Source organism: Benincasa hispida, chromosome 11, assembly GCF_009727055.1.
Source record: "Benincasa hispida cultivar B227 chromosome 11, ASM972705v1, whole genome shotgun sequence".
Classification (NCBI taxonomy): Eukaryota; Viridiplantae; Streptophyta; class Magnoliopsida; order Cucurbitales; family Cucurbitaceae; genus Benincasa; species Benincasa hispida.
Genome location: NC_052359.1, coordinates 73,565,713 through 73,637,801, shown reverse-complemented (window position 1 = coordinate 73,637,801; position 72,089 = coordinate 73,565,713). Strand labels below are relative to the sequence as shown.

The 72,089-nt window shown below is 34.7% G+C and overlaps 3 protein-coding genes across 4 annotated transcripts in view; 1 reads left to right on the top strand and 2 right to left on the bottom strand.

Moving 5' to 3' along the window:
* LOC120090423 (probable ADP-ribosylation factor GTPase-activating protein AGD14) overlaps positions 1-9,758 on the bottom strand; it is an 11,380-nt gene extending 1,622 nt beyond the window's left edge. Inside the window, exons 1-10 of one of the 2 annotated variants that reach the window (XM_039048078.1) lie at positions 9,322-9,758; positions 8,918-8,979; positions 8,055-8,142; positions 7,916-7,977; positions 7,733-7,829; positions 6,787-7,236; positions 5,212-5,934; positions 4,950-5,036; positions 4,772-4,858; positions 163-286 (exon numbers count right to left, since the gene is read on the bottom strand). In XM_039048078.1, coding sequence (XP_038904006.1) covers positions 163-286; positions 4,772-4,858; positions 4,950-5,036; positions 5,212-5,934; positions 6,787-7,236; positions 7,733-7,829; positions 7,916-7,977; positions 8,055-8,142; positions 8,918-8,979; positions 9,322-9,417 — 1,876 coding nt within the window. In that variant the 5' untranslated portion in view covers positions 9,418-9,758. Of the gene's footprint in view, positions 1-162; positions 287-4,771; positions 4,859-4,949; positions 5,085-5,211; positions 5,935-6,786; positions 7,237-7,732; positions 7,830-7,915; positions 7,978-8,054; positions 8,143-8,917; positions 8,980-9,321 lie in introns of both variants that reach the window. The other variant, XM_039048077.1, reaches the window with a different exon arrangement.
* Positions 9,759-15,553: 5,795 nt separating this feature from the next.
* On the top strand, positions 15,554-25,437 carry LOC120090110 (serine carboxypeptidase-like 45). The gene is made up of 10 exons (XM_039047622.1): positions 15,554-16,028; positions 17,893-18,000; positions 18,627-18,722; positions 18,801-18,893; positions 18,989-19,062; positions 22,187-22,516; positions 22,621-22,751; positions 22,840-22,932; positions 23,788-23,905; positions 25,144-25,437. Exons 1-10 carry the CDS (start codon positions 15,758-15,760, stop codon positions 25,288-25,290), a joined length of 1,461 nt encoding a protein of 486 aa, XP_038903550.1. The 5' UTR covers positions 15,554-15,757; the 3' UTR covers positions 25,291-25,437.
* Positions 25,438-27,526: 2,089 nt separating this feature from the next.
* Positions 27,527-71,407, bottom strand: LOC120090923 (regulation of nuclear pre-mRNA domain-containing protein 1B-like). The gene is made up of 8 exons (XM_039048615.1): positions 71,071-71,407; positions 70,689-70,795; positions 65,682-65,929; positions 44,508-44,669; positions 44,260-44,416; positions 30,512-30,651; positions 30,360-30,395; positions 27,527-28,986 (listed from the first exon to the last, which is right to left on the bottom strand). The coding sequence occupies exons 2-8, from the start codon at positions 70,765-70,767 to the stop codon at positions 28,123-28,125; spliced, it is 1,686 nt and encodes a 561-aa protein (XP_038904543.1). The 5' UTR covers positions 70,768-70,795; positions 71,071-71,407; the 3' UTR covers positions 27,527-28,122.
* Positions 71,408-72,089: the final 682 nt, after the last annotated feature.

The window sequence follows — 72,089 nt, the reverse complement described above, 5'->3', positions numbered from 1 at the left end:
AATTTTAGAGACCAAAATAGAATAAACTTCAAAGTTCATGGACCAAAATAGGATTTAAACCTTATTTTCTATAAGAAAACAAGCTTAATTTTTAAAAAACAAGAATTTTCACTAAATCGTTATCGACATTCGACTGGACTTGAAAGCCAAGGAACTGATTACCTTGTCCTGCAGTTGAAATGAATGGTACTGGATTTTGAGAAAACCATGGTTGAGAACCACCAACTAAGGTGGATGGCAATTGTGCATTAGGGAGAGCAGACTGCAAAGAGCTCATGTCCAGAAACTGCAAAATGCAAAGAAGATGTAGAGAATTACTATGATTAAATCATCCATGTCTTAAATCAAAGACATTTATCGACTATGAATAGATAATATAACAAGGAAAAAGGAAAAGCATCCAGAATTATTAATCAAACGGTTAAATAACTCCTACGTTACCCAAATAAGAAAAAGAGAAAATCCACCATGTTGTCATTTTAGACTAAAGCAAAGAGATCACCATATTTGTCTTTAAAGTTTCTCATGTTTCTTTCTAGAGACAACCAAGAGAAAAGGGGCACAAATTCAGAAGGTAGAGAAAGTTCGCAAAAAAGATGATATTTATACAGTAATACCCATACATTTGCATATTATATACTCCATGAAGATGGGAACATAAGGTCGCTAGTGGATGCAATCTGGTTTGTTGAAGGTGTTCGAAGACATTTTTGTGAAAGGCTCAATAGGTGCAAATGAGTGTGACATCTATTTCTCCAAAGAAGGGCAATGCAACCAAAATAAGTGACTAGACCAATCAGCTTGACCACCTCTACATAATTGGATTTTTTTTTTTTTAGGGTTAAAAAGAATAAGGAAACAAGACTTTATTGATAATATGAAAATGGATTAACACTCAAAATACAATAAAACAAAATGTAGCAATTACAACCATTACAGCCAAATACAACCAATAAGACAAGACAGTTCTAATTGATCTCAAACTAAAAACCAAAAAAACAACTAATCAAGGCTCAAAGAATTCTTCCATAGAGAAACCCCTCAATGTAAACATAGACCGCAAGTGGACAAAATAGAGAAAAAAAAACTTCTAAAATGGCCAACCAAACTGGAAACTGTCGGCCTTAAAAACAAGATATCAAAAACCATTGGAAGTGAAGAACGGTGAAACAACAGCCAAAACTACAACACCCACTAAAAGGCTTCAAAGCAAACTTTTTCTGATGACAAAAAGCTGAAGATTAACAAATCAACTTAAATTCATACCCCAAAACCTCAGTGATATCTTAATTTGTGGTGACTGATGCCAAATTTCTTTCATCTCTAAACCACACACCTCAATTAAGGAATGTAATTGGGAGATAATGTCTTAAAAGGAAAGATTGAAGAAAGTGCTTCCTCACACAATTGATGATAGACAATAAGCATATGTCCAAAGAGTACAACAGATCTAGGTCGCGAAAAAGAAGGCAGAACGTGGTTGCTGACTTGCCGCAATGGTTCAAATGAATCTACAGAATGAATGTTTTGGGAGAAAAACATTTCATTGATAAAAAGAAATCAAGGGAACACCCCAACATCTATAGGTGATTACAAAAGAGATCGCCAATTGGTAACTAAAGAAAGATAAGCTATAATGTTTAAAAGGGTGCTTTGTTTTGCACCAAATGAAAACAATAGATAGAATCAAATCCATAAAAAGTTAAAACAACCAAAGTGGAAGAAGAGTCTCGAAAACGACGTCCATTACTTGCACCCTACAAAGTCCAAAAGAAAATGCCCAGCAGGGCCAACCAAATCGTCTTTACTAAAAGGATGTCCCACTAATAAAGAAATAAGAAGATCGAAGCTGCCCCTGCTTAGGGAGGTTGGATAAAGGTTCGCAACTTACCTATGGATAGATGGAACATGGAAACCTTCTCAACTTCATAGGCGAGGCATGTGGAGGCATAATGGAAGTCGCAAAGAAGACCCTCAACGGGATGGACCTCATAGAAACCAGCCCTAGGGTCGAAACAATTCAACCAATTTTCTCCCAGCCAAAATCAACCTCCCCTCATCTTCTATTGAAAATATCATTTGAATCGATCCTTTTTTTACGAGGATTACCATACCAGAATTATTGCCAGAATCAATGGCAAACCAGCCAAGTCTTCGATAAGGAACAACACTCTCCCCAGGTTACACGCAAAGAGCAAACTGATTTAATAAATGAACAGAAACCATACCATGTAAAAACTCATTTGTCTGAAAAGCAAGTCCACCTACCCTATCTGTCAGACATACTTCCTGTTGGCACATCCAAAAAGTCTGCATTAAGTTGTTCCTCACTGATCAATCAGTGTACCTCAACATCGAAAGTCACATCCACAGTGGGCCCGCCATAGTCAACCCAGCCTCTTCCTCATCCACGCAACTTTACACCATTTCAGCCGCATCTGAGCTCTCCACCTCAATTCCTGAGATTTCTTTTACATCCTTTCCATCTAATATCACAGCCCTATTCTCCATGCCCAAAACCTCTACCCAAATAAAGTAAAATAAAATAAGGCAGCATTAACCAAAAACCGTACACTTTTATCCCTGGGTATCAAACACTCTACTTCCATCATCCCTATAGCTTTATATGCCAAAACTGAACATTACTTATCCAATCCCTTACCTAGGCCCCCTACTCTCCATCAGAGTCCTCTATGCTTGAACCTATTGATGTGCCCTAATACGATTTTATTCCTCCACCTCCTTCAGACATTGCTCCATTTATTTTCTTTGAATACTTGAGAAGAAAGAGAATCATCTAGTATCACTTATGCGGTTTTGTCTTAGCTTTGGCAGGAAAGGAATGCTAGAATCTTACTTTTTTCTTTGCTCTCTTTTGTTTTGATCATCGAAAAACCCCTTTTAGATCACTGTTAAACTTTTCTTGTTGCAATTTGCAGACACCTTTTTGCACTCCCTATAAAAGGGCCCTCATTTCGTATCTCTTTGAACTATTTCATTCATCAATGCAATTGTTTCTAAACAAAATGAGGGTCTTACTTGGAGAACATGTTCAAGATAGCGCTGAAGAATGATCTGGAATACGAGAAGGCTTTTGTATTTTGAATATATTTTAAAGTAACTTTGGGCCTATGAAAAAATATATGGATTTAGAGAGTGAATGAGTTACTATCTAGGATTTAAAATCCTATGACTTTCTTTGTCAATCAAATATAGTATGCCAAGTGGCCATCCAATGAGATTACTCAAAATGTGGACAAGCTGGCCAAAACACTATAAATATGTGTGTGTGAGCCTAAAAGGCTAAGTATAAACCTTGTGAAGTCTGCACTTGCTAGCACAAGTATTTTAGAGAGTGAAACAAGAATCACTGACGCTTTTGGGTGCAAAGTTGAGAAATAACCTTCTATCACCTTGCCTTTCTTTTTCCTCGATAAACCAACCAATTTCATTATGAGGAAAAAAAAAAAGAATGAAGAAATAAAGAATACAAGGATATACAAAAAACCAAGCCCTAAAAAGGAAACCCCACTATAGAAAAAGGGTCCAATCAAGTAAAACAGTGCCTATAGAATAATTACAAAAAACCATCAAAGTTGAACGCAAAATAGAAACATGGAACCTAATAAGAGCCTAAACAGCTTTTCCAACCCTCTAAACACTTACTTTCTCCCCAAAAATTCCACATGATAGCCCGCACCCCCACCAACTACAAGAAGCGGCCTTTCTCACGAAAAGGCAGATAGGGTGGAACTCCCCAATTGTAATACTAATGTCCAACTTTAACATCTTATGTGAAATTTCTTTAGGAAAACCCATTGTATATAATCTCAGTCTTCGAGGGAGGTTGACCTCTAGTGCACTCACTACAGGTACAAGGTTATTTACCCTTGTTCAAAATTCCAGCTAATCAAATTAAGCAGAAGGCCTGAGAAGGGAGTGTTGAAGGGCGTAAGAGAAGAGCAGAATGAACAAATTCATCTTTGCTTTGATTCGGGAATTGGCATATACGCTGTACAGTTCAAACCTTCACACAATAATCGACAATGACATCTTAGCAGATCTAAATCTGAAATAAATTTAACGTACATCCATAACCTGGGTCACAATAATCTTTCTGTCGGACAACAAAGTTCCAATTCTGTAATATTCATAACCTGGGTCATAATAATCTTTCTGTCGGACAACAAAGTTCCAATTCTGTAATATATGACACAGGTCCGTTTTGGATAAGAAAGTTACAGGACTTGTGCGTTTAATCTACATACCAAAAAAGATATCGATTTCTTTAAAACTCAGAAAAAGAAAAGGTGCAAATTCTTGCAAGGGAAAGCAGGCTATTGTCCATTATATATCATTTCTAAGATCATAACAGTTACATTTGGTATAGAAGGTGTATCAAAAATGGCAACTTCTTATTATTTTCTTCAAGAAATAATATTTTATGTTCTAGAATATACGCAGGCTTTACCTATATTAAAGAGGATGTTAACATAGTTAAAACTTCATACAACCCAATGATGCAGAAAGTATTTTCTTGTAAGAATTCGTCTTCTTAATCCTTTCGGTTCATATTCATGTAAAACTCTTAGATTTGAGGGAGAATCAGAATACTCTATTCATTTACCAAAGATATGAATATTTACAAATGTACATGAGTGACCAAAGAAGGAAAGCATAGAAAAAGAAAATATAACAAGATATTTACAATAATGGAAAACCCTAACAATATAACTACAACGGATCCAAAATATCAGTAGGAAAATTATACCATATTTGTTCGCTCCATATCTGGATCATATGGAAGATCAAATGGGTTTGTTGATTTACAACTGGTCATCTGTGTACCTCTCTCTCCCTGCAAAGAGCATTTAAGTTACAAAATCGAATCATAAACTCATGAAAGAGATCATAAGCAGACATATTTAGCATGGTACAGTTTTATCTACCTCTGTAACTCCAAATAACAAATGTCCATCGGAAGAAGGCAGGAACTCTTGACATGGAACTTGAAGCTCAGTATTTTGATTACCACCCTGTAGAGAGAGATCTGTGATAGCATCTTCAAATGCATTCCAAGATGCCTTATCAACAAGAGATGCAAGACAATTAAGTTTCTTTCCATTTACAGCATAATATTAAATAGAAATTGCATCATGAACCTAGTACATCAGGAGCTTTCTTGTCAAGATTCAAGGAGATTCTGCTTACATCAGTGTTCGTCACACCAGCTGGACCTTGAGCATTAGGCAAATCATTATGCCATTGACTACTTGCTAATAAAGATGGATCATGAGCAATGTAATTTAGAGTGGACGGCCACTGGACAACAGCACTAGAAGATAAGAAAGGATCGAACTTTCCCAAAGCACCTTCATTAGAAGGAGGATCAAGCTTTCCAGAAGCACGTTCATTGGAAGGATTCTTCACAGCATTAACATTAACAGAACTAGGAACAGATGATGTTGTCTGAGGTGAATCGAATGTTGCCCATCCTTCATTTTTGGGGACTGCCGACTCTAATGGCATTTTATCCGATATTGTTGGATGCTGTGGATTAGTCAAAGGAAAAATTTGCAGGGATTGAGGCGGTGGTGACCTTTGTTGAGGTTGATCTTCAAAAAAGGATGGTGATGCAGATGACAACTGAAACAAATCCACTGGTGGAGCAGGCAATGATGCCTGTGACTGAAACAGGTCAACAGTTGAAGTTACAGCAGAGACAGGTTTTGGTGCAAATGGTTCTTCAAAAAAACTTAAATTAATGGAAACTCCAGGAACAGATGATTGCTGAGAACTCGGCATCTTATCCAGATGGTTGTGTGCAATTGGCTCAGGTTCCAACACACTATCCGTTAAGCCAGCTGAATTATATGACTTTAGAGATGTGGAGTTGCTGTCTATTGAACCAAAGCTACCTGAAGACATTGTTCTCTTGGAAAAGTAAAAATAAAATTGAGAAGACGTCAGAATCATTTGACAGTCAACAACATGGACATAAAATTAAAATAGAAATAATAATAATAGAAGTAGTAATAATAATAATAATCAAAGAGAAATATTAAATCCCTTTTAAGATATTGAAGGAAATCACAACTCAACCGAAATACCAGTCTGAATCTTCAATCATTTTCTTAAGAAGTTTAATTGCTTAAGAAATGTGAAATTTCAGGGACGTATTCAATATCCCTTTGTTCACTCCTAACCACCTCTAGTTAATGTCACTCTTTAATACTTTATTTTCTTAAAGTTAAAAGAATGATCTTTTACTTGGTCTGTGGCACGCAGGGAAATTAATGCCATTAGGAACATTTGAGGCACCTCTTCTTGCCTTAAAGCTCAATGATGCATCTACTATAAACATCGTGCAAGCAAAGGCACACATCAGCATCTCTTTTATTGTTCATTCACCCCAATTCTGATGCATATTCACTACATTCGTAGCTTTTGGGGCTTCAAATGCTATGCCCAGATTTAAGCCGCAATGATAGTATCCCTTTTATTTTTGGATAAGAAATTTAAAAAAAAAAAAATGATATTGAAGGGGCTTCTATGTAACTGTCTAAGATGGATAAAAAATTTCACTTACGTATCTTTTTAACCTTGATAAAATAAGTTACATAAACCAAGTATTTTTACATCACATTGTGGATTCCTCACCTGATATGCCAAGTGTCTACTTTGATGCCCAAAAAAATGTTGCAAAGAGAATATATCATTATTATGAAAACCATCATATTCGAAACCTATTTAAATATTGCTCAAAAAGGTCAATTTTAAAAATACCTGTGGCCGTGAGATTCCATATGCATCTCTATGGCCATTCGCCTCGGTAGACATGCTACCAATCTGATGTCTTGTATCTTCATTAAGCATATCTCTAGCACAGTGAAAAGGTGGACTGCTAAATCCTGAGTCCTTCTGAAAACTTGGTGAATGAGCACCAGATCTGAAAGGGTCACTGCCACTAGAGACGGAAAAATCTGAAACCCTCGAGGCATATCCCTCATTAGCAAACCTATCCTCGTAGGTTTGATCGTTTAAGCGACCAGGACTAAAGACTGAACAAGCCACTTTCCCCTCATATCGACCTCGGTCTGAACCAGGTTTCCTCGTAAGTGAAGCAGCTTGTTTTCCATATTTCCTATCTTCATATTGATAATCATAAGGTGGACTTTGGGAGTAAGAATGATAAGAACTGGCTCGTCTCGTCTCGTCTTCATGGATTCTGTGACTCTGCAAGAGAAAACTGAAAATTAAAATGAGCTAAGAAGAAAATGAATAATTCAGGCCACGTGTACATGCAAAAAGAAATTCTTAATTCTTAATACCATGAAAAATATAAAAGGAAAGAGTTCCCCACAAGTAATTCAAGTGCATTACAAAAAAAATGTGTCAATTTTAATTGTTTTAGATTCCCTCTTGCACCAACTTCTTTTATAAGAAACCAAACTTCCATTAAGAAAATAATAATAATAATAATAATAACAACAGCCCACGTGAAAGGAACCCAACCTATCAAAAGCATTTCAGTCCTAAAGACTAACATATAACTGACAATTTCAAAAGGCCTTAGAGGCCACCGCCCATAAGGAAGTATTAAACCTTCCATTACCCCAAAGAACACCCCAAGACCGATCAACCTCTCTTGCACCATAAAATAAAACAACACTTATCCATAATAATCAGTAGAGTACACAAAATATCTGAAAGCATGGGTTCGTGAAAATACCTGCATATCTCTAGGAGGTTTCTCGGATGTTCTTCCACCAGCATATTTTCTATCAACATATACATTCTTTATAAATTCCCGAATTTTGTCAATGTTGCTGCAAGATTGAATAAATATCATGTAAGCTCTTTAGTCTAGTATCAAAAGCTCATCATCTTAGGAACAAATGAAAAATTATTGTACCTGTTAACTGGCAATCGCTGCCTTTGGAAGTCCCAGTCCTTTAAATATGTTTCCCTTGCTCGCTAGAAAGATATTTTTAAAAAGATGAAGGGAAAGAACATCCATGCAAAAGAAGGAAGACGCAACATTTTTTAATTACCTGGTTGCCACCATTTTGAAGTGCTTCAACTTCTTGGAAAGTAAACTTGGCCATTGATACTGACTTAACTCGATGAGTAAACTCACGACTTTCACACAATAAAGGTAGAAAACAAAAGTTTTAAGAAAATGAAATATAGGAACAATAAAAATAATCATCTTACTCTACAAGATTCAAACACATTGTTCAAAGAACTTTTGCTAACACTTAATCTTACTCAATAAGATAGCTCAATACATTAAGAAAATAGAAAGATTTTAATTATCATAACATTTTTAATCGGATACAAGAATTTCACTCAATTCTTTCGGGCAAAACAATAGAGCAATACTTAATGAAACGTTTACATGTCATGCCAAATGTATCATTTTCATTGTGGAGACAACTTTCAACCTTGCCAACATCATAAGTTGAGAAAACATCACACTCTTGATTCTACAGAGTTCGGAAAAAAATTGAATAGATGAACTAAAACTATTATATCATTAACAGCCTCAAGTACAGCAATTAACAAAAAGCATTTGAAAGGCGATAGACTCTCATAGAATACAAGAACGAGTTAGCTGATATATGCATGTGAAAATAAATGTTAACTTAATGCACGAATGAATATATGCGTGCATCCAAAGTTTAAAATAAAAGAACAGAATAGGAAGAACTTAAATTTCCCAACTAACTATAATGATCGATGACCAAAGAAAATGTCAAAACGTCAATGGATATAACTTCAATCATTAGAACGTGTACTCATACTCAAGTCCAGTCGACTAAAGCTCCAAAATTGCAAGCATGCTGAAAAAAAAAATAAAATAAAATCCAACCATCACGTACTTAACCATTGTTAAAGAAAAGGAGATACTCACTGTATTCCACTGCAAGTCATACAAACAAAAGTCCAAAAGTTTGTACAAACATACTGAGGGCCCTGTAAATTAAAATGGCCGAAAAGGTCAGAAACAAGATGAAATGAACTAAGAAAAAAGAGAGAACTGAAATGATAAAATGCAACTGTAAAGAACATCTAGCTTTAGAACACTAAATTCCTGTACTCAAAGCATCCAATACGGTTCCAAACTCAAAATTTACAAGTTTGTTCATATAATCATTGTCACTTTCCGCGAGAACAAGACACCACCAGAAGAATTTCCAGCTGAAACGTACTCAAGAAAGCGAAAGATAAACTAGAGTAGACAGAAACGAACAAATTGGATGAAAAAACATTTTCAACAACATCAAGAAAGAGAAAGGAGACGAAATTTCCATTTACCAGGCCATTACAGTTAATACACCTCCTATTTGGGGGAAGCTTCATAAGGCCTCTAATAATCCTCTCGTTCCGCTCCTCTTCCTTCCTACTCCCCATTGCTAGAAAGGCGAAGAAAGATCTAGGGTTTTCAAAACAAACAGTAGAACAAACGAACCGAACAAATTTCCCAACAGGAAACAGTTGCGCAGAAGAATTCAAGAAAAACTTCGGAAGTTCTTCAAATTAACACGAGAACGAAGAATCAAGCAACTTCAGTCAGCTGGAAGTGGATTGATGATTGCATCATTGATTGATTATCAGAATGAACAGTGGTGTTCGAATTTTAAAATTGATTTCTTCAAAAGTTGTGAGAAAAATAATTGAAAGTAATTAGACGTTTGAAGTTTACGATTGGGTATATGTGTCCGCCGAATCACACGCTCACAATTAAGTTATCAATCAAATTTCTTAATACTACAGTTTATTGTTGAAATAATAATGAATTTATTTATTTTCTTGTTCTGTTTTCTTCAGAGAAAAAAAATATTGAGTCAATTGAATTGGGAATTATTGAGTCAATGAAATTGGGAAATTATTGAGTCAATGCACAATGAAATTGATAAAAAAAAAAAAAAAAAAATTGAGATAATGGGTCAATTTCAAACTTTGAAGAGAATTTATTAAATCTTAAAATAATTGAACTTAGTTTATCAGAATTTTGTTTATCCAATATTTCACTTATGATTTTTATCTTTATTAAATAAACACATAAATTCTTAATTAAATTCTAAAAAAAATTGAAAATTATGCACTTATGTGTAACCGTTTGATTTTTTAAAATCAAGTTAATAAATTTTACTTCAGTTTCATTATCCATCTTGCGACCAATATTTTTAAGTGAATCAAAATTTTAAATATATGTATAGATAGATATATAGTTTCAATAATTTTTTTTTTTAATTTTAGAATTTGACTAAAATTTTATTTTTTTTTAAAAAAAAGTGACATATATTATAGAATTGAGGGGAAAGCGGGTAAATTTCAAATTAAAAAGTAAAAATAAAATCGTTATCAAATAATATCATATTTTTTAAGTTTGGTTTTGTTTTTTAAAATATTAGTAGAGAGTGAAAAAAAAAATTTATGGATAGAACTAGTGTCATAATTTTCAAAATAAAAAATCACCCACGTTTGATAACCATTTGGTTTTTTTGTTTTTGTTTTTAAAAATTAAGATTATTTCATCTACATTTCTTGTAATAATTTGCATCTTTCTTAACTACAATGCTTGAACTCTTAGTCAAATTCCAAAAACAAAAACAACTTTTTGAAAACGATTGTTTTAGTTCTCAAATTTTGGCTTTATTTTTTAAACCACCGATGAAAAGTAGTTAACAAATGAAGAAATATGGAGGAAAAATAATGTCCATAGATTTAATTTTCAAAAATAAAAACAAAAAACAGAATGATTATCAAATCAAACCTAAATTATTATCAAACAGAAATATACAAATTTGAAATTGCTAAACATTTTCAAAACATTTTTTTTTCAACAAGGTCAACATAATTGAGTTGAGCACATTTATAGTGTCCAAAGAGTCTAAATCAGAGGGAAGGATAAGGGTCTTTACGAAAGCTTTGAAATTTGTTACAATTCCATCCATGATTTTTTTTTCAAGAGTCTGTTTGGATACATTTTCAAATATTTAATTTAAAAAATAAATCATTTTGGAAAAAATTTGAATGTTTCATAACCACTCAAAATAGTTTTTCATGTATATCTTAATCTGTTTTTATCAAGAGTGTTTAATAAAAAAAAAAATTTGAAAAATATTTTTTTCTTAAGTCAAACCAAACATACCCTAATTTTATGAATCGCCCTATATAGTTTGTTAAGTATTTTATAATTAATCTCTTCAATTAGCATTAATGTCAGTACACCCTTAAAAATAAAAGTGCAGGTTAAATTTAGCATGATATTAAAAGCAAAATTATTATTAAATGGGACCAAAATGATAATCAATAGTAGCCTAAATACCTAATCTAACTTAAAAAAATGCAGAATCAAACAGATAAAAAGCCAAAATTCAATGGAAGTTAGTTCAAAGTTAACTATCAAAACACAATTTAAAGTTTTTTTTCTAAAATAACTTTTTCAACAATATAATCACCATTGAATTTGAATATGTAAGAAAAAAAAGGATGTTCATAGTTTGAATGAGGCTAGTTAAACATTCCACTCATTTCCTTATCTACTGTCTGAAGAGGCTGTCAATCATACACCACAAGTTTAAGTGGTGCTGGTTTTTCAATGGCCCATTATAAAAATTTAGGACATGGTCAGAGTAATTGAAAAGTGGTTAAAATCAATTTTGAATGTGTTTGGCACGTGTTGAATTGAGTTGTTAATAATTGTATATGGATAATAATTATTTGTATTGGTAACAGTTGTCTATATTTCTGATGCAAAATTGAGCTGAATTGATAATAATTACCTATGTTTGAAGTGCAGAGTTGAATTGAATTGGTTTAGAAAGTCCGTATTTGAAAATTTATGGATATCTAGCATAGTTTTTTCTAACCTAAAAGAACATGCTTTTTATGGGTTTTTTTAAATTATTTTTGTTTTTATTTTCTTGTTTAGTTTTGTCTTGCTTTGTTTTTTTTTTCATCTCAACTTTTGTTCCATTATTTAATTACACATATTTTTCCAAATTCTTAACACTCATTTGAGATATAAATTCAATAAATAAAAATATATTTTATAATTTTCTATATGTAACTATTATACTTGATGTATATAAAATACTATTATTTATATAATCATTATTTATATAATCAACAACCCTACGACATATTTTAACGATTGTGAAACGTATGAGTTGAACATGCACAAAAAAATTAGGTTGTCTTCGGGGTTCTCACAAAATATATACAAATATAGCCAACAAGCATACAAAAAAGAAAATATATTCATTAAGATAGTCAAGCTAGTCAGTCCGACCAAGTAGACACAAATAATACATCTTCTTAGACTGTAGTGGGATTTTAAGAAGTAATCGATCTTCCATATGTCCTTGACAAGTAAGTCTATAAGGATGATTCGATCATCCTCAAATAATCCCTCAATGTGAAATTATTATAAAAGACGATATTAGACATTATAAACTAATAATTTCAATTTTGTATCTAAAACCACGGTCACTAGTCAAGGTTTTTTCTTTAGTACATGTTCAGTTAAGTTGGTTTTTGTAGATGAATGACGAAGTTGGTGATCGGAGTTGGTTGTCTGAGGTGATAGTTGGAGTTGGTCGCCACAGGTGGTCATCACCAAAGTTGATCATTAGAGATGATCTTCGTCGGAGTTGATGGCCAAAGGTGGTTGTCACTGGAGTTAATCATTGGAGGTGGTTTTTGTTAGAGCATCATGGTGGTTGCCAGAGCCCTGTGTTGCTTATTGGAGTTGGTAGTACAAAGGTAGTCATCAAAGTTGATCGTCAGAGTGTGGTAATAATAGTCACCTATGATGACCGATGAGTATAGCCATTGAAAACATCAGATAGGGACAGGAGAGTTAGAATGAGTTGGGTGAATTAGTAAAAATAACGGTCAACTCAACTCCACCAACATTTAAAATTAGTAGGCCAAATATTGAGTTGGTAATGATCCAACTCACGTTGGTAAGAGCCAAACACCCTCTTTGTCATTTTTAAAATCATTATGAAACATGTTTTTAATCAGTTAAAACCAATTCTGATGATATATAACTCGTATTTAAATGTGCAACTTGAATATTAAATTGATTTTGAGTAATTAAAAAAGTATTTAGAAGTAATTTTAAATATGTTGATAAAAGTAATTTTAACAATTTTAAAATCATTCGCTCTCAAATATGTACTCAATTTGTCTACATATGCTTTCAATTTATCATTCAAACCTTGTTCCCTTTGATTTCAAGATCAAATTAAAAGTAAACTAAAAAAAATGATGATGAAATTAAAAGCATTTAAGCATGCCCTTAAATAGTATTCAAACTGGAAGAAAATAAAAGCATAAATTAACATTTATATATACTATCAAATGCCCCTCATGAGGTTGATCGTCTGTTACGTAGTTATTTATGGAAGGGTAATGCAGTGAGTCGGGGTGGTGCACGGATGACATGGGATGAAGTGTGCTTGCTGTTGGGGGGGTGTGAAGCATGTGGCCTCTTGAAACTAGGTTGTTATTATGAAGTTGCTCTGGCTTCTCGTAATTAAATCGAGATCATTATGGGTGGCGTGGGTGGAGGCGTAGGTTTTGCATGAGCGATTTTTATGGGCTATTCGGAGTGAGGTTGGGAGGTCTTGGTGCTTGAGGGCTATCTTGCGAAGTAGAGATAGATTCAAGCATTTGGTTCGTTTGATGGTCGGCGATGGATGGTCTTGTTTTGTTTGGTGGGATCCTTGGCTGTCGGGGAGTGCGATTTTGGATTCATATGGTCCTGTCTCTTATACACATCTAGATGTGTATAAGAGACAGGGTTTTGCATGAGCGATTTTTATGGGCTATTCGGAGTGAGGTTGGGAGGTCTTGGTGCTTGAGGGCTATCTTGCGAAGTAGAGATAGATTCAAGCATTTGGTTCGTTTGATGGTCGGCGATGGATGGTCTTGTTTTGTTTGGTGGGATCCTTGGCTGTCGGGGAGTGCAATTTTGGATTCATATGGGCTGTCTCTTATACACATCTAGATGTGTATAAGAGACAGCTATAGTGTCTTGGGAGCTACTTGAGATATGGGGTCTTATTCAGGCAGTAGGGCCTAAGGTGAGGAGGGAAGATTATTGGGTTTGGGTGTCGGATGCTAATGGTCGGTTTTCTACCGCTAGTGTGTGAGAGAGTTTGCATCCTCATCGTCCTAGGGTGTCTTGGGCTGGTATTTTGAGGGCGTGCGTAGTAAGTTGTTTCGTGTATTCTAGTGTGCTTCCATATACTACATCTGGCAGGAGCGTAATTGGCGGCTGCATGGAAGTCGACCGAGGTCGGTGTCTGCTCTAGTTCACCTTATGGTCTCTACGGTTCGTGCTCGTGCTGCTTCCTGGCAGGTTGATCTTCTTGGTCTTATCTAGTGTGTTTACGGATATTTTTTTCTTTTTGAACTTTTGTTGTTCTTTGGTTTGTTGTTGTCCAGTTTGTGGGGTTTTGGTTTCTTTTCCCTGGCTTTCTCCTCAGTTTTGCGTTTTTGTGTTGGTTTTGTTCTGGTCTTATCTTGTAGGCTTTGTTTTGGTTTTGTTGCCTCGTCTTTGCTTGTGCTTTGTTGCTTTGATACCCCCTTGTTGTTGTATAATAATATCATCTATTCTATTAAAAAGAAATGCCCTTCAATTAGTAGTTTCATCTTGTGTATTTTTCTAGACAGAATCTTTTGAAATTTATTGCTTAGTTCATAGACAATTTTTTTTACATATAGAAAAAATGTCAAATTATTTATAAAATTAGTAAAAAAAAAAAAAATACTACACTGATAGACTTCTATCTGCATCTATCAGTTTATATCAATTATAGACTTCTATTCGTCTTTATAAAAAAAAAAAAAAAATTTACTATTTTATATAAATAGCTTTCTTTATTTTTTTTTTAATTTTTGAAAATTCCCCATTTCTTAAAAGAAAAAAAAAAGTTGTGAAGAGATTGATTTTATCATGTACTTAAATTTAAATTTTAGTTTCTTGAAGTTAAAATTTCAAAATCTTCAAGTGGGAACTAAATGCCAGACCAAGTAAATTCTTCTCCTTATATTTATAAAAAAAAATTTCTTTTTTAATTCTAAACCTGTTTTTCATTTCTATTTTTTTTTAGTACAATATAGAATTTTAAACTTTCGATTTCAAATAAATGAGTACTACATACTATTTTCTATTTTGGAACATTATTATGTTTTTTATTTTGATTCTATATATATATATATATATTATCCCTCTTGTAGTTTTATGATTTAGTTAAAAATATAGTTTAAGCTCATCCACTTTTCCACAAATATATTTATATGGTTATAGTTTGTTTTTTTCTTCCTCAAATTATACCATATAACTTCTATGTTTGATTAAATATTATATTTAGAACACGATAATTATTTGTAAGGTATTATATCAATAAAAATAAAACGTAAAAAATAAAAATAAAAAATAAAAAACAAAAACAAAATTTTATATCGACTCGAAAAACCAAAAACAAAAAGTTTATCAAAACACAAACACTTCCAAGATCAAAAAAATTCAAACACACTAAAAAAATCCATCATTTCCCACAATGACCATTCCCTTTTACACACCGAAAATATAACTCCATCAATAACATCAACTCACACTCCAATCTAATGCTCTTTCCATATTAAGCACCAAAGGATCAACAATAAATTGCATTATATATATATCACCAAGCAAGACAGAAGCAAAGCAAGCAAAATAAGGCAAAGCAAAATGGGGCCACGCTCCGATCCCTCGATGGCGGTTGCCATGGCGGCCATAGCCTTCACCGTCGTGCTGCGTCCGAGGTCATTAGTCACGGCTCATCAATTGGCGAATCACGATCGAATCACGTCCTTGCCGAACCAGCCTACGACGACAAATTTCCAGCAGTTCAGCGGCTATGTTACTGTGGATGAGAAGGAAGGGAGAGCTCTTTTTTATTACTTCGTTGAAGCTGAGTCTATGGCTTCTTCTAAGCCCCTTGTTCTTTGGTTCAATGGAGGTGTTTGAAATAACTAAATTTTGCTTACGAGAATCTAATTTCCGTTCCATCCCTGGTTAAGTTTCAAAAATTATATATTTATTCTTAAAATTTGAATTTAATTTTCATTTGATCCCTAGATTTTAAAATGTTATATTCTTAACCCTTAAATTCTAAATTGGTTTTCATTTTATTCTCTAAGTTGAGTTTTAATATTTTATACTTCTATCTCCAAGTTTTCACTACCACTTATTTTGGAATTTGTTTTACTTACTTTTAATAATGATGGAACATTTTGTGAAAATAAATTTAATTATAAATTATTTTAATTAATTAATAAATGATAACACGAAGGATGGTAAAAAATGAGTGTTAATTAAAAATCAAGTATATATAAAAATGTAAATTTCAAAACAGAGACTAAATGAAAACAACATCGTACTAAAAAATAAAATAAAATTTAAAATTCAAGAATAATAATATAATGTTTTAAAATTTAGGGACCAAATAAAAATTAAACTAAAAAACTTTAAAATAAAATATATGAAATTTTGATACTTAGGATAATTAAGTTTTTTTAATTAATTAACAAACGATAACATGAAGGATTGTAAAAAATGAGTGTTAATTAAAAATCAAGGATATATAGAAATGTAAAATTCAAAACAGAGACTAAATGAAAATAAAATCGTACTAAAAAAATAAAACAAAATTCAAGGATAACAATATAAGTTTTTAAAATTTAGAGACCAAATAAAAATTAAACTCAAAATTTTAAAATAAAAATATGAAATTTTGATACTTGAGATGAAGTTGAAAATTAAACTCAAAACTTATAAAATGAAAGAATACTTTTCAATTTATAATCTTGTAATTTTATCGAATAAGTGATGATATAGATTGTTTTCCTTTTTTTATATATAAAATTATTATATATTTTCTAACACTTTTAAAATAAGATACTTCTAATTATTATAATAATTTGAAAAATACGATATTATTATTTATTCAAAAGTAGGATGTTGTTTGATAGTCATTTGATTTATTTTTTTAATTTAAAAAATAAGTTTTAAAAAATTCTTATAATTTTCAAAAACAAAATTTGATTTTTTAAAACATTGATAAAAAGTAAAAGTAATTGAATGAATGTATATGAGCTTGATTTTTAAAAATTAAAAATAAAAAGTCAGACCTAAACTTATAATTTAATCAAATAGAAAATGCATGGTAAATAAAAATAATAATGATTCTCCTTTACAAAGTATTTTTATTTCTTTTTTTTTTTAGTTTTAATATTGACTTGTAAGGAAACCAAAAATAAGAAGAAAAATAATAATCGATAGACAATTTAAGATTTATGTTATTTTTAATTTAAGGAAAAAACATAAAAAAATAATTATAATACATATTGATTAAAGAAGGGAAAAATGGTTTGTCTATATGTATTTAGTATTTTGTACTGATAATTAATTGATAATTGAAAACTTAATAACCATTGTTAAAATTGGACTACTTAAAAATGTTGTAATATTAACAATTGACAACCTCAAAATTAAAACAAATTTAGCTCAACTGACATATAAATGTGTTAACGCTTAAAATATCTGTGATTCAAATCCCTCACCTCTTATTCTAAAAAAAAAATTGACAATCATGAAAAAACTTCCTTCGAATTTATTTTTCATTTTTTTAATTCTTAATGTATGATAGTTGAGACTTGAATAAAATTTTACATGACATAAACATTAGAACAAAACTATATATTTAATGTAAATTCTATTAAAAATTTATATCTTCTTAATCTATAATTAATTAATTAATCTTTCTAGATTATATGGCTTGTTTCAAGATGTAACTTATTTTTGGGTTTGTATATTGAAATTAGATACATTGGCTGGATGTTCATCACTTGGAGGTGGAGCTTTCTTAGAGCATGGGCCATTTAAACTTAATGGGGAAACTTTAATTAAAAATCATTATAGTTGGAATACAGGTCATCTTTCACTTTCCATCTTATTCTTAATTGAGAAATTCTTGATGCTATTTAGATGCAGCTCAAACAACTAACTTAATTAAGAAGTTGTCACGTGATAAATTTTTTTTTCAAAAAAAAGATAAAATTAGGTATATCTAATTATTGTTCTTCTTAATTCCAACTTTTTAAATATTATGTTTTAATTGTTACATGTTAGTGTACAACTATTTTAGTCATATTCAATTACGTATCGATGAATATATATATATATATATGTGTGTGTTCAAAGTCGGTTACCTTATGTGTACTTTTAATATTATTTTAATGGATATCAAGAGTTGAGAGAAATATTTAATATGATTGTAATTTTGTAATTTTATAATAAGTAGAATATAGACATTATCTAAAAAATAAAGTTTAACATATATCATTCAAAAAAATGTTTTTCCACCTCAAAAGTAGATTTCATTGTAAGATACACTAAACCCAGAAAGTAGAATGTAATTTTCATAAAATAGGCATTGAAATATATATATTTTTAAAAAAATATATCATAAAAATGGTGAAATATAATTTTAAATAACAAAAAAAAAAAAGACAAAAATACATGTATTAAAAATACATTTATTTATTTATTTGTGTAGAAGCAAATATGTTATATGTAGAGTCACCAGCGGGAGTTGGATTTTCGTACTCTAAGAACAAATCTTTCTACTCAAACATAACCGATGTTATTTCAGGTTTGTGACATGTCATTTCTAGAATAATGTTCATTTTTAACTTAAATATTTTACTAAAAAAAAGTTTTATTTTAAAAGCTCAAGATAATTTTATCTTTCTACAACATTGGTTCGAGAAGTTTCCTCAATATAAGAAAAGAGATTTCTATATCGCAGGAGAGGCATATGCAGGTATTTTCCAAACATATTTGACTAATTAAATACAAATTTGTAATTTTTATTATTTTTATTATTATTATTATTATTATTTTTTGGGTTTGTAACAGGAGGACACTATGTGCCATTACTAGCACAGCTAATTGTTAACTCAAATTTGAAGATCAAACTCAAGGGGATAGCTGTAAGTTTTCCTAAAATTAATTAATTAATTAAGAAGACAGTTAGTCCGTGAGGTTTGACTTAGATTCGAGTTAGGTTCTTGAATTTTCAAACTTCACATTTTAGCATTGTAAAGTTGCAATCTTCTTCGAAAATTTTTCGATTTTGGCTTTGTCTTCTTCAGAATTCGACCGAAATTGTCACGAACGACTCAATAAACAGCAAATACAGACTCTATAATATAAATTATGCTCAAAACACGAGTCCTTACAAACCAAATTTGTAAAATCAAATGTTGCAAAAACTAGATCCAATCCCAAAAAAAATCATAATTGTAAACAATCATTCCACACATTCATAATATACAGAATGCTAAAATCCCACCAAGAAATTGTAAAAATCATTCTAAAAAATTGGAAAATTTTTTGGCAAAAAACCTTGTTTTGATACAAATTGAAAAAACCGGTTAAGGTCTTGAGCGGAGGTGGGGTAGAACCCAAATCCCAATTTTATAGAACATAAATTATACAGAAACAAAAACAAAAATATTATGCATTTAATTTAATTTACAACATGCTTTATGAAAAATAAAGAAAAGAGATTGGGAGAGAATACTAGCCTCTGAAGATCTAATCTTCTCGTATGATTCTTCCTCTCCAAAAAGTCACAAATTCGAAACCCTAATTTGGCCATCACCACGAAAGCTTCTAGTGGGCTCTTGGTATTTTAGAAGAGAGGGAAAGAATTTGAGTGGGGAAGAACAGAGAACTAATTTCTAGAGAAAAAAAATTCTGTAAGGTTTTTTTACAATCCAACTTTATGTGGAAGAAGATAAAACCAATCAATGTGCACTTTCCCACTCAAGTACTTTGTAGAGAGAAAAAGGGAGGGAGTTACAACTTCCTCCCAATATAATTTTTCAAAAATAAAAAAAAATTGAATAAAACATTAATATATATTTATATGATAACCACTTTATCATATAATATATATTAAACTATATATTTTATCAAATATAACATATAATGTATAGTTTAATATTGTATCAAATACAATATAACCTATAGTTTAATATTGTATCAAATACAATATAACTTATAGTTTTATTCTATTACTAATGCACGGTATTTAATATAATTCTCATTTATACAAAATTCAATTGTATGAATCCAATTCACATAATAAATATTTGAATCATATTCAAATATTTATTTCCTCTAAAATGAACTTAATATTCTAATGTATCAAATACATTATAGTAATCATATAATAATTAAATTAAATTAATTATATCATATATCATTAATTCCCTCAATTAATTTGAACAATTCAAATTAATCCAAAATTGATTCTCATTTAATCCTTGTTGAGCTACCGAGGGGACCTAATGAACTTGTAGCTTGAAGCTCCAATGATACTTGAATAATTAATTAAACTCTAGTTTAATTAATTATTCAACATTCATTAACTGTCCGGCACTTCACTAAAGACCGACAGTTGCACTCTTCACACTACAAATATATTTTTGTGTTCATTGGATATAACCAGTCAACTGTGTGATGACCCTTTACAAATTGGTTGTAAGTACAGTGGGGCCAAATTTACCGTTTTGCCCATGTAATTACATCTAATTCCTTAAGTACTATTTATCCCTCTATTGAACAATAAGTCATAGTCCAACTATGACCAAAACCCTTTCGAGTTAGGAGGAGGTGTGGTACCACATTGTTCAAGCCCTAGAATTAGCCCTCAAGGGAACCATTTATCTACTTATCTCGACCTCGAGGAAGGAGTGAATTCTGTCTTATGTAACTGTGTTCTCAACTCCCCGATCAGACGAATCCTCAAAATGGTAGGCTTGTTAAGTCAACAATCTAGTCACTCTCACCCATACAAATCAAAGGATTGCCCTCATAGACAGAAATTCACAACTCACTCAATATTCAGGCCATGTCACCTATGGTCATCCTGGTGAAATGTAAGTCCCAATTATGAATGGCATTATATAATGAGACTAATCATTTCATGGTCCAGTCTTAGACAAACTCTTTCAATGAATGATTAGGATCAAATCATTTGTAGCACTTTACAACAACTATAACATCTACAAAGCGGGTCGTACTCGTAGTATCACTAGAATAAAGTATCCAGTCTTATCAATCTACTACAAACCATTTAGGTTATCACTTAAACGTGATTCACTTATATGTCTCTACATACATGTTTAAGGTACAGAATATAACCTTGAATGTTAGTTTATTGGTTTGTGGGTTTAATGCTAGTAAATGTCAAATAAAACATTTTATATTTTATTAAATAAATAAAATGTTTGTGCAATACAATTACAAGCTACGGGACCTTACGAGATTTAGGGCATCAACTCCAACACTTCCTCCTCTCACCTTCTCCCTCATTCCATCCATGGTCGTCATTATTTATCTCTATGGTTGCTTAGATATAATAAAATGTTTTTTTTTTTTAAAAAAAAACTAAGATTAAAAGTCACCCAACATAGAATTATCTCAGGTTAAGCACACCTAACTATTAAGGTTCGAGCCACCAAAAGGAATATGCACTTTGTTGGTAAGTAGTAGCTATCAATATTTTAAGTTTTTTTTTTTTTTTTCTTATCATACTTTCATATCCTTATGATCCTCTGTTAATATGTGATCTTAGCTCATTCATACACCATTCCAGAGGGTTACACAATATAGAATCAAAATGAAAATTTAACCATATTACTATATAATTTATTATTTTTATTTTTGGGAACTCAAGAACTATCAACTCATCACTTGAATTGCAAAAATGAGCATAGTTCAAGTGTTATAATGCTATAATTTTACGAGGTCATGTACTCAATCCATAGTCGTTACCTACCTAAATCCTACGAGTTTCCTTAACATCCAAAGTTGTAGGATCAAACTAGTTATTCGATGAGATTAGTTGAGATGTATCTAAGCTGGTTAAAAAATTTATTAGTGCTATAATTTTAACTTTAAAGTCAGGTTCAATTCCCCCGCCAACTTGTCAAAAAAGAAAAATGATAATTTGATTTGTTTTCATTCAACTTGTGTGATAATTGAAGAACTAAAGAAAGAAAAGGCTGATATGAAAAATTTGGCTAAACAATTATTTGATCGCAGATTGGAAATCCTCTTCTCAACATCCAAGTAGATGCCAATGCTCTAGACCAGTACTGGTGGTCTCACGGCCTCATCTCCGACGACAGCTTCAACCTTCTCACTTCCGTCTGCAATGCCTCTCGTCTCGTCATCGAAGGAATCACCAATTCCCTCTCTCCCGCCTGCATCTCCGTCGCCACTAACGTTTCCAAAGAGCTCTCTCCCGCTATTGACTACTTCGATGTCTCCGCCGGCGACGCCTGTCCCTCCGCCAATGCCTCGCAGTTTGGCAATCTCAATCGCACCGATCCTCTCCGTTCCACTTTGCTCCACAACTTCATCTATGGCCAAGTGATTTGGCTTCTTCTTACGATTTCTAGGGTTTTTTTGTGCTTTTTTGCTCTAGCTGTGTGATTTGAAAATTAAAATTGTTGTATGATCCGATGTTCATGTAGGATGGACAGGGAGATCGAGATCCGTGTGCAGGAGATACTGTAGCGAAGTACTTGAATCGACAAGATGTTCAGAAAGCTCTCCATGCGAAGTTAATTGGTTTTTCTATATGGAGAATCTGCAGATTTAGGAAGTAATTATGCGATTATCATTTCTTTATGTTTGAAATTTGTTTATGAGATCTTGAGTTTGATTCTTAATATTGATTTTTGTTTCGTTAGAGAGTGGAAATATGATTTGAGTAACAGATTGGTGCCGATGATTGATGTTGTTGGCGCGCTTGTGAAGTCTAAAATTCGAGTACTCGTCTACAGGTATGCTAAATTCTAACCCCCATTTTTTATATATATAAATACTACCTTGATTCATGAAAGAATATATATAAAAAATTTTTTTGTACAGTCTACTTAAATGTTCAATCTCAATTTGTCACTTTAACAAATTTTTATTTTAAAAAAAGAATATTCTTTTGTTTTTTGTTTGTTTTTTTTTTTTTTTTTAATGTATGATTGGAGCATGCTGCATTATGCACGTTTGGATGCACCCAATATTGCTCATTTATGAACTGGTCCTCTATTTTTCAAAATGTTGCTTTTAATTTTTGTTCATATTAATTTTAATCCATATAAGTATCTAGTTGATCTATGTTCTTTAAAAAACAACTATTTTGGTATTTTTTTTTTTCATTTTTATCACATGAAAATATTACGTTCACTATTCTTTTTAAAATGTAACTAATTTTTTTACGAAAGAGTTTCTATTGTGTATAAAATTTATGTTAAAATTTTGTAAGCAGAAGTCAAAATTGTGCACTTTGTATTTTGAAAATATAATTACTAAAATAAACAAAAATGGAAAGTTTGAGACCAAATTAAATACATAAGCCAAAGTATTAAAACCTTTTTTTTGAAGCTTTTGTTAGCTAAACCTACTTAAAATCATAAGACAAGCTGATTTAAAGAGCATTTCATAATAATATCAATTGCGATGACTTGATATATAGTAAAGTTTGGTGACATACATACAAAAATTTTACTAAAATTATAAATTAAAATGACATTATTGGAAGGAAACATTTGAATTATTATCAACTTGGATATAGTTCAATTGACATATGAGTGTGTTAGATACTATGAGATTTTCTTTAAAAAAAAATTGAAATGTGGCAGTGGAGATCAAGATTCGGCTTTACCATTTAGTGGGACACGGACATTGGTGGGTTCACTCGCTAAGACATTGGATTTGTGCCTAACTGTGCGTTACAGACCTTGGTTTTCTGATAAAAAGGTCACACTCCTCTTTCACTTTACCCTAATAAATGCTCATCCAAAATTCTAACATTTTATTATTATTATTATTATTTAATTTTTTTGAGAAATTACTTTTGGTTTTTTCATAATCTGTTCTAGTTTATTCTTCACTTGTTTTTTTTTTTTTTAAAAAAAAATCATTCTGAGTTCTTAGTTTTGATTATTATTACTATTTTTTTAAAAAAAGATTTTTTTTTTTAATTCATAAGTTTTGAGTCTAATTTTAATTTGATCCATTAAATTTCAAATGTCATATTTTTAAGTCTTTAATGAGTTAGTTTCAATTTAGTGGAAAGATTTCAAAATGTTACAATTTTACTCATGATATTTGTGTTTTGTTTCAGTTTAGTTCGTGAGAGTTAAAAATTCACACTTTTGACAATGGTTTTCACTAAATACTCAATTTTAATATTTGACATTAATCTCTATTCATTAATTTAAAGTAATTGTGGAAGTTAGACTTGAAACCTTAAAAGGTACTTTAATTTACACAAATTAACAATAAGAACTGAAAATGAGTATTTAGTTAAAAAAATCAAAGTTAAAAATGTGTAGTTTAAAACTTAGGGTGAAACAAAATTCAATCCTCAAGAGTAAAAATGTAATATTTTGAAGCCTAATGACCAAATGCAACTCAAAATTTAAGGGCGAAAGTGTAATATTTTAAAACATAGAAACTAGATAGAAACTACAACTCGTAAATATATATATATATATATATTATATTCCATTTTATTATTAGTCTTTTTCTTACCAAACAAAACATTTTACATATGGGTTAAGTAGTCCTCCTACACACTCTTTGTATTGTTTATGTATAAGTGGATTTTATAATATTTTTTTGGTTAATAGAAATAAACCACCTCGTGCTACAATGATTTTATTCTATTTATGTCTATGGTCCACATTTCGTTTACGTACTTTCAATAAATCTTAAATTTAGCCATTCAAAAATTTTCTTTTATCAAAACTAGTTAAATAACGACAATTAATTTTCATACACAAAATGATTCTATGTGAATATATCTTCAAAATTTATATAAGGAATATTAATCACTAATATATATATTGAGAAGACAGAGATTAAAAATGAAATAAAATCCAAAAATAGAAGACCAAAATTTTGTTTTAACCTACAATATACTAGTGTGTATAAGGCTTTGTTGTTCTTCAAAATAAAAAATTACAATCTTGTGATATTGTTTGTTGAATTAGGTTGGGGGATGGACTCAAGAATATGGTAAATTTTTATCTTATGCCATTGTGAGAGGTGCATCTCAAAAAACAGCACAAACTCAGCCCAAGAGATCTCTACTACTTTTCAAGTCATTTTTGGCTGGAAAACCACTGCCAGAAGCCTGATTAGAAAAGAAAGAAAGGAAAAAAAACAACAACAAATATTTGATGAAATAAAATGAAAATTTCTTTTTCATGCCTTCTTTTAATCAGCTTGAACATTTGAAGCTAATAAATGAACAATTGCTTCAATGGAAATCTCACTTTTTGTTATTTTGTGTCCATGGTAATTTCAAGATATTGTTATCTTGATGAGATCTTATTGAATGTTTCATTAATTTTCACAATTTATTGAAACATTAAGGTGTCTTAGTTTGGGATTGTTTTCTAAAATATTTTAATTAGACACACAAGATCCAATATAATCAAGATTAAATGAAAAAGGTTGATTATAATTATAAAAAGAAAAAAAAAAGCGAATATCAATTTATACCCCTAAAGTTTGGGGATTGTATTAATTTAAACCCTAAACTAAAAATTGTATCAATTTAAATCTTAAGCTTTGGGGGTTGCATCAATTTAAACCTTAAACTTTTGGATTTGTGTCGATTTAAAGCTCAATCTAACAATTATATCAATTTAAACTCTGAACTTTCATAAGTGTATCAATTTAAACTCTGAACTTTCATAAGTGTATCAATTTAAACTCTGAACTTTCATAAATATATCAATTTAAACCCTGTACTTTCATAAGTGTATCAATTTAAACTCTGAACTTTCATAAATATATCAATATAAACCCTAAACATTCATAAGTGCATCCAAATAAAACATAATGGAGGGTTTAAGTTGATACAATTATGAAAGTTCAAGGTTTAATTTGATACAATTATTAGTTTAAGACTTTAATTGATATAGTCTACAAAGTTCAAGGTTAAATCGATACAATTATCAATTTATGGTTTAAATTTATATAACACCCAAAGTTTAGGGGTATAAATTGATATTTACCAAAAAAAAATAATAATAATTATCTATAATGTATGTAAACTATTGTTTAGGGTATATTTGGAATGCATTTTCAAATGTTGAATTTAAAACATAAGTTGATGAAAAATTGGAGTGTTTGACAACTAGTCAAAATAGCTTTTGAAGTATATTTTCGGTAATTTTTGTCAAAAGTGTTTAAATAAAAATAAGTTTTTGAAAAACATATTTTTTCTTAAGTCAATCCAAGCATGTCTTTAGAAAGCGAGGAAAGAACTGTCATAAATTATTGCAACTACTATATAATATAAAATAATAATAATAATAATAATAATAAAAAAAAAAAAATATATTTAAAAAAAAATCTACCATAGATAATTACCTTAGATAATTGAAGGTTGACCTTGAAGCTTAAACCTTGAATACGTATTAAAGCAACCAATCCTCCAACATTGCTGTAAATTGTTAGCAATGTTAATGAATTCAAAGAAATATTTTTAAGTGGTTTTGAAATAGTTTAAATAATTTTTTTTACATTCAAAATTATTATCAAACATGTCTTTATTCTTTTAGAATCAATTTAATGTTTAAACTTGTACTAATATATACAATTTTTATACCACATTAAATGATGAAAAGTATATTTCGAAGTAATTTTAATAGTGATCCAAGTAATTTTAACATTTTCAAATTACTTCCACACATGCCTTAAATTTGCTTTAAAATGAAATCAATGCGAGAAGATTAAGGTATGAATCCAAATTTTGTTGAGATCCAATAGCTTCTAAAGGTGCCATATTAAGAGATGATCAAAGTCCCTATAGTAAAAATAGACAAACTTGATGAACTCCGATTAACCAGTATTTTGAAATATGATAAAATGTTATCTCTGTTTAACCAGTATTTTGAAATATGATAAAATGTTATTTTAATTATTTCAAAATCACTTCCAATTCAATGACTTTTAAGAGGTCGAAAGTGCTTTTAACAAATTAAAAATGTATTTCAAAATTTATATAATATATGGATAAAAGTTGTTATTATAAATGTATGCATTTATAGAATAACTGCTTTTACTCAATAAATAACATTTTATTGGACACAAAAACCTAAGTTCCATTTCAAGTTTACATTCAAATTAACCAGGCAAATGAAAATTTCAAATTAACCCATACGAGGAATTATATTCAAGCAGACATTTTTTGGCACCTGTAAAATTCACTTCATCAATATATATATATTTTGATATTCGTGAGTTAGAACCAACTTACGTGCACCTTGACTAATCTCACATCAATATTTATATTTTATTCAACACAAATAAAAGAGGGGAAAAAAATCAAGCATCAGATGAGGCAAGAAGAGTGAGGAACAGTTTATTCTAAATAAAAGTTCTCTACTGAATAAGAAAACAGGGCAACAGATTACAAAACAGTGGCACTGCTGTATTTAACTTGTAATTTTCATGGCCTCACTAAGTTATATTACAGACCAGTATCATCCTGTTATTGCTATCCAAAATAAGTCTATTTGGCCACTCTATCCATGAAGATTTTAAAGGCAACAGGGTCTTGAAAGCTGAATCTAACATGTCAACTAAAAATCTTCTGGGCAGTACTCTAACCAGCTTCCAAACATATGGGAGAAAAGCTTACCTGGCCACAGTAAAATTTTGAGGTAGCCTAGAATTCATCGAGCTTCCAAATTTTTATAGCATTAGATTGGAAAGGCCTAAATGTAGCCACCTAATTTTTCCATCAGCACGGACGAATCCTCAGCTGCAACATGCTCTTTTAAATTGTTGGCAGGAGAAGATATACTAAAACTTCTACATAATAAAAAAAAAATCTACTAATTTACATGATAATACAAATTCTGAAATGAACTCTCAGTTGGCAAGTAGAAATGTGTATGGCAAAGCTGTTAACCCTTTAAGTGAAGATTTGGCCCACGTAAATTCTACCTGGGAACTTACTGCCTAGGGACCGGGGGTGGCGTCGACTGCTGGCCTTGCCCATAAAAACCTATACCGGGTGGCCGATAAAATCCTGCTGAAGTTGGCTGTGACTGCTGAGGCTGCTGCAGCTGTTGCTGAGGTGGCTGAGATGTCGGCCTACTCAAACCCATCGCAATATGTGGAGGCAACGGAGGTGGAGGTGGTAGAGAATATGCTCCAAAATTATACGGTAATACCCCCATTAATCCACCAGGCTGCACATATTGATTCACTGGTGGAGTTGAGGACAGAGATGGTGGCGCTGGCGGAGGTGGTGGAGCAAATGAAGCTTGACTTGGGTTCGCCTGCGAAACAGGTTGCCCGTTTACTGACTGTGCAAGTGGTAAACTTGTCAATTGTGGTTGTTGCATAGGTGTAACAAATGATGCACTAACGCCATCTGAACTGCTGACATCAGAAATAGGCATTGGCTTCTCAAGTTTCTGTCGTTTCTCAGGAGAGAATATGGACAATGAAGAGAACCCAGATGATTTAAGGCTACCATTCATGGAAGCAGCTTCTTCTGCAACAAGGGATGAAAGAACAGAGGTAAGCATCTGTGCCGATGATGTAGAAGCAGCCAACTTTGCAGCAACGGCGGCAGCAGCAGCTCTCTTGTTTTCCTCTTCACTGGTTTTAGGACCAGGAAAAGACGCCATAGCCTGGACAAGAGGGGACTGAGAAGAGATTATGTTTTGTTGAACCGAAGATAACTTAGTATCGGTCACATGTGTCATTTCTGTCAGGAGATCCATGGTAGTAGCTGAAGAACCAGGAACTGGAGTCGAAGTAAATCTCTTCCGAACATTACTTGCAAGCTCAATTTGAGATCGAGCAATCTGCAGATTCATAAGCAATAATTTCCAATCTACATGAGCAAACTGAAATTAGAAAATATCAAACTCTATAACGAATCGTTAATCGTTTTACTTCCCCGCAAACGAGACATTTAATATGAGATCTCAGTCCATGTGAATGGCAGAGAACAATCAAGTCAATACAGATGGATACAGTCAGCATCTGATATAGATTCATACATACTCATAAACATAAGATAAAATGAACAGATAAAGTGAAAACCCAAGTGCTCTTTCTCTCTAATTGATATACTGGGGGGAAATGAACAAATAGAGTACACAACCTAGTGCTCTCTCCCTCCCTCTCTCAAATAAAGAGACTTGAGGCATTAAATTCTTGAGTCTTGACCATGATATTTTTTTTTACGGATGTTACCCTTTCCAATTTATAAGACTACCTTGCAAGAAGCCACCTTATTAAGTCATATTCAGAAGGTTCCAACCGAAGTTTAATCTACTAATCCACTTTCATTAGAAAATGCACAGCTTAGAAATTTTCTTAATAAAAAGTGTCTAAAGTTGCATTAGAAATTTCCTTGATGTAGGTTCACAGAAAATAGAAAATTACAGTACAATTTAATTACTACAGCCTAAAATAGCTTAGCAATGACTGAGCAAATTGATATATCACGTTTCCATGATCGCTGTGAGAAAAGAAACTAAAAGTAGATTTCCCAAATGATTGAGCTACTAATTGTTTGAACTGTAATATTGATATCGAAACTCATTCATACCACATGAATAAGTAGATAAGTTGTGATGCTAGTGGATATGAGGAAAACAATAGAGATTTCTTTCTTCCCAGATGCCGACTCTAGCATTGAAATTTAGCATACAGCCAATCAAGCATTAAGTTCCAAAAACGAATTTACATTAGTGAAAAATATGAATGATTTTTACCGCTTATTAACAATGTTGGTCAACCAATAATATCTAAACGATGATACAAAAGCGGATTCAAAAGATCAACAGTTTTAAGTTTTCATTATTATTTGTAAGTATCTGAGTAATCAAATATCCTACATCAAACTTATGAAGAACCCCAAAATCATATGTGCCCACATAATTATACACTCCAAACAAGTTCATTCAGTCTGGTTTTCCTCCTTTACGTTTCTTGTCACGGTACTATTGTGTTCACTTGCTCAAGGGTGTCTTCACTCTGACTTAAATGTTACTAGGTGCACCAAAGTTCAATGTTTTGACATATCCAAATATCTTATACCATATTTCATTGTTTCAAGGTATAAAGGACATCTTGATCCACCTTCAAAACTACTTCAAGCCAACAGGTGATCCCAAACCTAAACTCTTGCTACTTCAAAAAAGAAAATATACAAAGTGGTCAATCTTACCTGCAACTGACTGCGAACTAGTTCCAGCTTTGATTCCTGTAATATTTCAAAGAGAAATCAACTTTATAATGAAAGTATCTCAATAATATAGAGGAGACTTGCAATCGGGTTAAATTATTGGGGGAAGCCAAAAAAGATGGAAGGAAAGTTACTTGGTCCTGAAGCGCTTCTACAAGCAAGGAAACCAAAGAAGCCCTAGTTGCCTCAACACTTTCGAGCTGCCTAATACATTCTTGAATTACATTTTCCTGCTCTTGAAGGTCATCCAGCAAACCAGACCTTGGTTGAGTTCCTAGTTTGGAAAGAAAGTACAGAGAGAACTGCTCTTATAGTACGTTTCAAGGAATAAGGTCTCACCACACAAACATAAAAAAACAGCAGGGGAATTCTATATACCAAAACAAAATAAGCCAGCGAATAGAATAACCACTGCATTACAATCTATCGAGAGAAGTAATTAGGCATTTTATAAGATATGTATGAACTAAAATTAGGGTTTGGATGCAATAATAATATGGGAAATGACCCATTGACTTGACCAATGTTCCAACACTCAAGTTGGATTGAAGATTTCTATTAATCATTCTTAGCTTGCTTACTAAGGTTACAAAGGTAGAATCTTTGTAATCCTTCCATGAATTTAGCCACCTGTTTATTCAGAATAGCTGGTAATGACTCCACTATAAAGCATTTCTTTCATAAAGTGCCTATCAATTTCTATTTTTATATTCATGTCATAATGGAAGACTACATATCGATTTCTCTTCATACTTTACTACTCTCAAATCTTATTTTAGCTATAGAGATATCACATGCATGATCCAACCACCCAGACTTCGAGTTCAGTCCTTATAAGAACATTTGCAACTGGATCACTGAGATACAAGTTTGTGCCAACACGATGAGAAAAGAAACAGAACTAGCCACTCATCTACAAAACCCTTAGCTAGAACTTTAATTGAGCTTTAAAAACAAAAATATTATTGTACACAATGTTGATTTTGAACTCTTGTTATAATAGTAATAATAATAATAATTCACAGTTCTAAAACAAGTTGTTGTTATTATTATTATTATTATTATTATTATTATCATCATCATCATCATCATCATTCAATCTTTAAAGGGAAAATATCTTTTCGGTGGCCCGGTTTCAAAAGGTTTTAAGTAATAAGATAAATAGAGACAATACAAAGCTTAAACGGAGAAAATAAAAACGTTCAAATACAAACAAATGTCTTGAATAGAATAATTAGCATAAGGCTTCGAGAAGAATGCCAAGAAGAGTCTAGAAGACCAGTAGAACCCAAAAGATCCATCCATCGAAATCGAATGCCTCAAAAAATCTTCTGAATGCACTATGGGCCAAACTCAAGGGGAAAATAGAGGGAGAAAAGTTAGGTTTCAAAATGTTACATTACCCAAGTTCGAGTGGAGCTCCTTTTGCAAAATCAATTTCTTTGTTAGTAGTAGTTTTATTTCCCCCTTTTTTTTAATTCATAAGTATCTAGGCCAGCTTATGCGCATGGTGCACCTCGACTCACAAGACAACTCGCCTGGCCCTACAACATGTGAGTGTGAAGGAAACTCATGGGATATTAAATCTTAGGTAGGTGGCCACCATGGATTAAACCCATGATCTCTTAGCCCTTTATCAAAGGAATGTTCCCTTATTTACCACTAGACCAACCCATGATGGTTATTTCTTTGTTAGTTGTTCTTCATTGTTCTATCTTGTATTTTTGGGCTTCTTTCTTTTGTATCATATTGTCTTTTTTCATTCCATTGGAAGCTAGTAACATTAAACATCTTTATTCCTTTTTCATAATGAAAAGTTTTTGGTTTTTTTTTAAAAAAACAAAATAATAATAAAAATAATAAAGCAGCATCGTGATCTAGCTTTCTAGAGTTTAGTTGTGTCTTCTATGAGGTAATTAGATTGTCTTACATGAGGCAAAGTTTTATTTCTTTGCTGGTGATGGTACTTCCAAAGCTTCTTTTCATGGGAGTTCACGCAGAGTTCTTTGTGTAATGTGCAGAAATGGTTTGAAGATTGGGAGTTTAATGGAATCTATCTATTTGATCTTGAGAAGCTTTCTTTATGGGCCTAAACATCACTAGATTCCTTTTCCAATCTTCTAAGCAATCTATTGTTCCTTCCTCCCAAAGATTCTACATGATAACACACACCTCCGCCAACTACAAGAAACGACCTTTCTCACGAAAAGACGGATGGAGGAGGAACTCTCCAAACCCAACAATAATGTCCCCTTAATGGGCAAGCACAAAACCAAACATCTTGGACAAATTCCAGACAGATTGCACAAATTTGCATTTTAGGATGTAATCTAGGTCCTCCTCTGCCTTCCCACAAGGAAAACAACAAAATGAGCCCAATAACAACGATATCCTCCTTGGAAGCCAATCCAAGGTATTCACGTGTCCATAGAGAAGCTTTCTGATAATATTGCAACAGGTTGCCTTAGGGTGGATTGTGAAAGATTTTTTTGGTTGGTTGGGGGTCGATTCATAGTTTTCTTTGAAAGGCTTCAAGTAGCGTCCAGTTTTTAGTATTTGGTGGATACCTAAATCATCATATCAAAGATCTGACTTCTTTTTCGAAAAAACCTAATCTTGTTGCCGGTACCCTAGTCGTCGTCACTAGAATAACCAATGTTGCCAAACTAGCCTTCTTCCTTAGGCAAAGTCGAGCATCACCGAAAAACCTAGCAATTTGATAGTCATAGATCTCAAGCATCACCATCACTACAATTCAAAAATCGTAAAATTGCAGACCTCCAGATCTTGAGCCCTTCCTCATCATGGTATCTTAGCGCCACATCGCTACTTGCTCGATGTCACTGTTGTTGCCTCCCTCGAAGCTACCTCCATCGCCTCGAACAAAGTTGTCGCCGCCGTGATCTCGGCAAGTCTGCACGAAGTCTTCACTGTAGTAACCTCCACACAATTTTCTTGTTTTTTTTTTGGTTTCCTTCGTTGTTGATAGTTACCACCGTCACCATCTTCCCCAGTCATCGTCGCCACCATTGTTTATAAACTAATTGAAGTTTTTTTTTTCCCTCTCTTTTACCAATGTCAGGTTTAGAATCTCGAGTTACCAGTTTTCCCTTCACCGAGGGCAACAATACTCAAATAACATGTGACAAAATCAAAGGCCCCAACTATCTTCAGTGGTCCTAATCTGTGATGATGTTCATATAGTCACAAATGAGAAGACTATATCATAGGTAAAGCAACTTCACCCCAACTCAAAGATCCAAAATTCTCCAAATGGAGGGCTAAGAACAATCAAGTTATGAGTCGGTTGATCAACTCCATGTCTAATGAGATCAGGGAGAATTTTCGCTTAAGAATAAACTGCCAAAGAAATTTGGGATATTGCTTGATATACTTTCTCATATAAGGAATACACTGTTGAACTTTTCCAGATCAAGACTACTCTCCAAGATCTCAAACAAGGTGATGTATTTGTTACAACTTACTACACCACTTTATAACTATTGGCAACAATAGAATTTAGTTGAAACACATGAATAAAAATGTTCTACTAATGGTAATCTCTTTTGAGAAATTGTGGAGACAGGATTTTCAAGTTTCTTGTGGGTCTCAATAAATCTTTGGATTAAGTTTGTGGTCGAATCCTCAATATTAAGCCATTATCTAGTTTTCGAGAAGCTTTTGCTAAAATTTGTAAAGAAAATAGTCCAAATAGGATTCAAGAACATTATCATTCAAAGATAATGTTCTTCAAGTCTTATCTGGACCATCTTTGAAGCCCATGACTCAAAAATTATGGACCAATGCTGTCAAAGTTCTACTTGCTGAAATTTGGTTCGAAAGAAATCAGAGGGTGTCCCATTATAAATCTCTTTAATGGTCAGATCGCTTTGAAGTGACAAGAATCAATGCCTCATCTTGGTGTTCTCTTTCTAAGCTTTTTTATGAACTTTTCTATCTAAGATATTTGTTTGAATTGGGGAGCGTTCATCTTTTCTGTTTAATCATGACTTTTAGGATGGTTACCTTATGGCTTTTAGCAGTTTTATGTCTTCTTTTGAATATTTTGTATCCTTGTATTTTGAGCAAGTATTAGTCTCTTTTCATTATAGCAATGAAAAGTTTTGTTTCCTTTCAAAAAATGAAGAAAGTCAAAAGCAAGTAATGTTGGAATCAATGGCACATCCTGTTACTTCAAGTGGATCTACTTTCATTTCCCAACTAGATCATCCACATGATTCAATCACTCTTGCTGCTTGAGGTAAATCTCAATCATTTGGTAAGAGTTGATGATGCAAATGACGACCATGGTGTTGACTATTGTTATAGACTGGGACATGTCAAAGACATCTGTTGGAAATTACATGGAAAACCAACAAATAGGAAGCCAAATGCCACAAAATCAGATCACGAAACCGATGGCAATGTTGCTGTCTCTAAAACTTCAAGCCAACAACCAGTTACCAAAGATCTATAGGACATGTAAGCAACTACTAAACAAAACAAATCAACATTCAGTATGTGGCTCTGGAAATGAGCAACAAGGTATCTAAAAGCCCTTACTTTCCATATTGAAACCCTTTCATCATAACGAATAGTGGAATCTAGAGTGTCATATCATGACAAGTGATATACCTTTATTCTCATCTTTTTCCCTTCATACACCCTTTCTTATGATATGTTTTTCAAGTACGGCAAGGACAGACTAGTGAATGACAAGAAGAATTCGTAGTCATGCCATAGGACCAGTCAGATGCTTTCACTCATTATTTTCATGTTTTAAACGTCAGCCTTGTTTGAACTCAGAGTTCTGATGTTCGTTTAACAAACATTTTAAGAATTTTTCTGGTGTTCATTTATGTTTTTTTTTCCGGGGGCCCCGAACTAAGGTTTTGATTTAATTGAATTTTCATTCTCTTAAGGTTATTTACTTAATAAAACCAGTTGATTTTAGCTCCGTTTGTAAAGAGTTTATTTTAAAGTTTATGCATGCATGTGATAATGGCCCTATTAATAATCTTAGAAAGTCGGGTCGTTACAGTGGTCAACCTTTCCATTCAAATTGTTGATGGTACACCTACTAGTAATAGGGATCAGAAGTATTCAAATTTCAAGCTCCATAACTCTTGAATTAGTTTTATTTGTGCCAAAATTTGAGTATAATTTGTTGTCCATGAGTAAGTTGAATAAGGACTTGAACTATGAAACTTAAATTCTTTGCATATTCATGTATTTTTCAGGACTTGGGATCAGTGAAGGCGATTGACAATGTTGAATTATGTGTCGGTTGTATCTTCTCAACACAATGAGTCCTCCACCAACATAATGCAATAAACTTGCAGTTCAATCTAATCATAGGTTTGTGTATGTTTTCGAGTCTTTAAATAAAGATAGTCTTGTCATGATGTTGTACTATCTCTTGGTCATCCCAACTTTGCCTACCTTAGCATTAGTTCCCTAATTTATTTCTCAATAAAAAGACTCAGTTTTTTCATTATGAAATTTGTCTACTCTCCAAACACACGTGTCATTTTTTCACCTCATATTTACTCTCCATCTCAACTGTTCTCTCTTATCCATAGAGGCATTAAGGACCTTCAAGAGTAAAAAAATATCAATTGACGTGGTTTCTTCTTTTCATTGATGATCCCACATGTTTAATTTGGGTATTCCTTATGAGAGATAAATATAAAACCAGCCAACTATTTACGGTCTTTCATAAAATGATCCAAACCCAGTTTCAAACCAATATCAAAGTACTTAAAACGGACTATGCTTGTGATTTTTTCAACTCTACTCTTAGTCCCTATCTTCAAACTCATGGTATAGTTCACCAAAGTTCTTGTGTTGATACAACACAACAAAATGTAGTTAAACGCAAAAAACGTCATGTCCTCAATATATAGCTCGATCCCTAATGCTCACTTCACAAGTTCAAAAACTTTTAGGGGTGAAGCTTTCCTAAGTACTACCTATCTCATAAATTGATTGCCCTCCTGCGTTCTAAACTTCAACATATTGTTATACAAGTTACTTACACTGTATCCTACCTCTCATCTCATGTCTCCTCTAGCATCTTTCTCGAGTACTCTCCAAACAAGAAAGGGTACAAACGTTATCATCCACTAAATCACCAATTCTTTCACATTCTTTGAAAAAGAGTCATATTTTTCCAGTTCTGCAACCTAGAGGGGCATTATAATCTCGAACCACATAATTGGGACTATATTCTTGACTTCCCTTTAATCTCATCCTCCAAAAATTCTCCTCTACCTTATTTTGAGCCAACTCCCATATCTACCTCTGAGCTTGAACAGCAAGTTTACTAGTGAAGAGCAAGACAACCTAAGAGGAATGAAATACGATCTTCAAGTTGGCAAAGCTAAGATCTAAACCAAAATCCCAATGTCTCTAGAACAATACATGCGAAGTCTGAAGATGATATAGACAAACCTATTGTTGTAAGAAAAGGTGTTCGCTCATGTACTCAACATCCATTTAGTAACACTTACCTTATACTAATCAATCACCACTTTTAGAGCATTTTTTTATATCACTAGATCAGATACAAGCTCCAAACACTTTCCAGAAGGCATTACAAAAACTTGAGTGGAAAGCGGCAACTTAGAGTAGTTGCAGGCTCAAAAGAAAAATGGGACATGGGTACTTACAAATTGATCCTCTTGTAAGCACACAATTGGATGTAAATGGATTTTTTCAACCAAACACTAACCATATGGAAATATAGAGAGATTCAAAGCGCATCTTATGACCAAAGGATTGACCCAAGAGGCCAAGCTTACGGAATTGACTATCAAGAAACCTTTGCTTCAATTGCCAAGCTAAATATAATTCAGGTACTTCTCTCTATTTCTACACATCTAGATCGGCCATTATTTAAATTTGATGTATTTTCTTTTCCCTTTTGAAACGAAAATGAAACTTTTCATTTAAGAAATGAAAAAGAGACTAATGCTCAAAGTACATAGAAACAATGAGTACAAATGCAAATTCAAAAGAAATACTAAGACATCAACCTTCTAAATGAAAAGACTAAGCTAGAAAGACAAAAGCATTCTATTTCAACTTGATGTACATAACTCATTTTTAAATCATGATCTAGTGGAGGAAGTGCACATGGATATGCTCCCAAGATTTTTTTTTTAAAATGGAAACAAGCCTCTTCATAAAGATAATGAAATGAGACTAATGCTCAATGTATAATAATAGATAGATACAAAAATACATAGAGCTAAGGATGAGCAAGTGCACCCAGGCATCTCAACTAGGTTGACACCCCCTTAGCACCCTCATCATATCGTAAATAATTCTAACACGCAAATAGAATCCGAGGACAAAAGAAACAAGAACAAACGAGAACAATACAACACAAAAAAACTTAAACTGGAAAAATAAAACCATGCCAATTGAAAAATAAGTCTTGAATGGAAAATTTTCAAATGGCTTGGAAGAAGTACACCAAGATGAGGCAATTAGTTGAGCTCCTTCAAAGCGATATACTCCTGAGATTTAAGGACAAATATACTAGAGGAAAGATATGTGAACTCAAAAAGTCCCTTTATGGACTAAAACAATCACCTCAAGACTATTTGAAAAGTTTATAAATATATTGAAACAAGATAGCTATACTCAGTGTTAATCTGCTCACACCCTATTCATCAAACATTCTCCCCAAGTAAGATCACTATGATTATGTTGATCCTTAGGTTATTAGTTATTGACTACTATTGTTATTTCATTTCAAACTCTACGATTTTATGTCTCGTTGGATCTTGAAAAATAGTCTCTTTACATTATATCAATGAGAAGTTTTGTTTCCATTTCAGAAAAAAAAAAGAAGAAGAAGAAGAAGAAGAAGAAAGAAAGAGAGAGAGAGTAAGATCCCTATATTTCCTATCGATATTTTGAATGAAATGATAGTCGAAGCCAATTGGTATTTGGTCTAAAATGCACAAGCCACCTACTTTTCCTTGATTTTCATATATTTGAGTGACACTCGTTGCATTCCTCATACTTCATTTAGGGAATCCTTAATCCATGAAGTGCATGTTGGGGGTCTATCTTGTCATTGAGACAAAACTTTCATGTCTCTAAAGGATCTAGCCAACATTTGGGCCTTTATACATACCTATTCCCATATCTATTTGGGAAAATCTTTTGATAAATTTTTTTCATTCCGGACAACTCAATTAACCCTACAACATTTTTAGGTGTCAAAGAAACTCGTAGGATATTAAATACTGGTAGGTGGCCACCATTGATTGAACCCATTATCTCTTAGTCCTTGATCAAACTCATGTTCTTTGTTTACCATTAGGCTAACCTATGATGGTTCTTTCAATAGATTTTAATTTAGCCTTCTGAAACTCAAAAGGGTTTTGATTATGAAAAGTTTATGTTCATAGTTGTTCTTTATATGGGTGTATTTGTTGTTCTGTACTTTTCTTTTTTACTCCCTTTAGGAGTTTATATCCCTTGAACTTTTGGTCTTTTTATTATATCAAATGAGAAGTTGTTTCTTGTAAAGGGCATACAAAATTTTTTCCAAAAAAAGGTCCAACAAAAGCAGCAGCTACACATTTGGATTAACAAGATACTTGATGACTTGAGATTAGGGCTCTCTCCTCTCTCCTCTCTCCCCTCTCCCCATTCCATTTATCCCCGTTCTTTCTTTCTTATCCAACATGTTCTCCAGTAACGCTTGCTCCGACCTCACTGCCTTACATCTGAAGATCCTTAATTATGGAAGTGGAAAGTTGCAAGATTAATGATTCCTTCTACTGTATTTGGAATGACTCCGCTTTGTTTTATGTGGAGGATATGGAAGCCAATTAAATTCTCAGGGTATCACCCTCTTAGATGAGTTGGTTCGTCGACACCATTTCCAAACTACTTCAAGGTCCCAACCGTTTCTTCCTCAAAAATGGGTGTGACGATTATGGTGTAATGAGATTATCAAAATTCAAATCAACTTCAGTTTGGATCCTAAGGTGCATCATTTGGCCTACTTCTGGTGGTCGTAACTATATTCATGTTCACTCGGGAGTATCACAGAAAGGATGGAAATCCTTTTATGTAATGCTAAGAGGATTCTTGAAGAAACAGAAATCTGAAGCAATTGCATATTTCCCAGCATATTAAGCCGAATTCTTCTTCATTGATCAAGGGTAGTTCAGGGTCTTCTTACTCAAGTGCTCAAGGTTCAAGTTTTGCGGAGATTGTAAAGAATCAAGCTTCTTCCAAGTCATCTGTTTTGGTATCATTAAAACAGAAGCATCTCTTCAGAGCATAAAAGTAGGCAGTCGATCCCCTTTGTTTTAAGGAGAAACAGAGTACGGATGCATTCTGGGTTATCAAAAATTCAAAAGTTTTTAAGAAAGATTTTGACGATTTATGGGTTGTTTCAAGATTATTTCTGTTTAATGACAGGAAAGACATTGCAAAGATATTGGAACATCTCTTTCAATCAAAGGTTATCATTAATCCTTCATTTGCTGAGAATGCCTTGATTAAAATTGATCATCAAAAGATGGAGGAGTTAATTGTGTTTCAGGCATATGGCAGGAGTTTGGAGAGTTTCATTCATTATTTGAAAAATGGAACAGATCCAACAGCCACCCATCAGTAGTCAAAGGTTATGGGGGCTGGATTTCGATCAAAAATCTTCCTTTGGATTATTGGAGTAGAAAAACTTTTGAGGCAATTGGAACATACTTTGGAGGACTTGAAAATATTTTAACAGATACTTTAAACCTCCTTAATTGTCTAAATTCAAAATTCAAGTGAAGAAGAATTTATGTGGGTTTATGCCGTCCGCCATTGAGATTACCGATGCTCAGCGTGGAAATATTTTTATGAACTTCGGTGATATTGAAGCGATTGGAACTCCGGTCATCACTTATGGTAATTTATTACTTGAGGATTTTACTAATCCTATTGATTTAATTCGATTACAGCAGGTTTTACTGGATGAAGTTTTTAACTCCAGCTTTAATAATCTAGAAGTGGATTTTCTTGCTTTAATTCAATCAAGCCCATTATTCTCTCGAAATTCTTTCGACGTCCTGTCAAAGGAAGATGAGAAGATGACAAAACAATCGTTAGAAACAGAGGAGTTGGTTTCCTCCAGCAAAGCAGACATTCTAGTGTGAAAGCAAGTTGTCAGGGTAAAGAACTCGATTTAATGAGGAAAGAGAAGCAAGCCATTCATTCACATTGTGAACCCATCAAAGTTATTCAGATTGAAAATATTAATGATTACCTTGATGCACAAGGCAATAGATTGTCTCTTGATATTCCCCCAAAAGTAATTCAAAAGGTTGTTTTCCCGAGCTCCATTTCTGCAAAAGGCATTTCAGATTCCAAGAACAATAAATCCTATACAGTTAAGGATGGGCCTTCTATATTCCCTCGCATTAAGGATACTTCCTCTAGTTCCGATTTGGACTTATTAGCCCCTCGTCTGTACCCATTTGCAGTGCTCTTTGTCCGAAAACAAGGGTGATAATCAGAGTTTTGGCTTTCAAAATCCATCCTCAAATATTCACATTTTAAGTGTTCCAGTGCATCAAACTCTCTCAAGGCTAATCAATTAATTGAAAAGGGACCTAGGAAGAGCAAGCTGATCACTACAGCTTCACCACTTTATAGAAGACATCTCCACTTGCTAAAGCCATTCCCCAAACATTTCATCAGGAAGAAGACTTCTTTTATCAACTCATAGTCAACAATAGTAAACTATGATTTATTAGAGGTGTGCTTTGTAAGGGTGCAAGTTCCTAGTCTCTCCATTAAAAGGTCAATTCAGCCACATTCCTTGTCTAATAAATTTCATCTTTCAGAGTTCAAAATCTCAAGGATCAAATGCAACCTTTATGTGAGGTTTTCCAAGAGAAATCTCAAAAGGCACTCACTCCAATCAGCAAGACTCTGATGCTGATGCAATAGTGAGTGCTAGTAGCGAAGATCTAGATTGCTCAAACACAGAGGAAGTTCAAGAAGTAGCTGAGATTGAGGCCGAATTTGGAGACGGTTCATAAGTTGTTTCAGCCAGAAGAGCAGCAGGTATTTGATCAAGAAACACCAACCCAACTAGTTAATTTGGGAGGTGATTTGAATACTCTGTTTTACGAGGAAGAGAATTTGAATTTAAAAGTGGTGGGTACTTCATGTCTCTCTCCTTTGCATCATTCTGAAATTCCATCACATTTGAAATCCATTGTTGAAAAATGTGGATCAATTTTCGGATGACCGTACTCGTTGACAAACACTTCTGAATCTGTTTGTTTGAAGAAAGATTATTTTTGGAATGAAGCTGACCAAGAATTCGCAGTGCAAGTTGGTACTTTGAGGATGCAAAAAAGCTGGAGCAAATTTATTCTGATCCTTCACAGAGGCTAGTTGCTGATTGTACTCTTTTGGATGTTGACACTGATGTTATTTCAGATCGCAAGGGAAGCATTGCTATCCTATCTTGTTCTGATCGTTTAGAAGATAATGCAAGTCCAGAATGCAACTTAATGCTGAATTGTACTCACTACATGTGTGAAACTGCCATGACCTTGAGGAAAGTATATTTTTCATACTAATTTCTAGTTGATGATTTGTTGAGAGGTTGAGCTGTTCCCAGCTCTGATTTTGACTCATCACACACAACTATTATGGCCAGCACATGATTAGAGAGCGTTGTAATTTTCACTCCTCTTTCGAGTTTGGGACTGTTTTGGAACTGCATATCGAAATACTTCCTCTTGGTGCACATTAAGCAAGGATTTCGAAGACTTCTCCATTCTGGACCTATGCTTAAATTGGTGGGATTTTATTTTCCCAGATTGCTAGTGGACCGCTTCTCAGATCATATCTCCTCTAGTTAATTTAATTTTGGGTCTCTTCGGTATTTGTTTGTTCTGTTTTGTCTAGTTTTGGCTTAGGTTAAAACCGCATGATCTTGTTACTCTTTTGTATGGGCTGAGTTTTAGCCTTGGTTTTATTTCTCTTGAGGATAGTTTGTATGGAAATGATGAGAGCGCTAAGAGGGTGTCAACCTAGTTGAGATGCCCTAGTGTGCCTCCTAATCCATAGGCCTTTTTGCTCTTTGTATACTTCTCTTGTACTTTGAGCATTAGTCTCATTTCATTATTAGTAATGAAGAGGCTCGTTTATATTTTCAAAAAAAAAAAAGAAAAAAAAAAGAATTGTTTCTTGTAAAGAGAACAAAAACAAAAACTTCTGCATGACTAGGTTACAGAATAGGTAAAAAAACAACTTACATCAACGAGCATCACCTTAACCATGACAAAGGCACCTTAATGCATTACATCATGATTCGGTATCCTCGTGCCTGTATACTGTTTTGTAAAATAAGATGCCTACATTTCATAGTTTCTTTGTACAGTAGTGTGTTTTTAATAATGTGTTCTAAACTGCGAGATATACCAAAGATGCAATAGACGTCTGGAAATTAAATGCTAAGCAAAAAAGTAAGTTCTTTGATTTTTTTTTCAAGAGCAAAACAAAAAAATATTAATAAGAGACTTGTATGTATTAGATATAGTCTTTTACATAATAAGCAAAAAACTCAAACAAATGAGAGTTTTTAAAGATATTAGTAAAATATATAGTCTTTCAGGAAACTTTTTTTTCTTTAAAAAAAAAAAACAATATATATTATATAATAAAGTTTTTTTAAAATATAAACTTGTAGGAACACCTTTGTTTAAAATATAAACTTATAGGAACACCTTTGTTTGCTTGGGCTTTTATTTTATATCAGAAGGCTTAAAGTTGCAGATTTGTGTATCTTCAGCAGCTACTTCATGTTTAATCAAGTTCAAAGTTGAGATTCTTTTTAGTTTTAAGTTGTTGGTAGCTGGAGTCGTCTGGGAGTTGTCCTCTTTCTAAGATTTTTGTGTTTTCCCTATTCAAGTTATGGTTTTGATTTGGGGGGCATTTTTCTTTTATGTTTGATTGTGGTCTTTGAGATAAGTTTGCTCACATTTTGTTGTATTCCATCTTTTCTTGAATTTTCTGTTTCCATGTATTTTGAGCTCCTCAGTGAAATAACCTCTTTTCATTATTTCAATGAAAAATTTTGTTTCCTTACAAAAAAAAAAAAAATAATAAATAAAATAGGAACACCTTTGCTTAAAATATAAACTCATAGGAACACCTGAGAGAGTATACTTACCTAGGCATGGCTCTTAAATCAACAATTCATTACAAAAGCCAGGCACCCTCAAGTTATAGAGCCTAGGATGCATATTAAAACACTGATATTAAGTGCATAGATCTAATTCTATTTCCCTTCAAAAAAAAAAAAAAAAGTACATCTATGTGTTGGTACAAATTCTCAATTCCATTTGACCCAAGATTCTATGTAGCAAAGTCCAACACTGCTGATCACATTACAAGGAAAAGAACAAAAATAAATAAATAACAAAGAAAGGCCCATCACCAAAATTTTCTCATAGCCAATGAACTAGGAGAAACTTTGAAGTCCCTTGAATAAGATCATCATTTTTAAGAAGAAAAAAAATGGAAACTTCTCATTGATTAATGAAAAAAAATAAATTGAATGTATCATAAGTATTCTTTAATAGCACATCGTTTACAAACGTAAATACTTGATTATCTAAAGTATATGAGGTCCCTTTCATAATAACATCCTCGATGAGAATCCACATGATTTGCAAAAGCTAATAGATTAAATTCTCCATGGATGTTGAAACTTCTATCAAAAGTCTATATTGCATGACTAGCACTTCTTATAAATGACCAACCACATAATGCAGAGCTTGGCTTACTTGACAACATCATCTTAAATTAAAATTGCACAAGATGACTATAGTAAATGAGGTTATACCTTGAGCTAAGGAGGCATTTAAGTCTTCCTCGATTTGATTCAGATTATGAGTAGCAGAACTACAGTTGTTCAGAGCAGCATCTTCATTCAGATGTTCATCAAGTACAGACTGAAATGCAGTAAGAATCTTTTCTGGAACACCTCCAACAGCCAGTTTCTAGAGTTAAGCAATAAAGATATAGGAGTCATAACACAAGAAATAAAATGGAAACTGCAATAATCCGCTGCTACCACAGCTAAGCTCTTACAATTCTCACAGAATGGGCATCCCTCTTCACTATCTTTATAGGATTTGAACTCTTCCCATTGCTGCTGGGTAATTGAGTTGGAGGTGGAGTTTTACCAAGCATTTCATCCTTAAGACTCTGACCCCGAGAACCAAAAACCTTTCTTTCTTCCCAAATATTGACCTTAACAAACCAATTCCCATGAAGGGAAACAAGGGAGAGAAAATTGAGTGAGACAAATGAAATCCCAACTTAAAAAATAAACACTCGAGATACTTTCATAAGAAAAGAGGGGAAGGGGGGAACTGGTCAATCTTACTATTACAACTTAAAATATAACATTGCAGGGCTAGTGGATTTCAAGCAAAAAATAAAAATAAAAATAAATAAAAACAAAAATGCACGAGAGGAGGATGATTAGAAGGAAATGTCAATTGACTTTGATCTGCAACCCAAAAAGAAAATGTATAAACTTTCATAAGTTCAATGTCTATCAAAGTATACCACGCTTTTTCATGGAAAAGAAATCGAAATTTGTACGTCAAAGTCACAGTTACGTGCAACCAGTATTTAACTAAGCAAATTGAAATAATACATGTCATGTCTATGAGGACACAACTGTACTCAGGGTAACACAGTTAGCAAAGCAAATTGAAATAATGCATGTGGACTGAGCAACCAACACATGGTATTGACATTTGCAGAGAGACATTGTGTTTCTGGAACAAGAAACTACTTTTCATTTAAAGATGAAAAGAACATAAAAGTTAAATGAAACAATCTCCTAAATGACTATAGAAGATTTTAAAAAAAATACTACCGGCCAAACAGGTGTATACCAAATGGGAGTTTTATTCAAATGATTAAAATCTAATCCATACAAGAGAGTGGGGTTCTCAATTTATAGAGAATTAAGTGTGGGATAGGGTAACTAATCTAAATTTACTAAATTACCAAAATCCTAATACATCATATTCTATCCGTCCCCAAAAAAAGAACTCGTCATCGAGTTTTAAAACGAAAATTAAGGTAAAAATATAAAAGAGTAAACCACTCGAACCAATATATCTCAAAACATCCGACATCAATAATATCCAAATTTCATGATTCAAGCCAATGAACCCAATAACTAATTTTTTCAAAAAATCCCCTGTTGTCAAAAAAAAGTGCAGAATTTCTCAGACACCAAGGGAAAACCCATTTTGTAAGTGTGAAGAAAATCCAATTGGGGATGGGTTTTGTGCACTTCATTAAATTTGTGTATGAGATGGCCAGTAAACTTCAATAAAGGGGAATGAGGTCCAAATTGGAAGGTATGGGGTTGTTTTTGGGCTAGAATGTATGGCTTATTGGTTGAAAGGCCCAAATTTTCAAAAGAAGGGGTCCTCTGCCTTTTTGGTTGGGTCTGAAAGAAGATTCCACGAGAAAAGATAGGGCAAACATCTTCCTCTTAGAGTTATTTCTTCTTCATCTTCTTGGATTTCACGTGAAATTGCAGATGGATTGTTCCTCTTGCCGACGGCTGCAAGTGGGTTGCAAACAGGCTTCCTTTCTTTCTCTTCATCAGCCATGAGGTCTCCTTCCTCCTCCACCAATGGTGCGTCTTTCTCCTTCTTCGTCCGCTCTCTCAATTCAACTCCTGTGTTGCCGCCGATCCCAACTGGAAACCCAACTTTTTCCGATTCGTAGCAATGTACTGGAGCTTGATCTTTAAACTCTTTCGAATCGGATTGCCCATGGGTTTTGTTTTCTTTTACTTCTGCTGCACCTTCGTTTTCAATATCTCCACCATCGATTTCATTAATCGATTGTTCCTCCTCGTCCAGTTCATGTTGTGCAATCTCCGAGTTAATCACATTGATTTTTCCCTCTTTCAACGCAAGCTCTTCCTTGCACGTTTTATCTTCTTTATTCGACTTATCGTGAACTGATTTTCCTTCCTCATCTTCTTTGCCCGACTTGTCCTCCTCGCTGGAATCGTCACTATATTGATGATGTCATTGCTGGTGATTATGAAATTTTGGTCGTTCGCGAATTAATAAAGGTGGATCTAGGATGTTTCTTGGTGGAATTTGCTTTTGCATATTCAAATTATGTCTTTCTTGAGAATAATTGGTGATTCTTGGTTGATTTTCTCCAACTCGTGGCAGCGAACCAAGATTGTTTTCTATTTGATCAAGTGTCAAGAACAAGTATTCAAGTAAACAATAGATACCATGTACTGACTGCAAGCGCCGGGTAGATGTCTTCGGTGATGGGGCAGTGGTTTGTTCCATCTTTTTGAGGGTTGTGACGAGGTCACTGCCAATAGGCCTTCTTCCCGCCATTAGGTCCAAGTTTCTTGGAGCTCTAATACCACTTGGTATATACCAAATGAGAGTTTTATTCCGATGATTAAAATCTAATCCATACAAGATCCTAATGAATTAAGTGTTGGATAGGGTAACCAATTCTAAATTTACTAAATTACTCAAATCCGAATGAATCACAGACAGGGAAATAAAGGCTTCCCAAACGTGAGGCATAAACCATGGATTTCTAAAAAGAAAAAACGGCCTGAAAAGTAGCAAAAATCAAACTAAAACAAGATCCAAATGAAAAAGTCTACCTCAAAACACCACCAACGCAAAAGAAGAGCAACATAATAATCCATGAAGAAAGTTCCTCGATAACTAACACAAACTCTTGGGCTTTATTTCATAGAGAGTGGCGCTGCATTCTTCAAGATAATGCAAAAACATCTTAATCCGATGCAATAGAGGGAAGACAGAGAAATTTGCTAAGGGGGATGACCCTTAGATAACCCAAGCTCGATCTTCCAAACCAGATTGCTCAAGCTTGGATCAAATGTCAAAAGTAGAACTACTAACACTGACACCATCCATTCATCCATCCTCTTTGAAAATCTCATTGGCATCCTTCTCAAAAACTTTTTATGGGGTGATTTTTTTAATGAAAAAGCGAACTTTCATTGAGAAAAAATGGAAAAATATAAAAGCAAACAAAAATGAAGATCACAAAGAAAATAAGTCAAACTGAACAATAGGCTTTGATCGAGTAAAATAAGACCTAAAAAATACAAAATAACTTCTTCGTTGGAATCCTACGGAAACATAGAATCTCAAAAAGAACCAAACTCGCTCGAAGACTTCTCAAGCCCTCTAAAGATTATGTTTTTCCTCCAACCCCAAAAGCCCCACAAAATCGTACAAACCTGAGCTTGCCACAAAAAAGGGCAGGTGAAGGAGCTCATTGATTGCTCTTCACAACTCTAAGGTCTACGAATGCCGAAGTCAAACGCCTCAAAGAAACAACCCCAAAAACTTGATCAAAGTCCTCAACTGCCCTCCTACAAATAATGCAACAAAACGACCAAACAACCAAGCTGGACATGATATAGTAAGGATTAAGGCAATCATATTTAATTCCCTAGGATAATTCCTTTTACCAACGTTTGTGTACTAATCCCTAAAAATAGGGAGTACCTTCTCATATATTAAATACTTTTGATTGATAACAAAGGTCTTGATTTGATTTTTGGAGAATTCTCTCCTTTAACCTCTTAGGCTACATAGGGACAACTTCTCCAAAATCCAATCCAAGGTTTTACTCTTCCATGCATGACTTGCCCCACGAAAAAAAATAAACGTTCTTAAGAATTTTCACTTTCCATAGCATGAAAAGACATAATTGCTATAAAGGTATGGACATACCATACGATGAAATAAGGAACTATAAGAAAAGTCTTTAAGACGAACATCTCTTCTCTCATGGATAAAGCAAAACTTTCTAATCAAAGAAAAAAAAAGAGCCATAAATAATTGTTGTTTCCCTATCGGATGACAGACGACTAACCCTCAACATTTGCAAAATATAGATCCGAAAGTGATAAAGGACAATAGCCTCCAAATGATTCCTCGTAGAAGATAACTAATATAAATGGGACCACCCCTAAGAAATGACCAAAAAACACACCCATTGAACAAAAGTTTCCAAACAAAACCACTGGCTACTAATGACAAAGAAAGGAAATTGAAGCTTGAGCGACATGGAGCTTTGAGAGCGGAAGAGGCTTGATAAAGAGATCATAAAAGGATTGGTATGCAATATGCCAAACAAGAAACCTTCTCAAAAATCAAGCCAGCCAGCCTTAGACAAACAAGCAAAACCAGCTGAAACAAAGGAGTATCACTAAAAGGAGAACTCTAGAGCTCTTTAAAGTTGACAAAAACAATGAAGCACCCTGATGTGGTCCACAGAATTCAAGATTTTCAACCTTTGTCACCACAGGATTATGAGACCATTGCTCAACCGAATGAAATATCACATGCTTCAATTATTCAAATCAGATGCTAAGGGATTTCCTTCTTGTCAATAGGAGTGAATAATGAGTCTTTAGACTTGTCAATCAGTTGATCGTCCTCTGTCTAAAAAAGGTGATGAAAATCTTGGCCAAGGTCATCAAATTTCTCGTCCTCTTCTTGATTCTCCTCTACTTTTGATCTTTCTAATTCTTGGCACTTGCAATTGAATCTCCATCGGAGTCATACTTGTTGGAATCAGAGATACTAGACGACACGCTCGGACACCTCTCACAAAAAGTACATCTGAACCTAGAATCTAAAAATCTAAGTAGCTAAAAGGAACAAGATTTGGGTGGAGATTTAGTTGTGGATGAGAGACCATGAGCTTGTATTTTAACACAACACTCTTCAAGCAGAACAAAGTTCACTAGGGCAGACCATGCGTTGATGGAGGAGGACCTTTTCCTGATGTAACAGATGTGGGTGACTCCTATATAGAGATGGAATTGCAATGGCCAGTTTGATCTTCTTTTTCTAGACGAAGTGATAGTGCGAGGCGAGGTGGAAGGCTCCTTTGAAGGCAGCGGGAAAATTTTATTAGAGAAAGAAGTGGCATTTTTTGCAAGGCTAAAACTGAGGCGGCATGCCTTTTGGATTACCTTCAGGGGAATGACAAGAGAGCCTTGATCGGAAGCAGTCTCATTGAAATCATTAATGTTCCCGATTTGAATAACATTATAAAGGTCACCCATTGGCTGAGATGGCTTCTTCTCTTTCTTCAATACTACAACATTCGAATTCAAGAAATTTGCGTTCCCACTGCCTCTGACTTCTGAATCGTTTTCAACCTCAAGTGGAGTCTTCAACTCTAAATCTATTGGTAATTGTGACATCTCTGAGTCCTTTGGAAAGAAAACAAAAGGATTCCAAGAGAAATGTGGGATGGACTGAATAGAGTCAAGAAAATTCACTTCTGGAATATCAAAACAGAAATTCAAACCTTCATCGTGTATAACCTGACGCAATCGAACTAAATCCAGAGGATTAGTGAAATTCTTAATCAACAATTCACTATGCGTAATTTCCGAGACTTCAAAAGCTTCTATAACCCCAAAATTTAAATAAATATTGTTGCGCTTACTATCAATAATCTCTATGGTAGAAAGCATAAAACTACACAAATTCTTCATCATTTGAATCTTAGCTACTGAACAATTGAGAAGGTTCAAAGTTTCTGTTGCAATGTCCTCCAAGGCCATTAAAATATGCTCCAATAGCCTCGAAGTTTGTCTACTCCAATAATCCAAAGGAACATTTCTGATCAAGATCCAACCTCCATACCTTTCAACCAATAAAGGCCGTCCGTGACGAAAACTATTCCATTTTTCAAAAAGCAAATGAAATTTTCCTATCTCCTGCCATTTTCTAGGGGAAACAAAAAATTCCTCCATCTTTGGATGATCAATCTGAATTAAGGCATTCTCAGCAAAAAGTGCATTAATGATGACCTTCAATTGGAATAAATCTTCCAACGTCTTCGCAATTTCTTTCCAATCATTAAACTAAAACAGCCTTGAAAGAACCCATAGATTGTTGAAATCATGCTTGAAAACCTTTGAATTTTTTATAGTCCAGTATTCACGCATGCTATGTTTCCCAAACTAATAATGGAGGCTGACAAATTCCAATTTTCATGCCTCGGGGTGATGCTCCAACCACTTATCCCCTCAAAAGTAGATATCCTTCTCATCACCAAATTGACAAAGGTAAGGGAGCTCGGTAGAAATATATTTCCAAGAGTTTAAGTACCTTCAAACCGGCCCAAGGTCCACTTTTTTTTTATGAATAGAACGACTTTCATCGAGAAAAAATGGAAGAATACACGGCATACAAAGAAAAAAAAACCCACAAAAAAGGGGACTCCCTTACAAAAAGGGCCTCCAACGATAAAAAATAACATCAATAGAATAATTACAAAAAGTCTTCGAAATTGAGGCTCATAGGGGAACATGAAAGTGAACAAGGCACCACAACTCCATAGGATCCCTCTCCACTCCCCAAACAACCTACTGTTTCGCTCACCCCACATAACCCATAAAACCACACACACCCCAACAAGCCAGAGAAACCAGTCTCTCTCTCCAAACAACGGATTGAGGAGGAACTCCTCAACCATAACACTAATATCTCTGTGATGAACACTCATCATACCAAACGTCTGGAAAAAAGAATCCCAAACACCACTCACAAAATCACGGTACCAAAGATTATGGTTTAGGTCTTCCTCTGCCTTTCGACAAAGAATACAACAATAAGGCCCCACAAGCAAAGGCGACTTCTTGACAAGCCGTCCAACGTGTTAACACGTCCATGAAGAACCTGCCAAGTAAAGAACACCTTTTTAGGGACTAATCCTCCAGAGCACCGAAAAGATCGACTCACCTATATAGGAAGGTTCAACCAAACAATGAAAGAAAGACTTGCACGAGAACCCTTCCAAAGGACTGGGACTCCAAAATCTGACCTCCCTTCTCCCCAAACAAAAGGAGGGACTCTCGAGTAAAGAAAGAAGTGTGGCAACCTCTGTAGTTTCCCTATCGGAAAGAGAACAAAGAAACCCAAAAGAAAATGAATAAGAGCTCCCAAACCACACTAAAAATCCGACAACGAAATGATTCTTGAGAGACGATAAGTGATACAAATCAGGAAACATAGCACATAGGGACCTCTCCCCCACCCAGTGATCTTTCCAAAAGTATCTTTCCCCTCCCCACCACACAATGAACTAAATAAACAAAAGAATGGAGCTCTTTCGAAATATCTTTCCATAAATTCCTGTGAGTACCCTTAATCCCTTTAGACAACCATTCAAAAGGATGGGGCCATGTATACTAACAATGATCCTATGCCACAGAGAGTTGGGCTCAAAGGAAAAGCACCACAACCATTTGGCTAAAAGGGTTTTTTTATACATCCTAAGATTCCCAATTTCTAAACCCCCAAAGAAACCGGTCTCTCAAGAATCTCCCATCTGATCAGATGTGAGCCCTTGCCTTTCCTTTCATCAATCTTTCCACAGAAAGTCATGCGTCATTCTCTCTGAACACTTACCTTACACGAGGCCCTGAAAAGGGAGAACTAATAAAAAGGAATGCCACTCAAAACAAATTTGATCAGGGTAAGCCTATGCAAGTAAGTTGATGTATCACCAAGTAGGAATTTTATTCAATGATCAAAGTTGTGAAAATACAAGAGAAGGATCCCTAATTATAGGTAAGATAGGATAACTGAAAGGGAATTAAAATGTAACTAATCTAGGATTAATCAAGATTAATTATGAATTTACTATTTTACCCAAATCCTATTACATCATATTCTACCCCTCCAAAAAAAAAAAAAAAAAAAAAAAAAAAAAAAAAAAAAAACTCGTCCTCGAGTTTTAAAATAAAAATTCTTGGCTCATCGAGTGTGATAGACTCCAACTGAAAATTCTCCGTGTGAGATTTCCCAAATCCAAGTGGGAATTAAGATTCTCTATGAAAATTTTCATACACTAGGGCCCACTAGGTTCATTAGGGTTTAGGTGGAAAATAAAAAATGCCCTTGATTTTATGATCCTTTCTTCCTCATCGTGAAATTGATTGAAAAGCCGCCTTCCACTTCTTCTTCCTCATCGTGGGGTTTTCTTCTCTGTCTGGTAACATTGTGATGGCCAACTTTTGGTGCTCCTGTCCGATGGCATGAACGTTCTCCTCCGAAAAGTTGTTTCACCTTCTTCTTTCCCGTGAACGACTAAGAATAAAGTGTTAACAAGCTTCTGGTGATTTCCTTCTTCAGTCACGTGATCTTCTTCTTCCTTTTTCGTCGGGTGTTTATGTTCGGCTACCTTTGCCTTGTCGGCGATTTCGCCAAAGTACCCAAATGAAAATTTGTGTCGGTTTCCCAACTTTTCCTCAAATTTTGACATTGATTTCTCCTCTGAATTAGGTTGCGCGCTCTCCAATTTGAAAATAGTTTCGTTTTCTTTTTCTTTAATTTTTTCTTCTTCCAAAATGAGCTCCTCGCACATTTAACCATTTTTACTCGGCTTATCTTCTTTATTTTTTGTCCCTAAAGAGCTACCAAATTGGAATTGCTTTCTACCCTGTATTTCTTCATGGATAATTGTTGAAAGGTTTTCCCGGGTGGTTTCCCTCTAGTTTTGCAGCCTTTTCTCCATTTTATATTCAGTCTTTGTTTTCGTAGTTCCGTTCAACCTATGAAATTTCTCGGTAAAGTCAGCCACTATTTGATTCTTTCGTTTATTTTTCTAATATTGTTGATAAAGAGTTTGTTCATAATTTGGTGGCAAGAATTTGGTTTTCATCATTTTCAACATTTGTGTCCAACTTCTAATTGGACTTTTGCCAATCAGTTTTCTATTCAATTGAATTTGATTTCACCAAGTTGATGTGCCTCCCTTTACCTTCAAGGCTATGAGCTTGACTTTCTTTTCTTAGGGAGTGTTCATGTAATCGAAGAAGCTTTCAACGTCTTAATCCAATCAAGGAAGGTTTCCATGTCCAATTTGCGCTGAATGTAGGTAAGTCAATCTTCTTCCTATAATCTTCCTACACTCTTCTCTTTCGTGTTCATAAAATCTTGGAAAATGATGTCTTCTTGCTGGAGTGGTGCTTCTGTTCTTCACTTTCAAATAAAGAAGATTCATAATCTTGAAGTTCTTGAATGGGTTTTTGGAATCTTGGAACTTGAAAGAGTATATGATCTCCCCTTGGTAAATTTGAATTGCCCATGCTTTCTTCTCTGAAACTTCTTCCCACAGTTACTAGGGTAGGTCTTCTTCTCCATTCATCCCCTCTGTTTTCCTCTACTCGTTGAGGAAGGTTAGCCAAGACTAAATCCATTTGTCTTGACATTTTGGTCATTACTACATTCATTGCATCGATGCTTGATTTCATTTTTCTCATTGACTCTTCTACAACCAACAATCAGACAGTAGTTGATCTTGGAGAAAAGATTTCGATATGCTCGATGAGGGTTTCTGCATCCTTCCCTTTTTTTTGGTTTTGGTAGTGTTCTTACCAACTGTGGAGTCCCCAAAATCGTGGAGCTCAGATACCAATACATCAAATCACCAAGTAGGAATTTTATTCAATGATCAAAGTGATAAGGTTGGAATGTCTTTCCTTATTTTATTAACAGAAGGGAAGATTTAGAGAGCTTCCCTTCTCTCCCATCAGTCTCAAAATATGAGAATTACGAAATTGCCAATGCCCCTCATGGCCTCACGCACCCTTACAAATAACTCTTCCTTCCCGTGGGACCCTCCTCACTCTCTCTCTTTTCTGTTTTTCTTCCTCTAACTAACAATATTCCCTAGCCCTTATATTCTCTCAATATTTACTTATTTTCCTTCACTTTCTTTCTTCTTTCATAGACTTTGGTTATTAAGGGTCTATCAATACTCGCCCCCCAAAGAGCCACCTTGTCCTCAAGTGGAAATCAGGAAATTGGTCATTGATTACATCTGGAAGCTCCCATGTTGCCTCGGTTTTGTCTCCATTCTCCCAACGTATCAGTACCTCTGTTTGTTGATCTCCGGAAGGTGAAGTTCTGATGCCTAACAATTTAGCAGGTTGTGTTATGAAACTCATATTGAGGAGAATCAGTATGTATGGCAGATTACAGCCGACTGCCTTTCGAAGGACTGATATATGAAACATAGGGTGGATACCTGTTTTGGCTGGCAGTGCAAGCTTGTATGCTGTCTTCCCGATGCGATCAGTCACCTGAAATGGTCCCACAAACCGTGGTGCCAGTTTTGTATGCTTGTGCTTGGCTATAGATGACTGCCTATATGGTTTAAGCTTAAGGTAGACCCAGTCTCCTATGCCAAATTCCACATCTCTCCTCTTGGCATTAGCCGTCTTAATCATTCTTTGTTGTGCCTTGTGTAGCGAGTTCTTAAGCTTGGCTATCATCATATCTCTATCTCGCAGCTAAATGTCAACCTCGTTGTTGTGTGTGGGGGGGGTACGCATACAGAACTTCGAAGGGAGTGGCTTGGGCAGAGGTGTGAAATGAGGTACTATAACAGAACTCGGCCCAAGGCACCCACTTAGCCCATTGTTTAGGATTGCTCATAGTAAAACATCTCAAATAAGTTTCAATACCTCTATTAACTACCTCCGTTTGGGGATGGTAAGCTGTACTTCTGCATAACTGAGTTCCCATCACACGGAAGAGCTCTTCCCAGAATAAACTAGTAAAGATTTTGTCACGATCGAATACGATGCTTCGAGGGTAACCATGTAAGCGCACGACTTCTTTAACAAATACCTCAGCTACAGATTTAGCAAAAAACGGATGTTTGAGGGTAATGAAATGGGCGTACTTGGACAGTCGGTCTACCACCACCATGATGGTATCAAATCCTTCAGATTTTGGAAGCCCTTCAATGAAGTCCATGGAGATATCCACCCAAACTCTGTCAGGAATAGGTAGGGCTTGTAGGAGGCCCGCTGGCGCAAGGGAGAGGTACTTGGCCTGCTGGAAGATTCCACAATTTGCCACAAACTGCTAGACAGTTTTCTTCATCCCCTTCCAATAAACTTCCTTGGACAGCCTCTGGTAAGTCTTTAAGCTTCCTTGATGTTCTCCTATGGGGCTATTATGGAACTCATGTAATAATAGGGGTATTGTGGGTGAAGTGGTCGGTAGTACAATCCTTCCTTTATAGTAAAGCAGTTCACCTTTAATGTTGTATTCGGTAGGAGCAGGCTGATCAGTTAACAATGCTTGTCGGATCCCACTCAGTTCCTCATCCGCACCCACCTATTCAACAAAAACAGAGGTATTCAACCCCTTCATTACACTGAGCACTCCAAGTTCCAGTGAGGTTGGTAGTCGAGAGAGAGCATCCGCGGCTGAATTTTCAGTTCCCCTCTTGTATTCAATGCTAAAGTCATATCCCATGAGTTTGGCAATCCAATGTTGGTTTTCTCCGACGATTACCCTCTGTTCTAGAAGAAATTTTAGGCTTTTCTGGTCTGTCCTGACTATGAAGTGTCTTCCTGGAAGGTAAGGTCTCCATTTTTGAATTCCAAACACCATGGCCATTAATTCCCGCTCGTATACTGCCTTGAAATGATGAGTAGGGAGTAGTGCTTGGCTGAAATACGCCAATGGTCTTCTGTTTTGCATCAACACAGCCCCCACCCCTACACCTGATGCATCCATCTCTACAACAAAAGGCTCGTTGAAGTTGGGTAATCCCAACACTGGTACAGACATCATGGAGAATTTAAGACGTTGAAATGCGTCCTATGCTTCCTCCAGTGGAAGCTTCCCTTCCTTAGTAATTGAGTCAGTGGCAAGGCTATGGCACCATAGTTGGCCACAAATTTTCTATAATAGCCTGTAAGGCCGAGGAAGCCCCTTAATTCCTTCACATTACGTGGTGTAGGCCAGCTGCTCATTGCTTCTAACTTGGATGGATCGGCCGATAGCCCCTGTGCAGAAATAATATGCCCCAAGTATTCAATGCTCGTTGCCCCAAATTGACACTTCTTCCAGTTTGCTACCAGCTGGTTGTCAATCAATACTTCTAAGATTGTTGATAAATGGCTCATGTGTTCCTCCAATGTCTTACTATAAATCAAAATGTCATCAAAGAAGACCAACGCGAACTGACGAAGATATGGTTTGAGGATTTCATTCATGATGGCTTGGAAAGTAGATGGAGCATTCCTCAACACGAAGGGCATTACCAAGAACTCATAGTGGCCCTCATGTGTTCTAAAAGCAGTTTTGTGGATGTCCCTTGGGTGAACTCGGATTTGATGATAACCTGATTTTAAGTCAATTTTTGAAAAGATTGTGGCACCATATAGCTCATCTAATAACTCAACAACAATGGGAATAGGGTACTTATCTGGGATGGTTGCATTATTCAGGGCACGGTAGTCAACGACAAAGAAACGCCAGCTCCCATCTTTCTTTTTGACCAGCAAGACCGGACTAGAAAAAGCACTTCGACTTGGCTGAATGACCCCTGCCATTAACATCTCCTTGACCATTCTTTCAATTTCATCTTTCTGGAATTGGGGTATCTATAAGGCCTCACATTGACCGGTCCCGCCCCTGGAAGTAGCTCAATGGTATGATCTTGTCTTCGTTGTGGAGGTAGTTCAGATGGTGTTTGAAAAACCGCTTCGGATTTCTTTAGTACTTGCTGAATTTCCTGAGGTACATCAGTTTTATCCCCCATGGTCTCAGTTGTACCGTCTTCTTCTTCTACTACCTTGTCTCTGTTCAGGTCTAAGCTGTTTAATTCTATCAAGACCCCATGGTCCCCTCCTCTAATTGCCTTGGCCATGGATTTCAAGGACATTTGTGATTTCACCAAGCCTCGGTCTCCTTGCAATTGGACTATCCACTCCCCAACTTTGAACTCCATGGTTGACCGTCTATAATCGAAAATGATCTGCCCAAGAGTTTCCAGCCACACTACTCCCAGAATAACGTCCGCACTACCCAACGGTAGAGGGAGAAAATCTTGTATAATTGATAAATCGGAAATGGTGATATACACACCTTTGCATACTCCAGCGGTTTGAACAGCTCCCCCCGAGCCCAACACTACGTCATATCCTTCGGAGGGTGATATTGGCAGCTGCAGTTCCGTGACTAACTCCGAGGTGATGAAGTTATGCGTTGCTCCCCCGTCAATCAATACAACCACCTCCCTATCACCAATGACTCCCCGTACCTTGATCGTTTTTGGTGAGCTCCGCCTAGCCAAAGAGTTTAAGGAAAGATACGCAATCTCCTTTGCGTCCTCCGATGATGTTCTATCCAGTTCCTCCCCTTCCTCTGCTAAATCTTCCCCCTCCTGAACAAACATGAATTGCAACTCCCTCTTCTTACAACGATGGCCAAAACTAAACTTCTCGTCACATCTAAAGCACAAGCCCTTATCCCGTTTCTCCTTCATCTCAGCATCAGATAGTCTTCGAAACGAGCCGCCAGCAACCCCCTTTGTTCCTGTTTCTCCTCGCGCTACAATCGTGGTGGACAGGCCCTTATCCCGTTTCTCCTTCATCTCAGCATCAGATAGTCTTCGAAACGAGCCGCCGGCAACCCCCTTCGTTCCTGTTTCTCCTCGCGCTATAATCGTGGTGGACGACCTGGTCGAGCTTCCCCAGTTCGGGTTGATTGTGATGGTTCGGCTAATCGAGTTGCTTGACCCACGGCTACTCGATCCACTTGTGTTTCCCTTGCAATTAATCGTGCTTCCATCTTTCCCACCATGTCCGGGTGAGTGCTCTAATACTAGTTAATAAGGTTGGAATGTCTTTCCTTATTTTATTAACAGAAGGGAAGATTTAGAGAGCTTCCCTTCTCTCCCATCAATCTCAAAATATGAGAATTGATACAAAATTGCCAATGCCCCTCATGGCCTCACTCACCCTTACAAATAACTCTCCCTTCCCGTGGGCCCCTCCTCACTCTCTCTCTTTTCTGTTTTTCCTCCTCTAACTAACAATATTCCCTAGCCCTTATATTCTCTCAATATTTACTTATTTTCCTTCACGTTCTTTCTTCTTTCATAAACTTTGGTTATTGAGGGTCTATCACAAAGTTGTGAAAATACAAGGAAAGGATCCCTACTTATAGGTAAGATAAGATAACTAAAAGGGAATTAAAATGTAACTAATCTAGGACTAAGCAAGACTAATTTTGAATTTACTATTTTACCCAATTCCTATTACATCATAAGCCTAATAAAGGAAAGGTTTCTTTTCTAAGGTCTACTTATATAGGTAAGGACCATACTGCATTGCTTCTTCCCATCTATCTTGACCGGGAAGAGGGGGGAGACCCTTGCGGAAGCCCTGCCCACCCTTCTCTATTTTGAGGGATCCGGATCCCTCATATTTAGGATTCCTGGCTTCCCGGACTCGTAACAGACGGCTAGGAACAAGAAGAGGGTCAATAGTCTCTGCCATTGCAGGTCCAGACTTTGTGCCATAAGGTATTATATTCATGATGGAAACATAACCATCATTTAGCCTATAAGACCTTAAATTACCTATCCTATGCTTAATCCCCCAAGGTCGAAATTTCTATAAATATTAAAATTTAAAGACTCTCAATAATATATAATTCCTTCTTCGGCGAAAGACTCCACCGAAGATACAAAAATGATCAGTATCGGTGTGATACCATCGTTGGCGTCGAAATCTGCTCGTCCTGTCTGTTCTATGACGGTATTCTCTAGTCCTTATGTCAAATCATTCTTTTCCTCATTCATTTGTTCTCTGTCATCAATCGTTAATCATTTCAACTATTCGATTAGAAATGGGAGAAGATTGTTTAGCAAGGTTACAGTTAGATTAGATTCCAGAACTTCGTCTCAACTACTACTGTTTCGGCAATGATAACGTCATTGTCGGAGGAAGAGACTGATGAAGCGGCCACTAGAATTGGAGCTAGGGTTAAGGTTAAGGCGCCTTTAAAGGTGTATCATGTAGTGAAGTTACCAGATGCAAATCTTGAGGGGATGGAAGGAGTGTTGAAGGATTGTGTACATGTTTGGAAGGGGGAGCGTATCTCTGGTAATCTTCAGTATAAGGTGGAGTTTGTTATTCCAATTGAAGATCGTCCACCAGTCAAATTATTCACTCATCTTAGGGAGGAAGAATTTGAATACGTTTAATCAGGCTTGTTATTCCTCGTCTTCAATCTCAATATTAATACCAAGCTCCCTTATGCAACCTTTTAAGGTTTGATCTTTTTCTATAGGTCTATCTACATCATTTACTCTTTGCCTTTGTAATGTAGAAAAATTGCTCGCATGTTTTTTCTTTTTAGTTAATTAACTTTCTCGGTTCTTCGTAAAATAATTGAACCAAGATAAGAGGTAAATTTAGTCATCTAATACATGTTGATTCAAATGGTTTAAAAAAAATCCCCCAAGGTCCATAAACTTCTTGACCACCTCTGTTTCAATTAAAAAATTTGAGAGAGAGAGAGAGAGAGAGAGACTTTTTTTTTATAGAATCAACAACTTTCATTGAGAATAAATGAAAGAATACACGGCATCCAAAGAGAGAGAAACTTTTTCATCTTCTTCCACCATACAAGATCGAAATAAGAATCAAAACTTTTTGCCTCATAAACTGATGCAATACCAAAAGACTAATTCTTGAATGAAATGATTATCTCTCAAAATGGGAGAGAATGATCTTACTTATGGAGGAAATTAGTTACAAGATGTTTAACTAACTCCTATCCTTTTTAACTAGTTATGTACAAAAGGGCCCTTTCGGCCTTACACCAATCCACCCCTCTCAAAATCAAACTCGCCCTCAAGTGAGCTAAAAAGCTAAATGAAAGTCATCCGAGGCATGATATGTCTTCAAATCCGAAATATTGCAGACTGGATTAATATGTAGGTCACAAGGCAAATCAATGCAGTAACTTGTTTTGGCCATCGGTCTGTGAATGAGAAGTAGGGTTTAAATGCAGTCTTCCACTCATCCCTCGACCTTATTCGAATCTAGTGGTATTCACTCTTCAAGTCCACTTTCGAAAAAATCAAGGCTCCTCCAAATTGATTGAGTAAATCACCTATTCTAGGGATTGGGAAGCAATACTTCACTATCAACGTACATCCTCCAACTACCAACTTTTTTAGGCGTGAGTAGGGCTACACTGCACATGGGCTAAGGTTTGGTTGAATATGCCCATTTTTTAACAATTCTTCAATATGTCGGTGGAGGATCTCATACTCCTTAGGACTCATCCTATAGTGAGGAAGATGAGGGATTGTAGCATCTGGAACCAAGTCAATATGGTGTGGAATGTCTTCACTGTTTTTTTTATTTTTTATCTTTTCAGCAACTACAAGCCCCAATATATCAGTCTCACTCTCTTTAACAAACATTTTGCAATGTATTTGAGGATTCAAATCTCTTTTGGGAGCAATCCACACCGTTTAGAGAACGCAAGACACCCTATCACCTTCATCCATCTCAATTTAATTGGCTTCTTCCTCATCATCTTCATTGCATTCAGCCAACGAATCCTCTTCCTCCTCCAAATATACTATTGTTTTTTGTTGGGAACACTCATTAGACAAGTGACCCACTTGGCCACACCTAAAACATTTGCCTAATGTAGGCCAGTTACAAGGATTTTGAACTGTCTTCTTGTAACAGCCTTTGTTTCCTTCTCACCAACCTCTTCTTACTTTTCTTTTTCCTTTTCCTTGGTTGCCGTTGGTGAGGAAGAGTGATTAGCAGAAGCGTAATTCAAAGTGCTAGCTTTTCTACTAAGGGAAGCATCCCAAGGAGCCTTTCTTGAAATTTTATTGGAGCGAATTTCATTTAACTCTTCCACTGTTTCATCATAAGAAATTGCATCAGCTAACCAATGAAATTGTTGAAGCTTTACCTTCTATTTGATGTCTATTCTTAGCCTGCCAATGAACCGTGCAATTAGGTGTTGCTCGTTTTTGGCCAAATCAGTTCTTGCTTCCAAATGGTGGAATTCTTCCACAAAATCAACTACTGTTCAAGGGTCTTACCTGCAGTTTTGATATTATACAATGTTTGCTCATAATTGGGAGGAAGAAACCTTTCTTTCATCAACCTCTTCATTTTTTCCCACGTTCAGATAGACCTTTTGCCTTGTCTTTGCCAATTGACCTCCAATTGGTCCCACCAAGCGAAAGCTCCCCCTTTCAACTTAAATGCTACCGAACGTACCTTATTGTGATCAACTGTGCCTATGTAATCAAAATAATTCTTGATGTTTTTGATCCAATCAAGAAATGGTTCAATATCATGCTTACCATGGTAGAATGGCAAGTCAATCTTCATTTTGTAGTCCTGTGGATCACCTCTAGCTTCATATCTTCTGTCTCGTCATCTTCTTAGAGCATAAAACTCTTCTTCTTGATCATACTCACTCGAAGAATCCCATTCTTGAAATTCTTGTTGCCATTCTTGCCTATTCAAACATCTTCTTGGATCTTCTTGGAACTGCATATGCAATCTTAGAGCCCATTCTTGATGAATTTCTTGCTGATATTGGAAATTTCTTGGTTGTCGAACACCACGTCTACCTCTTCTTCCGCAAACTTGACTGAATGTCAGGGCATTTTCATCATGTTGGGGCAGTATTGTCAATACATCCAATCTTCTTACAAGCGTTGCCACTGTTTTTTTAAGGTTGTTCAATGATTCATGAATTCCCTCCAAAGAACCTTCAGGACAGCAAGCGTATCGTTGTAGTTCTTGGAGCGAGGGTGGGGTTTTCTTCCACCTCTTGGTCTTGTGCTTGAACGTCTTCTCCTCTCGGGTGGGCAGCCCTTCTTCCTGCCATTAAGCCGGATTCTTGGAGTGTTCTGATACAAATTTGGTGCAATACCAAAAGACTAATTTTTGAATGAAATGATTCTCTCTCGAAATAGGAGAAAAGAATCTTATTTATAGAGGAAATTAGTTACAAGATGTTTAACTAACTATCATAACAACTAACAATTAGCTGACAATTAGCAATTAACTAACCCTATCCTTTTTAACTAGTTATTTAGAAAAGGGCTCTTTTGGTCTTACACCATAAACCCCTTCTAGTAAAAAGTAAAAAGTTCCTTGTAAGTAGTCAGACAAGTTGGAGGAGAAAGTTTTCAAAGTGAATAACATCTAAACCAGTGTTGTTGAGGAGAGCCCAGGCACTCGCCTGTGGCGAGAGGCGAGGCAAAGTGAGGCCTCACCTCAACACCTTGAAGGTATACAAGGCGAGTGCCTTCAACAGGGCGCTTGACTTATTGCACCATCTTTCGCCTTTTTGTGCCATCACCTCAAACAAAGGCGAGCGCCTATTGATCTAAACGATTATTCTTGATAAAGTGTCTTTTATTTAAAAAGAAAAAAAAGGCAAAGAACCCTTCTGAGTTGTAACATCATAAATAGAAGAATTTGGAGAAAATAATAATACAAAGATGAAGAATAGGTTAAGAAGAAGAGAAGAACAAAAAGGACGAGAAGAACAGATAAGAATAATACTATGAAGTAGAAGAAGTGTCTGACAAGAAGTAGAAGAAAAATAGTTTGAAAGAATAAGTGGAAGAGACGGAAGAATAAAAAGAGAAGTTATATTCATTAAAGTTGTATGCTGCATGCAATCATGAGTCGTGACAGATGGCAATATTTTTCTTCTGGTAAATTTAATTGCTAGCTGAATATTTTTCTTCTTGTAAATATAATTGCTAGCTGTATCTTCTTCTATGACTAACAGCTGGCATGTTTGAAGCTTACTTAATTTAATTTTTAGTTAGACTGCAATACCGTCTCTTTACCATATTACAAAATAAACGTTATTTTCTTTTCTGGTATATCATTACTTTTCCTCTCATTTTATTTAAATATAAGATAGATTATTAAAATTTTTATGTTTTTAAAATTAAGTTTTTATTGCTTTTTAACTAAGTTATATATAATATTTATTTAGTATTTTATTAAGTGCACCTCGCTTTACTCAGACGATGCTTTTTTATCGCCTCCCACCTCAAAGTAATTAGGTGACTTATCGCCTTGCACTTACTAATCTAAACTTTCATTGAAGTTACTACACAGTAACTTTTACAAATAAAAAATAACTAATGGAAAAAAGAAGTTACTACACGATAACTTTTGCAAATAAAATACAACAGCCCAACCAAGACTAACTGAACAAGGCAAACCTCCCACCTCCTAAGAAAAACCGTATCTTCTACAAGGCTTAAAATTGGAAACCCCTAACATTACATCAAAATTATTAAATAAAATTTAAATAATAATTTGATGCCTTAGATGGTTCATATCAATACATCTGACTAATAGCAACATCAATCACCAACCTTTTGTAAAATTCAGAAACCTTTCAAATATCCTCCATAACACACTCCCAACTCTCCAGAAAGATGGCCGTTTTGAACCCATCCAAACTAGTCCAATCAAACTAAAACACCACAGTTTTATTCTCTTCCAAAGTGCGCGAGGCTTCCAATTTTTCCTTCTCTCTTAGAGAGGAGAAATCCACAAGTTATCAATCCCGGAAGGAACTGGATCTCTACAAATACTTCAATTATCAAGAATACAAACACATCAATTGGATAAAGTTCGACTTGAAGCTTCTTTTCTGAAATAGGAAATAGAATCCTCCAATTGCCAAGTGGATAGAAATATACAAAACCTACACCAAATAACATTCTCCCCGACACTGAGATTAGACAAGCTAAGTCCAATAAAGTGCAATCACATATATCTGAACTAAAATTGGCTTATGAATCCTAAATAAGGTCTCTTAAGAATCTTGTAGATAAAAAATCTTCCCAGAGACTTAATAAGAAGCATTTACGATATCACTACTCAATTTCCCAACTAGTGCCTAGTATCCTCCCTAAGAGTAAGGCTTATTAGGATAATCCAGACCTACTAAGTTTTTCCACTATCAACCAGTGTCACATGATCAACAATTACTGAGAACATCCACCAGTATAAGAAAGAGAATGCAAAATCAAATCTTATGCAATCAACATCAAGTAACACAAATTTTTCTTTGGTCTTACATTGACAAGAATATAAGACAATGTCTTTGTGTTTCACTAGTCTATAATCATTGTCCTGCAATGTGTGGTTTGTCTTGGTATTTCAGAGGTTTTGGGTGTTGTTATTTCCGTGGTGTCTTGAATAAGGTTGTTAACTCGTGAAACAGAAAACAAATTGAAATCATCGTGTATCATAAATTTCAATTTGATAAATAACATTTACGTATAAATAGCAAAGTCTAAAATAGAGAAATAAATAGTCAAACATTAAGGGGGTGTTTGGAGCTCCAACTTGAAGAGGTTTGAGTGGGCTATAATAGTCCACTCAGCAATTGGGACATGTTAATACAAGGGAGAGTAAGGGTTATTTTAAATCCCCTTTTGTTACAGTAAAACTATTTACACTCCAGGGTTAAAATAACTAACTCTCCTTCCCTCTAACGTTTCCAATGACTCCACCCACCAGTCACCATCTCCGATGATCACTCCAACAGCCAACTCCATAGAAGACCACCTATGCTGCCCAATTTCGACGACAACCACCTCAGACAAGTGCCTCTGGCGGCCAACTCTACGATCACCTCTGTCAACCACTTATGTGACCTACTCCGTTGGCTAACTCGATATCATTCTGATGGCTAACTCCCGCGTAGACCACCTCCGACCCCCAATTTCAACAACCACCATCTCCAATGACTCCCTTCGGCGGCCAACTCCGATGATTACCTCCAACGGCCAGTTCAGTTCATAGTGTTTAATAGTCTTCTTTTATAGTAGTTTGTCATTAATAGAAACACTTTTAGAATAACAAATCAAACAGCAAAGGGGGAAAGCAACCACATATTACGCTTCAAACGGAAGTTTTAAACCCACATATCTAGAATTTACTAGATCGTTCCTAACTAATATACAAGCTTTAGGAATTATCGCCAATTGAGCACCCACAGTACTCATGAAACACCATAATCAAATGACTTGCTTAAGTAGAAACGAGAGTTTTATTACCAATGCCAATCTTTGGAAATCCTAAATAGAAATACTTATGATACAAACTTGTCAAGCTGGATGAATGGAATGCATCCTCCCTTTTCCGTTTTTCTTCTTCACCTTTTTTGTTTTTTTTTTTTTTTTTGAATGAAAGGAGGAGGAGAATTCTTAAGTCAGATACCCATAAATGCAAAATGTTTTACTTTTGAGCAACATGTTGGAGTTAACTGACATGCTTAAAGAAATAAAAACATAAGGAGATTTATTGGCATCATTTTTTTCTACACAAGTAAAAAGAAGACGTACAAGTCTCGCAACTGCTTTCTTTCCACCTTCATCACCATGATCGTAGACATACTTGAGAGCACCAGGAAGAACTTTCCAAAATTCATTCACAAATTCACTCCCCTTGCGCCTGCTGTTCTGCAAAATGTCATTTGCCAAATACAGAAATGAAACACGCTGCTCTTTCTGAGATGAGTTGAATGATTTGTCCCATGTTTCAACAATCTGCTTGGCCTTTTTCCGGTGGGAAATGCACCATCTTGATAAAGCTAATTTGGTATCAAAGATAAACAGATACATAACAATTGCACCCACCAACAGAAATTAATTAAGAAAGAGTACAGATTTGAGTATAAAACATTCTCCAAAGAATATAAAGTATAAGAACCGCTCCCCATTCAGTATGTACCCAACCAAAAAAGAATCACAAAGAGAATGCAAAAAACTGCTCCATCTAAGCACAAGAACTATCACATCCAAAACATCTTCTAATCCAATAAATTTATAGCTAAAGAAGAAAGAGAATACAAGACAAAAACTACTCTCAATCCAAAGTTACCAAACAAGACAACGAAAATGTTCAACCATAAGAAGCAATTGATCATCAAGCTTAATGCCAGCATCAAAAAAAATCTCGATCACAAAATCATCAGCCTCCATGCTTAATAATGAAGTCCCTCTCCCTTCTCCTTCCCCTCCAAACATGAACAACTTTATCTCCAATGAGAATAAATACTATAATTTGTCTTTCTTCATGGGGCACTTTGATCACGTGAGATTGTTTTATAAAAACCTCCCTTGATATCCGGTGTAGCCTAAGAATGGAGAGTTTTTTTCTTAGAATCAAACCAAGTATCTTCACTATGATTATCAAGTTGATGTACAAGAGAGGAGATTCTCTATTTATAGAGAACTAACACAAAAAGATAGTAAAAAGGATTGACCAAAAAATTGCCCAAGATTAACCTAATCCTACTGCATCAGGTTTTATGTTTTATGATTAAAATATTTTTTTTTTTTAATTTTTAATGAGGCTTACGCTTCATATTGTCTCAAGGCTTATGCCTCACCCCTCCATGAGAAAACACCTTGAGGTCATTTAAGCCTTTTAAAACATTGGAACAAACAAAAACGAAAACAAAACAAAAGTGAAGTAAAGAAAAGAAACAAAGTTCACCTTGTTGCGTTGCTGTCACAGAATTAGCCACCTTGCAGTTTTTTCATTGGCCAAATGCAGCCACTCAGAGTTAGCCCTATTCTAAAATAACCACCACTTGAACTTTTTTCTTTTTAGTACATTGATTAAACTTCATAGGTGTTAAGGATCCTACATTTGGAAAAATGAGAAGAACTCACCATCTTTATAAGATAGACGAGTTATTCCCCCATTGCTAATTCGTTTTGAGATGGAACCTCATTTTTATCTAAATATTGTATCATAGCCCACGAAGCTCAAAATGGATATTCAATCAAAAAAAAAAATATTCAACCCAAGAATGATGAACCCAAAGACGCACCATCTTGATGGAATATGTTGAGGATCTCATATTGGAAAAACTATAAGAAAGCCTTCCAATCAAAGGATATCTTTTTCAATAAGATACAAAGTTCTCATTGAAATAGTGAAAAGATACGAAGTTCACATTGAAATAATGAAAGGATACAAAAATGTTATGATGCAATACTTTTGTTCCAAGATTTCTCCGAGAACAGTTTCATCATATTCAAAGGAAACAAACTCCAAGGAAGTGAAAGAAACTAATAAAATCCAAATATATCATGAGAAGGCTACAATTGTTTCTGAAACAAGAAACTTGATATAATGAAAAGAGAATAAAGAGAATGAGAGAATGAGAGAATACGGCTCCAAAGATAAATTAGATACAAAATTTGAAACAGGGTGAAAAATGTAAAAGAAAAAATGCAATAAAGAGCTGCTAATACATAATTAATCATGAGAGGTAAAAACATTCTAATTAAGGCAAATATCTTGGATAGAAAATGCCCCTAATAATTTAGGAAGACAGCAACAAGTAGACACTTTTAAACGAGCAAATTCAAAACGCTTAAAACCATGAGTCCTTTCCAACCATAATTCTGAATGAATTGCTTTGACAGCATTTATCCAAATCAAACTGACTTTGGAATGTAGCAGGGACCACTAAACAAGCAATACTGGAACATCAGTTCTAAATATATTCAAGAATACATTTTGGTTGCCTGTTTATGAGGTTTAATGTGTGTTTATAATTGGGTTCAAGATCAGGATTATCAAGGAAGTTTTATTTGTTTGCATAATTGGATTCTTCAGGTTCATTTTCAGTTTCAAGCTTTTGGTGGCATTTCCTCCCATGGATTTCTTGCTGTTCAAGGAGAGTTAACATTATTTTTGGGTTTTGATCTTGGGGAGCTTAATTGCTCAGTTTCTCCTAAAAGGAAGCTTCCAAGTTAATCACTCTCAGCCTCAATTTATCTTTGTTCGGCAGATATTGAAGACCCTCCACATACTTTCTTTGAGTGTTGGATTGTCGGTTCTCAATAAAATTTTGGAGGAAGCTTTTATACTTTCTAATCTTCTATGGGCTTTAATTGTTGTTTTCAAGTCCAACGTTATCCAGATTTTAGTGGGTTTAGTCTTATATTTCTTGTTTTATATTGGCAAGTTTGAGTTTTATGCTTTGTTTCCTCTCATGTAACTCGAGTATTTCATTAATTCAATGAAAATCTTGTTTCCGTTTCAGAAAACATATATATTAGAGAATACCAAATGAGAATTGAAGATTGCAAACAAATGAGCCCAAATTTATCTAGCATAGAGGCAATCAAAGAAGAAAGGAAGAAGAGTTTCCTCAGCCAAATAACAAAAGCGGGAAAATGATGGCGTGAGATACTTCTTGGGATTCTTCCTTTGCAAGACCTCTGAGGTATTAAGATTACCATTCAACATAATCCAGATCAAAATGTTCAATCCTTTTGGGACATTTAGACTTCCAGAGAACCAAGAATCCCACCTTATTTGTCAGTAACGAAGACACCAAATGCTTGGACAAAGATTTTACTGAAAAAAATTCTAAAGGTTGGACTAAACACAATGATCATCATTGGGACCAAGAGAGGCAGTGGAAATAGTGGATAACAAAGACTCGAAGTCAAATACTTCTTCTCCTTCAAAGATCTTCGAAAAGAAAATTGCCAAGCACCAATTTGGCTGTCCCAATAATAATTAATTATATAAAATTTTAAAAAGAATTAGAAAAAAAGGGTCCCACTAGGAGAGGAACGTACAGCAAACAACCTGGGAAAGGAAGATTTCAAATAAGAGTTGCCCATCCGAATATCAATCCAAAATAGGACTCTTCTACCATTTCCGAGCAAGTGAATCAAAATCCCTTCCAAAGCTTTGCAATATTCAACCAAGAGCTCCCAAGACTGAAAATATTCATGGAACCAGAAATCCAACAAAGATTTGAAGAACCATGAATACTACTAATAATAACTTTCCACCAAAAAGAATGGGGTTCATTCATTAATCTTCATTCCCATTTTGCTAACAAGACCATAATTCTGAGTTTTAAATCTCAAAACCCAAGTCCACCAACCAGCTGTGAATTTGACACAAGATTCCAGCGGAGCAAGTAATTTGTTTTAATACCATTAGTTCCTTCCCAAAAGAAAGAATGCAATGAACGATCCATGTGAAGGCTAACCGATGGAGGCATAAAAAATAGAGACAAATAGTACAACGAAATGCTTGATAATACATAGGAGCAGAGAGTTAGAATACAACCATGAGATAAAGTAGAAAGCTTCCGTTTATAAAGTTTTTTCTTAATTTTATCTGACCGAGTGATGAAGCTTATGATTCAGCCGTTAGTGAGAAGCAAGTCAACTCTATTGCTCTAAACTAAAGGAGCAGGACAAGTTCGTTCTATTCAGCTTGAAGGATAAATTATGTGGCTGAACTGCCAATCCAGCAAAGATCGTAGTTTTCTCCATAAAGCAAGAGGTTCAAATTGAGATGTTGAAGCACGCACCCTTTATCTTATGTTATGGGTAAAGAATCAAAGACAACGAGCCAAACCTAGTTCTTTTTAGGAAGTGTTGCGACTATCACCAGTAAGTTGCATCAAATCAACATCGGGATTAGAATCCACTGCAAAAGCAACTAAGTCAACGCCTATTTGCTCTGGATCTACTGGCCCAAACGCCGCAACTAGCACAGTTGGTGGAACTGTAGCTTTCGTTCGGTGAATAAGAATAAATCTTCAAATTGCTATTTGGATAAACGACTGGATTTTGATCTTCTACTTCATTCCTTGTCTTTCCATGTTTTCATTAATAAAGTGGATTCTTCTTAGTCTTAGAAAGAAAGGTACGATTCTATTGTGAAGAGGTCGTCCTCTGTCCCTGAAGAGTCTGATCCCGCTAGAGGAAAGAGCATTTCTTGGACAATGAGATCTCTCGCTTTCCCAAAACAGCAAGCTGTCTAGCGGTCTTTCAACTAGATCCCCCTAAAAATCATACGTGCGGGTCTCCCCACATGCGGCTCACACCATTCGAGGTGGCCCAACCCAGCATTCATTCCCAAATCAATCCTGTAGTGAAATTGAGACTGCTTGACCTCGGAAGCTATTTCGCGTGCAGGCAGCGCTGTCTGTCGTACCATTGACTTGAGGTCTATACATTGAATTGACTTTCTTAATTTTTTCTATAGGCTCGCTCCCTCTTTTTCTAAGAATTGATGCACTTCCCTTTACTTCATAGGGCCTTTTCTAATAGGGGAAAAGCCTATTAGAAAATTAGCAACTGACAAAAGTCATTACTTTGCTTTTTCTTTTCTTTCTTTTTTTTTTTTTTTCTCGTTTGACATCCATGACTGTAAACACCAAAAACATAGGGTTCAAAAATATATGGAAAAAAAATCTCCGAACAAAAACTGTAAAGGGCAGGTGTGTTATAGAATGGGCAATGCAATATTTTCCAAAAAAAAGAAATGGATAAAAAAAATAATGATTAGGGAAAGGATACACTCAATGCTCTGCTGAGAATTGTTGAGTTTGGATAACTTCTCAGTCAATACCTGTACTTCAAAAACCTCGTTGTTCATCCCGTAACGAGAATTTTGTTACATTACCCTGCACGAAAGTCTTTTTTAAAAAAAAAATTGTAGTTCATTGTAGCTACGTAAGCTCTGAAAATACTAAGCACGCAAATTGTAAACAAATCCCACCTCCCAATATTAGCAGGCATAACTATCATTGTCAACACGAAAAACAATTTCACTCGATACCCATTTCAAGAATTTATGGAATAAGAACATTAGGGTTCCACATCCCAATCAGTTATTCATCGTCGCTATGTAAAGGGTTGATCTAGATTTCAAGAAAACCCCATTTGAAATTTCGAATACCTGGCATATATTGATTTAGGAACTCCACTCTTAACGATTGTCTTTCCCTAACAAAACCTCGGGGAGGACAAATTTCAGCAGTGGAGAGGAAGATGCTGATTGTCGCAGATTCTCTCTGGTATTGGTGTTCCTTCGCAACAAGGGGAGGATGAACAGAGAAGAACAGAATTAAATAAAGAGAAGAAGGAAATTGAAACCGAGAAAGAGTGGGAAAAGTTGGAGGCTTTTCGAAGTCGACAGGAGATTCCCTAATTCACCAGCAAAAACATGGTTCAGAAGAAGGGTGATAAGTGGAGGAAGCTCAAAAAAACTGGTTTGTAGAGTTCGTCAAATTATCGAGAAAAAATGTTGACCAAAAATGGAAAATAAAAATCTCGATTTAAATGTAATTAAAAAAGAAAAAAAAAACCTTTTTTGCATTAAATAAATAAATGAATAACCCTCTAAATTGGTTATTTTAATTTTCGAGTTGAATTTTTGGGATGCATTGTTTTTTTATTTTGTTTTGCTAAAATATAGGGTTTAGATATGTTTATCAATATCTATACCATATAGTAAAGAAATATTTGATTTTTCATTTTGTCTATTTAATTGATGATTATTGAAATATTTTATGTAATTTCACATCTAAATCATTGAAAAATCTCATTTTATCAATAATATCTAAGGCACATTAAATAAAAATAATAAATTTAATAAATCATATTTTATCTTCTAATATTTTATTCACAAATTTTTTAAAAAACATTTTATCTCTAATATTTAAAATTAAATAAAAATAAAAACAAATCATATTTTATTCTCTAATCTCTTATTCGTGTTTTTTTTTAAAAGATCACATTTCATCATTAATAATCTCTACTTCACATTAAATTAATTAATTTTTAAAAAATCAAATCAAATTATGATCGGAGATCTAAACTTTGTCTATAAATAGTTAATTTCAAGATCTTACTTTATATCTTCTCTCTCTTTTTTTTTCTTTTTTTTTTTAATTTTTTTAATCGGCTTTCTCTAAC

Excerpts from the sequence above, each read along its gene's own strand:
- LOC120090110 (XM_039047622.1), top strand. The coding sequence starts at position 15,758 with ATGGGGCCACGCTCCGATCCCTCGATGGCGGTTGCCATGGCGGCCATA. Across the intron at positions 16,029-17,892 it reads TGTTCTTTGGTTCAATGGAG|ATACATTGGCTGGATGTTCA; the intron begins GTGTTTGAAATA and ends TATTGAAATTAG. Across the intron at positions 18,894-18,988 it reads CGCAGGAGAGGCATATGCAG|GAGGACACTATGTGCCATTA; the intron begins GTATTTTCCAAA and ends GGTTTGTAACAG.
- LOC120090923 (XM_039048615.1), bottom strand. The coding sequence starts at position 70,767 with ATGAACAACGAGGTTTTTGAAGTACAGGTATTGACTGAGAAGTTATCC. Across the intron at positions 44,670-65,681 it reads AGAAAGCAGTTGCGAGACTT|GTCAATATTTGGGAAGAAAG; the intron begins GTACGTCTTCTT and ends TGGTTTGTTAAG. Across the intron at positions 28,987-30,359 it reads TAGTTCGCAGTCAGTTGCAG|ATTGCTCGATCTCAAATTGA; the intron begins GTAAGATTGACC and ends ATGAATCTGCAG.